At 39.9% G+C, this 55,182-nt stretch overlaps 4 protein-coding genes across 8 annotated transcripts; 2 read left to right on the top strand and 2 right to left on the bottom strand.

Moving 5' to 3' along the window:
* Positions 1-324: 324 nt before the first annotated feature.
* On the bottom strand, positions 325-1,557 carry cdkn1ca (cyclin-dependent kinase inhibitor 1Ca). Its single transcript, XM_051378949.1, has 2 exons — positions 1,039-1,557; positions 325-921 (listed from the first exon to the last, which is right to left on the bottom strand). Exons 1-2 carry the CDS (start codon positions 1,460-1,462, stop codon positions 821-823), a joined length of 525 nt encoding a protein of 174 aa, XP_051234909.1. The 5' UTR covers positions 1,463-1,557; the 3' UTR covers positions 325-820.
* A 1,611-nt stretch (positions 1,558-3,168) lies between these two features.
* Positions 3,169-22,055, top strand: trpm5 (transient receptor potential cation channel, subfamily M, member 5). Its single transcript, XM_051378910.1, has 26 exons — positions 3,169-3,287; positions 5,104-5,171; positions 5,701-5,857; positions 5,959-6,139; positions 6,570-6,736; positions 6,866-7,043; positions 7,860-7,924; positions 8,320-8,505; positions 8,825-8,924; positions 9,150-9,268; positions 9,654-10,001; positions 12,385-12,528; positions 14,803-14,926; positions 15,129-15,274; positions 16,099-16,211; positions 16,299-16,400; positions 16,808-17,066; positions 19,159-19,277; positions 19,460-19,592; positions 19,720-19,894; positions 20,098-20,266; positions 20,383-20,561; positions 20,876-21,008; positions 21,207-21,279; positions 21,376-21,466; positions 21,619-22,055. Exons 1-26 carry the CDS (start codon positions 3,261-3,263, stop codon positions 21,792-21,794), a joined length of 3,732 nt encoding a protein of 1,243 aa, XP_051234870.1. The 5' UTR covers positions 3,169-3,260; the 3' UTR covers positions 21,795-22,055.
* A 614-nt stretch (positions 22,056-22,669) lies between these two features.
* traf6 (TNF receptor-associated factor 6) lies at positions 22,670-29,494 on the bottom strand. 5 transcript variants are annotated; one of them, XM_051378923.1, is made up of 8 exons: positions 29,417-29,494; positions 28,037-28,362; positions 27,592-27,742; positions 26,719-26,877; positions 26,516-26,587; positions 26,140-26,217; positions 25,673-25,993; positions 22,670-25,037 (listed from the first exon to the last, which is right to left on the bottom strand). In XM_051378923.1, exons 2-8 carry the CDS (start codon positions 28,357-28,359, stop codon positions 24,432-24,434), a joined length of 1,710 nt encoding a protein of 569 aa, XP_051234883.1. In that variant the 5' UTR covers positions 28,360-28,362; positions 29,417-29,494; the 3' UTR covers positions 22,670-24,431. The 5 variants fall into 5 exon arrangements, with proteins under 5 accessions (XP_051234883.1, XP_051234887.1, XP_051234885.1 ...); XM_051378927.1 differs by having other exon boundaries at positions 29,359-29,479; XM_051378925.1 differs by having other exon boundaries at positions 29,406-29,474.
* A 1,811-nt stretch (positions 29,495-31,305) lies between these two features.
* ttc17 (tetratricopeptide repeat domain 17) lies at positions 31,306-49,383 on the top strand. The gene is made up of 25 exons (XM_051378911.1): positions 31,306-31,496; positions 32,072-32,161; positions 32,331-32,500; positions 32,685-32,796; positions 34,567-34,698; positions 34,989-35,098; positions 35,205-35,352; positions 36,117-36,256; positions 37,022-37,182; positions 37,659-37,771; positions 38,020-38,172; positions 38,620-38,735; positions 38,976-39,132; positions 39,395-39,466; positions 40,418-40,642; positions 42,178-42,397; positions 44,959-45,078; positions 45,575-45,879; positions 46,005-46,158; positions 46,259-46,379; positions 46,569-46,728; positions 47,235-47,318; positions 47,852-47,971; positions 48,087-48,230; positions 48,354-49,383. The coding sequence occupies exons 1-25, from the start codon at positions 31,326-31,328 to the stop codon at positions 48,483-48,485; spliced, it is 3,630 nt and encodes a 1,209-aa protein (XP_051234871.1). The 5' UTR covers positions 31,306-31,325; the 3' UTR covers positions 48,486-49,383.
* The last annotated feature ends 5,799 nt before the right edge of the window (positions 49,384-55,182 follow it).

Here is a 55,182-nt window from a genome sequence, read left to right as displayed (position 1 = left end):
TTCAGCATATACAAGCAAGGATGGAAGCTTAGATTCTGAGCAGTGCAAAGATATCTTCCAAAGATTTTAGACAAGTAAGAAATTAGATTTGTGAGGCACTGGTTGGAGAACTGATGTGCTTCTGAGCTATTTTGTCCCATTTTACTCAAGATAGGGAACAATATTAAGATGCTGTGGATGTTCTACATGACTAAATACACCAGTTTGAAGCAGTGAATGCAAAATGATTTAATTAGCATCTATCAATAAATTAATTTGGACGATGGAGTGTTGTGTTTTTGTCAGTGTTCCTCAAGCAGGCAGCAGAAATCACTCAATCAGAAGTACAATGGATAAAACAGTTTATTGAAATTACAATAATCGTAGGCTTTACAATCTTTTTGATCTGCATCTCAGTTGATTTAGGCAAACAGGACAAGGACAAAATAGTGCTTTTCTATATAGTTAACAGAAACAGCTCATACAGAAATTCACCAAGACTGACAAAGAGATGAAACATATGGAAACAAAAATTGATTCAGTCTTCGAATGATCAAATGATCTCACATAAAAATAATACTGATAAAAATTAAATAAAAAACACATCCAAACAAACATATTTGTGACATTATCAATGACACAATGCAACGAAATTAAATAAAAGTCCATAAATAAGATAAATAACACAGGGTGGTATAATTTCACCCAAATTAATAAAGAATAAAATATATAATAAAATAAAATAAAATAATAAGATAAAATGAAATCCTTTGGTACACTGAGTAGGCCTTGGTTCAATCCATCCAATCCATGTGGAAATAGTCCATTTTTAGTAGCATGTTCATCTTATTGTTTTGCACAGAGGTGCTTCACTGGAACTTGTGTGAAAGGGATTCAGGATACTCTTTGTTTCTGTCGTCCTTCTTCTCTTCGCGAAAAAATCTGCCAAAAAAAAAAAAAAAAAGCAATAAGAAAGAATAATGTTAATACTCTGTTGCTATAATTGAATAACCATGGGTCACAGGATCAAACACGTTGCGGATCTGCAAGACTTCTCACCTGTAATTTGTGCGTTGTTTCTGGGCTTGGCTGCCGGTTTAGAGAGCGTCCTCTTCCTCCGGACTGGCGTCACTTCAGCGGGACACTTGTGTGTGTTGAAGATGCTGGAGCAGTTCTCCTGGTCGGTCCCTGCGCTCTCCTCACGGTCGCTCAGCCGGTCATCATCCTCGGTGTTTGAAGAGCAGACACCCTCCTTGGGCTGTGCGCACTCCTGATAAAGTGCAGCAGCGCAGTCTGCGGGTAGTTCCTCCCACTGAAACCTGCCAGGCAGCGGCGTTTCAGTCTGGAAGTTAAAGTTCCAGCGGCGGCTGTCCTGCTCACTTATCTCCTTCAGCTTCTGCTTCAAGTCCCGGCGCAGCTGGTCGTGGTCCACCGGGCCAAAGAGACTCCTGCAAACCGACTCTCTGCGTCTGATGGGATCCATCCTTCAGTTGGTTCTGGTGGAGTTTTGTTGGGAAAAGTCTTGGTGTAATTTTAGAGGAAGCTTGTTGTTGCTATGTCCCTCTGGTCTTCTCTGGTCAGCACACAGCTGCAGGGCGATTTAAAGGCTCCAGGGCGCACGATGCTCTGTTTGTACACAATGAGAAGAGGCTGCTGATTGGCTGCAGCTCTCTGAATTGGCGGATAAAGGGAGGGGGAGGAATTCATTCATTGTGTGATGCAAACAGCTGAGACCATCAATAAAACTCTCCTGTTCCATTTGGGATACTCTGTGTAATATTCCTCTGTAAGCATTCCTGGTGCACATGTCTTAAACAGTCCATCCTACTTTTCATTTGCATGATTGTAAACTGTCAGCAAGAGCAAAACATTCCTAAAAGCCTCAGGGTTGCAGTTCTGTATATGTACTCTATTTTTTCCTAATGAAAGAGCACCAACATGCAGCAGTGCACTTCAGCCTCCAGGGAACAGTGATTAGTGGCCACTACAGGCATTTCTTCCTGTAGGCCATAGAGGCCAAAGTCTTCTTGCCAAGATGAGATTGAAAGTAAGTTTATGGTCCAAAACAAAAAGTAGTTTGAATCAGGAGATTTAGTTTTACACAAGAGCAAGACTTCTGCGATTAAAAAGTTATTGCTATGATTAATTCATTTTTATCCGTTTTAAGATGATTTTCCCCCACAGGTTAGAGCTGTAGAAAGGTTCTAAGTTTTGCCCTTGCTTTCGACACCCAAGATTTTCTCTCTGAGACTTAAGGAAGGTCCTGTACTCACTCACACAGTTAAACACATTTATAGCTGCCAGTGAACCCACAGTCTGATTTGCTGGCCACTAAGCAGCTCCACTGGAGAAGCTGGGGGTTATGGGCCTTGCAGAAGGATACTTAAGTGGAGGTAATGAGGAAGAGGGCATTCACTTTCCCCAACTAGATTTTGCTGATCAGTCTGGTATGCTAGAAATGCTGATAGTGTGAATACAAGGTTTTCACATTGAGCCAAAACTCTGAGAAGCTACCGCCTCTCTGTGTATTCTCTTTGCTGTATGTAAAGAACGTAGTAAAACACTAGAGACTAATCTGAATGCTGATCTGAAATTCATCTGACATTCACTTAGATACATATTAAAGGTCCAGTGTGTAATATTTAGTATCTGTTGGCAGAATAGATTTTATTTTTAGATTTTATTAGAGCATAATCGCTTGAAAATGTGTCTTTTTGTTATCTTAGAATGAGTCGTTTTTAGAGGGAGTGGGTCCTCTTCTTGCGGAGGCCACCATGTTGAAATACCATGTTTCTAGAACGGATAAACCAAACACTGGCTATAGATACGACCTTTTAACGTTTTTTTTGCAAGCTTCCTGGTCACTAGAAGGCTGAACTGTATTCAAATAGTTGCTATCTGCAACTTTACCACTACATGCCACTGAATCCTACACACTGGTCCTTTAAGTACTTCTCTCCATTCAACTTATTGAATAGCTGTCACATTGACAGAGATCAATGTTCAAGCTAATCTTTAGCTGTCCACAAACATGCCTAAAAAATATGTAGAAAATTAAACACAAAGCTGGAGTATTTGGTCCTGATGAGAGCGATGTGCGGCAGTTGAACAAACATGCAAAGTAATGGTGCACAGAGGTGTCTGGGATTGGCCGGAGGGAGAGCCCTTCCTTTGTACTACTTCCTGATGGCACAGGTGGTTGGTGAGCACTGTGAAGGACAACTCCTCAGCCCTAACAGGTGTGGTTCAGCAGGAGGAGGAGAGGAGCAGTCATTTCAGCCATGCAGGAGAGACAAGGCACACCTCTGGTGAGTGTATAATGTGCCGTGTAGCAGTTGTCTTTTTTCTGTTTATCACTGGAGGGACATTTAATTTTGGCCAAGTCAAAAGATGCTCTCTGTTAAGTAAAAATATGTACTGTAGATGAAGACCAGTGTTTTCACGTAAAGCAGTGTGTCTATTAATAATACACCGGTTCCCATCTACAGTGGATGTCAAGGGTGATAAAGCAATATGGGCAATCATCCTATGATTTATGTGTTGTGTAAGGGAATGTTTTATATGATTTAATATCTGGAGGATCTAATTACACAGCTGAAGAGTTTGACTTGAAGATGAAACAGAATTTGTTGGTCTGGTCTTTTTCTCTTTTATTCTCTAAACAGATATATGTACCTACAGTGTTTCTTTACAAGTATTACAAATGTTGACACATATACATTTCTCCGCTAGCCCAATTAAGTGATCCTTATATTACCCTCTTGCAAACTTACAATAGTAATTTTTATGTACAATAGCTTACCTCTCTTGGGTTACGATTATGAATGATGGATTTTTTTCCATGATAAAAACGGACATGGTGATTTTGCTGAAATGTTAAACCCCAGTTACTACAATATTGGTTTTACTTTAATGGAAGGCTTTAGGTATCATCACTTCATCACTACATTTGTGATTTGCTTTTAAACTAAGTTTATTGGTTTTTCAAGTGTTATAAAATGTTCAGAACAAATATTGATTTTAAAACCCTATATTGACTTTTTTCCTCAAGATTACTTTTTTAAATTTAAAGGAGATTTAAGTATGTGTCTAAAGGGGGGTGCTGGGCTCTTCACTTGTACGTGCTGAATCTGGTGTTTGCTGTCAGCTAATATACACAAATAGATCAAGACATCTCAGATCATCATCTCCTCTGCTTGAGAGAAGAGAAGTTCATTATACCAGACTTCAAACGAGATGTAGAGCATTTGTGCATGTTAGGGTATCTGTGCTCATGAAACACACATCCACCCACACACACACAAACATAGCAGGGTGTCCTCTCCTCTACCTTTGCATGCAAATTGGCGTGTTTGCATGCCCAATAGTCTTTTCCCTCCCAGACCCAGACATATAGTCAAATAAAAGCTTCTGCAGCAAGCTGCTCACTTACATTAAAACAGATGGTTTAAATTGACTCTCACTCTGTGTGTTAACCATTGCACCATAATTATATTAAAGCACCCAGCACCCAGGGAAGCTGCTGCTTTTTGTCAAAGAAATATGTACTTGTGCTGCATTTTTGTTTTAATCGTCTTTCACAAGCAGCTCAAGTGCCCACGCAAATTAGGCTGGATGATAAAAGTCTGTGTTTACTCAGGCAAATGGATAATCTTATCAATAATGAATGAGTTTCCTTTCTGAACTCAGTGTCATTTATTTCTATGAAAAGAATCACTCAGAGATAAACAGACTGAGGATGTTTTCATTGTAAAACAATAATCATGCACAAACCAAATCGTTGTGTCAGAAGCACATTCCAGACTGCATACAATACAATACAACCTGTATTGACATTTGACATAATATAAAAGGGGTTTTATGTTCAGAGGTTCTGGTGGGAGCCCAAAGTATTATGGCCCACTTTTCTTGGTTTTATGTTTATGAGTGAGAGTGTTTTGTGTAGTTCTAGTTCAAACATCATCCAGGAATCACTTTGCATACGAAGCGAGGATGAAAATTCTGCCAACTTTGCATTGACCACAAGTACTCCTAAGAACCTCCCCCTCTGTGAAGAGTGGTGAGTGAGTCATAATGGATTAAGAGGAAAATGGGCTTAATATCTGTGTATCAATTTGTTTACAGGGGACACTGCAACCACAGACACGATGTCTGCGATGCGGGGAAGTGCTGGTGTGGTCAGAGGAGCACAGGTGTGTGTGTGTAGAAATGAAACACAATATGAACACATAGGCCTATTCCATCCATATGAAATGATATATAAAGTACATTCATGACAATTTTCAGAATTTCTTTATCAAATTACAGTGCAGTTCAGTATTCACACCAGCAGATCAATTGAAAATAGACATTTGTAAGCAATCAAATCAACCCAGTGATTAACAAGCCATAAGTGGAAGAGGTGCTCTAGGAAGCAAACATTTGTACTGGACTAACAAGCCTTAACTAATTCCAAGTATAGTTTCCTATTTGAATTATTCATGAGACTGGTCATAATTTCCTAGCTGTTAAATAGAATGGTTTCAGCGATGTTAAATACTAAGAGCAAAAGCAAAGGGCTATATTCTTGATACAGCAGATTATGGACAAAGCTACCAAATCATAAAGCAGGCATGATGCCTCCAGCAAGGCAAAATCATCTAAATTAGTTATTTTTAATGATATGTAGATTTTTAATCCCCCTCTACATCTGGATTGGCTTTAACATAATATATATCTCAGTGTCCTGCTAGGCTGTTCCTGCTGCTCTACAGTGGATGAGACACTGGAGAATGTAGCCAGAGGTCTGGCCAGCAGAATGAAGAAGGAGAAGAGTCACTGGGCGGCCGGAAGAGTGGGCGACATTGACTTCATTGGTTCCACTAAGACAAGAGGAAAGGTGAAACTAGATAAGGAAGACTACAGTTTGTATAACAGCAGAGAGTTTGTACAAAGTGTTTAAAGCAGAGTACTGACATCAACTCATCTCTTTATATCCAGTTTGTGAGGGTGCGCAGCAACACAGACCCAGTGCTGATTTACCAGATGCTGACAGAAGAGTGGGGTCTTGCTCCTCCTCACCTGGTGGTGGCTCTGGTGGGAGGAGACGAGCTGGCACAGATGAAGCCCTGGCTCAGGGACACTCTAAGAAAAGGGCTTGTTAAGGCTGCACAGAGCACAGGTTATAATCAAAGGGCCAAAACTGGCCTTGCTTTTAGAAATCAACAGTTAATGATAGAGAATGGGTTTATTGTTGCCCTCTATTGGCTGGTAGCGGAATTAAAGGAAACACATCATCAAGATCAAAGCCTGGCTCTTATTTAGATGTATGAAGTCCAAAATAAAATCATAAATTATTTATCATTTTTTCATGTGTTTTTAATTGCATGATTAGTCAAATATTTTCATGAATTTTAATGTATGTAAAGAGGATTGACACAGAATTCTTTATGACCATATATGCCAATACACTAATTAACATAATCAATAGGCCAGCTGTTTATATGGAATCCAGGACACAGCTTTCTGGTTTGATACATACACATAGTAAGTGCATAAAAACTGTCTATACCGAATACACACACATATGTAACTGCTTCTCGGTTCTCTAGGGGCATGGATTTTGACTAATGGCTTTCGCTTTGGCATCACTAAGCACTTGGGCCAGGCAGTAAGAGATCACTCCTTGGCCAGCACCTCCTCTAAAGTTCGTGTAGTGGCCATTGGCATCGCACCCTGGAACATGATCCACAACCGAGAAGCACTTCTCTCTGCCAAGGTTTCTGTACATCCACAGACATTATAGAGGCAACAAAAGCAGCAGCAACCTCTATCAGCAAATATTTACATCTTTCACATTAGTGTGTTTATGCTGTCCGCTGTCTTTCTGCATATTCATCTTCTCAAGGTGGATGAGCCTGCAGCATACAAGCCACAGGACTTGCCTCATGGGTCGGTGTATTCCCTGGATAGCCACCACTCTCACTTTGTGCTGGTGGAGGAGGATCCCAATAGACCAGGAGCCACCAGTGAAATGAGGGTGAAGCTGCTCAAACACATCTCTCTCCAGCGCACTGGTTATGGAGGTAAAGCCCTTTGGGTTAATGGAATAAGGATCCTTTACTTAAGTTGTAATAACAATACAAGAATTACTTAATTAAATGTTAGTCCTGCATTTACTTTACCTATGTAGAATTTACATAAATAGAAATAGTTCAATGTACTTAAATATTAAAAGTTGGAGTACTTATTCAAACAAATGGTCTCTTTCGTGGTGTTGAATTATGCATTGAGATGCATTAAGCATTATTTCGCAGTTGTGCTGTTCATAGTACAGGTGGCTGCTTCATATTTAATGACCTTTTATATATGGCTTGCTGTAAAATCATATGGTCTAAAATTGAACATAGGTGCAGTAGTCAAATCAATGCACTTCAGCTCTTTTTAAAAAAAATGTCTGGAATTCTGTGTGTTGGGACTCTTCACTGCCCATGGGAAGTAAAACATATATATATGTTAAAGATTGAAATACAACATTATGTGTTTTCTCACTCTCATCCCTTTAGTAGTCTTTGGTTTTAAACCACAAACAAGCTAAGATAAATAGCGGGTGCTACCTTGCAGCACTTCCCTGTGGAGTTTTCTTGTAAACAAACAAAAGTTGTGTTTACAGTGTTTTCAGGGTTTCTCACCAAAATGAACTGTGTTAATCCATGAGGTGTAACAAATGTGTTTAGCGCATATTCTTCCCCATGAAACATTTGTTCATTTCAATTTGCTTAATAATTTAAATCATAAATATAATATAAATTGTGCCTTGTTCACATCCATGTCTGCTAGCCTGCCAGAGACAACCTAAGATTCAAAGATATTATTATGAATGACCTTTCTGGTGCTTGCAGGCACAGGCAGTTTTGAGATCCCTGTTCTGTGTCTCTTGGTCCATGGAGAACCCAGGATTCTAAAGGTAAGTTTATGCTCTGTTAGTCACTCAGCAACTTTAAAGAAGTGACCGTGAAGAGACCTTTTGAAAGCTGGATATCTGTTTTGTCATATGAATGTGCACAATCTGACTGAACAGTAGCTTAGAAAATTTTAGACTTAGGCTCTCAATCAAATTTTGTTTGTGCCATCTCCTGAAGTAGTGGGCCAAAGACAGACTGAGAAATGAGTTCTTTCTGTTTTCAGAAAACTAATCTCTTTGGCGAGAAAGCCTGGCAAAGCCACCAAATAATTTGCATAAATAGAACCATAACCAAGAGTATGGAATATAGCTACCACTGATCAATGTAAGTCTCTGTTATTTAGTGAAAATGTTTGTGAGTTTGCCTGCAAGTCTGAACACTGTGTCCCTCTCTGCAGAGGATGTACAAAGGCATTGGCAATTCGACACCATGGCTGATCCTGGCAGGCTCAGGAGGCGTGGCTGACATCCTCGTCACGCTGATGAATAGGGGCTGCTGGGATACGGACAGTGTTCATGAGCTGCTGCTGGACACCTTTCCAAATGCCCACCACAGCACAGACATCAGTAACTGGGTCAAGCTGGTGAGAGCGCTGTGCACAGCATGGAGGCAGGCACATACACAGATATGCTGATCACAAGACTTGAACGTTGCCAGAAAAATGGGGCACACTGGGAAAGATTGTGAGGGAAGCTAATGTGGGATTTTCATCCTTAGCTTCAAAATTTGTATATGATGACCTAATTAACGATATGAAAAAGGAGGGAAAGATACCAATACTGTTCTTTTTTCAAGCTGACATACACAGTGAAAGGGTTGTAAGTTTAGAAAACAATGCATAAGTGATAAAACAAAATGCAAATGAGGTATTAGTCATAACTCACTGTTAACTTGTCAATCAGATCCAGAAGATACTTGATCATGGGCATCTCCTTACTGTCCACGACCCTGAACAGGAGAGTTCTGAGCTGGATACAGTCATTCTCAAAGCCCTAGTCAAGGGTAAGTACCTTGTGAGAGATATGTTATCAAGAAACTTGCAATTTTCTAAGGCTGTACAATTACAGGTGTTGAGACTTGACAGCTGCATGGAGAGAGAGAGAGAGAGCCTGGACATTTTGCACACTTCATAGGTTGTGAACCTGTTGACATTGTGGATGTTCTGTGTGTGTTTGCGTGTGTGTGTGTGTGTGTGTGTGTGTGTGTGTGTGTGTGTGTGTGTATCAGCTTGTAAGAGCCAAAGTCAGGAAGCTCAAGACTTCCTGGATGAACTGAAGCTGGCTGTGGCCTGGAACAGGGTGGACATTGCCAAAAGTGACATCTTTAATGGAGATGTGGAATGGAAGGTAAGACAAATACATAGTAATTTGATGACGTCCAGTGTGTGGTTAAAAAAAAATTTAACCTACAATCAATTCAAAGTCTAGCAAATTAAATGAAAACAAGACTTAAGAATCTACCACCATACTAGCAGTTCTGTGAAGCTATACTTAGGCACAGCGGTGCTTTAAGATAAACATCCGTGTGCTAATATGCTGTCAGTCAATATCAATATCAGTCAATCAATATGAAAGGGGCTTACTGACTATTAGATAGCACAGAAATAGAGTGGCAAGCCAGTGTACATTGTAGTACAGGAGAAAAGAAGCTGACAATTACCAATCCTTTTCACAAGAAGAAGGGAAGACAGATGCCTAATGAGCAATTGTAATGAAGACACTTTTTTTTCAGGCATGCGACCTTGAAGAGGTGATGATGGATGCACTGATCAATGACAAACCTGACTTTGTGCGCCTCTTTGTGGACAACGGTGTCAACCTGGGTGAGTTCCTTACCTACGGTCGTCTACAGGAGCTTTACTGGTCTGTGTCGGAGAAGAGCCTCCTTCACAACCTGCTCCTCAAAAAGTACGAGGAGAAGCAGCTGCTGCTTGGAGCTGCTAGGACACCTGGTCCTCCTGGACACCATCCGCCTGAGCAAGGGGACCGGAAACCCCGCTTCACCCTCTACGAGGTCGCCAAAGTGCTGAAAGACTTTCTCCATGACTCCTGCAAAGGCTTTTACCAAAAGATTCCCACAGTGAGTGATATACTCTGTCTCAAAAGTTCTACTAAATCATATATTCTGCCCTCAGTACGAAATCCTTTCAACTGATGAATTGAATTCCACCTTGTATTGCTTCCTGCAGAGGTTCTCATTCTTTTCGGTCTGTGACACTTTAAAATGAAGCGTTGTCTATTTGTGCCCCCTTGTCACAGTTTGCATTTGTATATGAGTTGTAAGCGGAGAGTGATTTTCCACTCTAGACCTCTCAGACTATTTCATTTGAAACTGTTGAAGGCCTGAAAGATGCAATGAAATAGACAATATACAGAGTTCATGGTAAGCTCACTTCCTGGAAATCAGTTAATCTTCAATGGCGACCTCATCCACTAGCAGAAAATCTAACCAATGAAGCCGTTAAAACTAGGGATGTCCGATAATATCGGCCCTCCGATCTTCAGCATTTCCGATCCTGCATGAACGCAGCATGGGACATTTACCGGCGCGCGCTAGATGACGTATAACAACAACAACTACACGCTAGACTAGTTGGTTACTATCCGTGGCTAACAGGCAAACAATGTGTCAGCTGAAGTTGATCCGATAAATTTCCTTGGACGAGTTTGTTCAAATACAACGCAAAAAAAATGCCAAAAATGACCACGAAATTCAAAATGGCCGACTTTCTGTTGGGTTTGGGTTATGGGTCCAAGAGGCTTTTTTGCTTGTCCCATCATGATACACATGCCTACCAATTGTCATACATGTCGGTCTTACGTGTCTTGGGGGCTGATTCTGGAACGCTGAGGTATTGTCTTGGTCCCGCGGATGGGCGTGGCATTATGGATTAGCCACGCCAACCAAGACAATACCTTAGCGTGTGCCACGACAAAATTTTGTGCAAAATTTCATGACTGTTTGGCCATGTTTAGCCCCCCAAAAGGTGTTCAAATGTTAACAGAAAAGATGATTTTCGCCATATCACCATGGCAAGGTTCAACCAAAATTCTTAAGACTCAGGACATGTCTTTGTCATCGTCCTAAGGGACTGCTGACAGAATTTCAGCTGGATCTGGGCAATCTGCTGGGAGATATATATAAAATAAAAAATATATATTTCCTTTCACCACTAGGTGGCGCTCTCACTATTAGTGATTATTATCACATAGGCATGTTCAGGGCGGGACTCTTATCAGACAAGTGTAGTTTGGAGCCGAATGGACAATGTACACTCAAGTTAAAGCGAACTCGTGTGTTCTGGCGGTACATTAAAATTTCCCACCACCCACAGACACGCCCACTCACCACAGTCATCACATATCTTCAACAATCTGTTTTACATTTACATTTACATTCAGGTGGCGGGACTCTTATCAAACATGTGAAGTTTCGTTGCAGTTGGATCATTTATGCAGAAGTTATGACAAATCCCTCTTTTTATGACAAAGGATCGAAATTGCACGCCACGGGACGCCACGCCACATCCACGCCGTTCGATGGAATAACGTAAATAGCACAACTTTTAATGGTGAATGTGTTTAGATGGCTGTGTCCACGTGTGGAGTCGATCCGATAAATTTCCTAGGAGGAGTTCGTTCAAATACAAAGTGTGCAAATCGCCCGGAAATGACCGCTAAATCCAAAATGGCCAACTTCCTGTTTAGTTTGAGGTATGGGTCCAAGAGGCTTTTCTGCTTCTTTTATTACGATATTTTGTGCAAATTTCCCTGACTTTTCGAGCATGTTGCGGCCGCCAAATATGTGGTCGAAGGCGGCAAAAATAATAAGAATTCCTTCAATTACAATAGGGCCTTGCACTGGTCAGTGCTCGGTCCCTAATTAGAGTAAAGTCAGGATTTTTTTTTTTTTTGGATTAGCACAATATAGTTTTCATGTTCTATCCTGTTAGTTAAAACTCCACCCCCCAGATCTTCATTGTGACTGGAAATGTTGGGAACCATTGGGCATTTGTCATTGTCTTCAGTTTCACCATAATTGCGTAAAGAGATGGAAAACCAAACTAAACCTGCTGTTACACACTAAGGAATCTTGTCTCATTATACCCTCAGGATTTGCAGTGGATTTACCTCTCTGTGGTGTATAATGTATGTCGTTTGCATCCTGCTTTACAGTAAAACGAGGTCATAACGTCAAGGAACAAATTATAGCTCAGATAATGACCAAAATCTAATTGTTTCCTAGCTGAAGGTCTGTCTGTTCAGCATGTTAAATCAATTCATACATTTTTAAAATGCACACCTGTTGACAGACAGACTACCCCCTTGGCAAGGGAAGTAATTGGTTCTCAATCTATATATCATATGAATCATGTAATAGTTGCATGTTCTGTAAACTGTGTGCAGCAAGCCTGTTCACGATACATTTTTAACACATGTGGTGTACTGCCTGTGTGCTCCAGGAGAAGCCAGCGAAGGGTCGTCTGTTCCACAGCCAGAAGAACCTGGCCGAGTTAGAGGAGCGCTGCGAACATCCTTGGAGGGATCTCTTCCTCTGGGCTGTCCTTCAGAACCGACAGCAGATGGCTAACTTCTTTTGGGCCATGGTCAGTCTTGTCAGCTTCTTTAGTCAGTTAAGCTCCCACTCGTACTATCTCAGTGCTGTGTGGTTCAATCAATAAATGTCTAAATGTGCCTGGCATTGGTAAAAAGGACTCAAACCAAACGGAAGTGAGCTGAATTATACTGTGATAGTTTGTATTCTGGCTTCAGAGAGAACAAGAGTGATGTGGGCCAGCATAGTGCAGGTGCAGGTCAGTCCCGCCATATGAAAATGTCACTCTAGATAAAAGAGCCCAGCAAATGGCATATTTATTAAGAACTGAGGTGAACTAAAAAGCCATCTTATCTCCAAGAACATTATTCAAATGAAGGTCATGCTGCTTCATGGGGCGGTACATTCAACGAGCAGTGAGGTAGTGCAGGGATCTAAAGTCCTGATGAACTTAATGAGAAATATATCCTGACATGGGATTGATGCCCTATGAATAGTTTAAATGACACCAATCAATGATAACTGCTCTTTGTTTTCAACATCCTTTCAAGGTACCTTTCAATTCTTTATTGCCCTTCCCTGAACTAAGGGAAGCAATTATTGTAATCTCATAAGCACTCACCCGGATGTGCTCCTTTCTTGCGTCTTATTTCAAACATTATCTGAAGTTATGGTAATTGCATTCAGTGTGTGTACATCCCCCACTGCAAATCGTTTTACCACTCCGACTCTGGCTGGGATATCTGAATTCATAATTTGATTGTTTGAAGTATCTCTCACGTCGAAGGCCTCATTACAATTATGCTCGCAGGCTGGCTAATGCTAGCAAAAATATGTACATATATATGAACTTAGGAGTAATATTATACTGCATGATGTATAAAAATCATTGATCCTTTCAATAATGAGGTATTAGGTTCAGTACGTTCACCCTCTGTGAGCCCCCTGCTTTAGTATGTTGCTCTTCTTTTAAACATTTGTCATGCTAGTCCTATAAATGTTTCTTCTACAAAGTACAGGGCCATTAAAGGTTGCTATTATTGTTGATTATAGAAAATGACAATATAATACAATAAACATAATGCACTATAACGCCACAATAGAAAATGTCAATCTCTTAATGCAAATTGGTACATTGGTTATCTTTTTGCTTCTGTGTTCCTATAAACACCCTCTTCCTTCTATCCTCACATGTACTGTATGTCTGACTAACAAGAAATGGTTCAAAGAAATAGATCAGCACTGTCTGAAGTATGCCGTTTCGCCATCATTCAATATGAAGCTGGACCTATGAGACAATTAGTTTAGCTTAGCATAAATACTGGAAACAGCTAGCCTGCCTCCATCCAAAAATAACAAAATCCACCTACCAGCACCTCTAAAGCTTACTAATTAACATGTTAAAAAAACAAGTTGTGGTTTTATCAGGGGATTTTGTGTTGACCCATTTCTTGGTTGTGAGCCTGCAGAGCCTTTGGACAGAGCCATGCGAGCGGTTTTGCAATTTCCAGTCACTATGCAAAACTAAACTAACCATGTCCTGGGTCCAGCATTATATTGCATGCACAGATATGAGAGTGTCATCTATCTATATATGGACCAAGGACCATATCAAAAAGGCCATATCAAAAGTATTGCATATCTTTTATTGAGTATACTTTGCAAAACTACCAATCATCACTACCAATCATTTTTAAAAAGGACAGGTAAAAGCAAGCAGAGCAAAGACTAATGTTAATGAATTTTTGATGAAACATTATTTCATTAATTAGATTGATGGTCAGAGCTCACTGAAATGAACTGAAATTTAAGGAAGGAAGGAAAGATGTATCTGGATCCACAGGTCCACAATTGTAAGAAAAACTACAGCACCAAAATTCAAAATATCTGGTTGTAACCTGCTATCCAGACTGATTGACAGACATTTCAGTAGACAGACTATAACAGCAACTACGTCTAAGATGTGAACGTTTTCTGATCCTGTTGCAGGTTTGTTCTCATCAGTTAAATTGGTAAACAAAAGGTAAAGAGGTCACAGCTTTAAATAAGACCAGTTGAGCAACACAAGAGTGCTTACATTTCATAAAAGTCATGTATGCGACTATAACTGTACTTTACATGGTCAATCATACAGGTAAATCATACAGGGGGCCTTTAGAAGCAGTAGGTGGACTTGCAGGTACAAATTGTACCTATTGCAGCCTGATGCACCCAGTACAACCCATTTAAATGCAAAAAGATGGAGCTCTCTAAAATTCAAAACTAGATTTCTCAGATCCTTCTTTCAGAGCCATTTCTTGGATCCATCTTTCTTTTAATCCTTCAGGGCCCCGAGGCAGTTGCGGCAGCGCTGGCGGGTTGTAAGATTCTGAAAGAGATGGCTCGACTGGAATCTGAAGCTGAGTCTGCCCGTAGTATGAAGGAGGCCAAGTATGAGCAGTTTGCCCTTGGTGAGTACATAAACCGCTCAATGACGACAGCTCACTGTGATCAGAAAAAGCAAAGGTCAAACATTGCAAGAGGTACGTTCACCGACCTCAACAACAAAACAAACACACAGATCCCACCGGAAGGGAATAAAATGTGAATCTGAATGTTTACAAATGTAGCTGAGTTGCTGACACTGTGTACCTACTGTTCTCCTTGTGACAGATGTCTTTGGAGAGTGTTACTCCAACAGTGAAGACAGGGCTTATGCTTTGTTAGTGAGAAGAACACACTGCTGGAGCAAATCTACAGTCCTTAACTTGGCAACTGAGGCAGATGCCAAATCCTTCTTTGCCCACGATGGAGTTCAGGTAACAGGAGACACATCCATATGCTCATTTGGCTGCAATTTAACTTCTTTCTTTCAGCTATGTGAAAACTTAAATCATTAATCTTTCAACTGTTTCAAAGTCTTGTGAATTTGGTTAGGAGATAGATATTTTGCTGCCTTCTGCCTTGCCCTGCAGGTATTAAAAACTTTTCTAGGGCATTACGTGTCATTAAATACTTATTGCAAAGTAATATAAAATCTTTTGCTGCTCACTGGACTCCATTCAGTGCACAATTTTGCCTAAATACCTCTCCAACAGACGTCCTTGTCATTACAAAGTCATCACTGAGAGTTAATTGGTATTCAATGTCAGCAGGGAAAGTTAGTATGCAGAAAACTCTCAGAGAAGTAATATTTTATTTAAAGCACACAGTTTGAGTAATATACCTTTTTTGAATGGGAAACTATTAATTATAATTCAGTACATGTGTAGTGTTTCAAGACAAAGTACTGCACTGTTACAAAAGCCCATGACTTAGGATCAGGTTTCCTTTCACTTGAGTGACTCGTATCCCAATCTGCAGCTAGACAACTCAGAAGAAGGAAATTATCCATATGTCGTATGAAATGGTTTAAAAAGGGAAAATGTGCTTTTTTTTTTTTTTTTTTTAAAAAAATGTGTTTTTGTTAACCTACTAGCTACAGTAACTGCCTGTATGATGCTTCCCTGGATATTGTCATAAGACTATAAGACAGAAACATTCTAAGGCCTATGGTGCCCTCTTGTGGTGAACTTGATTCATATGTAAAGTTTTTTTTGTCCCTGATTTTAACATACATGATGAAACTAAACTTTTACTGCAGGCTCTCCTCACAAAGATTTGGTGGGGGGCGATGACGACCGACACAGCCATCTCCAAACTTGTGGTGTCTTTCTTCTGTCCAGCACTCATCTGGACCAACCTCATAAAGTTCAGGTGATCCATATACCGCCCTACCATTCACGCAGATGCTCTGTATGGCTTTCTGTTGGGTGCACTGACACTCTCATGTGTGTTTCTCAGTGACGAGGAACTTGACAATCGTAATGGCAGCGAGCAGTTTGTGGAGCTGGACAGTCTGGATACAGAAAAGGCTTTACTGTTAACTGACGACGATGACCCTATGTGAGTTTGCAAACAAATAATACTCAAAGTGCTGTTAAATAATCTGAATATTATCTTTGTTAAATAATAGTTCAGTAAATGTATCATTCTTATTCTAAAATGTGTAGCATTTCATTAACCTGCATTGTATATCGACAATAAAGCTGAACTTGTGAAATATATACAAAATACATCAAAAACTAAAGGCTAAAACCCACCACACAAGCTCATATAAAACAATGTACATCAGTGACAGTGTGACATACAATCTGGACTACATCCAGCTTGCATCAACAAATTCAGTCATCAGTGATTAAAACAATGACCTTCCTATGTTCCAATTTAATGATATAAACTATATTTAGATCATTATCTTCTCAAGAAGCTCAAGAAGCCTTAAAAGTATTCTCCGCTCTTTGATTTTCCAGGGATTCTTCACCTGGAGGTCCAGCAGCTCAGAGCTGTGCCTCCGTCTGGTGGCGTTTCTTACTCCGCCGCTGGCGTCGCTTCTGGAGCGCTCCTGTCACTGTGTTCCTCGGTAATGTCATCATGTACTTCGCCTTCCTCTGCCTCTTCACCTACGTGCTCCTGCTAGATTTCCGCCGACCACCCCCCTTTGGCCCTGGAGCTGCAGAGATAATGCTCTACTTCTGGGTGTTCACTTTGGTGCTGGAGGAACTACGACAGGTGACCTTTATAATCAACCATTTCATGTTTTCAAACACATTAAAGGTTCTCTGACCATTATGTTTTATTGAAGATCCACATCCATCTACAGTGCCTACAGTATGCTGTATTGCACATATTTTGAAGCACTTGTTAGATGTGTTTGCATTACTGCAGCGTTCAGGCCTGACAAGTCAGACATATCTGAGTAGGAGGTGATGTGAATCACTACAATGACCTCCATCTCTCTGGGGTTTTAAGGATTCATGAGCCTTTCACCTCTCTGCTTGACTACCTCCCAGTGAACCAGGTCAGACAAGCATGATCCCCTTTTGCAATGATCCCGTTGAGCCTTCTTCCCTTGGGCACAAAAGCCCCAGATGAGCCAAGCCTTCCCTGCTGTTCCCTCTGCACTCTTTTTCAACGTGCATCTCAGAAAGTCCCTGTGCTGAACAGAACTATGGCACAGGATTACAAAAAAAGAACCACTCTGCTAGAGGCGGCCCTGACTTGCTACCAAGCCCAGGGGTGCATGCCTCTCTCTAAGGGAAGACAGTGCCACAGGGAGCCCCTGTTTTTTACCACACTTGTCATAGAACAAGGTTAAAGTCTGTAGGTCTACCAGCTTTTTAAATCTGATAGATGAGCTGGTGTAAGGCTGCTCAGTCTCACAAAGTTGTGACAATCAATATGTTGTATGTATTACATATATTATATAGGCCTATAAACATATATTTCAACCTTTACACTGTAGTGCTAAAAGCCTAGTCTATGACAGATTTAAGATTACCAGGATTGTTTTACATACATAATTTATTTTATATTAATCCAACACCAATTCATCTGTGGTAGATCTGAGGTATTTGATCAGTTTACTCTTAGTCTCTACACACTATATGGTTAGTTTACAGAAACTTCCAGCTCAATTTACAAATCATTTATATTCTGAAGCGTTCAGACACCTTCAGCAGTGCTGCTAATAAATGGCAAAGGAAGAACATTTGTTGGGGAATTTTGTCTCTTAAACACGATTAAACTGAAAAGATCTGAGGTCCTCTGGTAGAAGTAGATTCAGGCGGCGGATTTGATATTGATGATTAAGACAACTGTATCTCGCAGAGTACATTGAGAGGGCAATGTGATCCCAAATGGCAGCTGTATGTGTGGACATGCATTTTATGTGATTTTGATTTCCTATCAGTCCACCATCCTGGCCATTTGTTTGATGTTGTCTGCATTAGTTAGTTATAATTCAAAGTATTTCACAGTCGGGTCTTACACTCCAGTCTGTCACTTTATGAAAGCAGCACGTTGCCCTCAGCCTGTTCTCAAACCAGTTGTGCCATCGAGAGACCAAGCACTGGTTCTTGATGCACTTACAGGTGTCCTGTTCAAACCACAGGTGACAACTCAACCTTACACTCTAAGTGTCAGTGAGATTTTACAGAATAGAGAATCTAGGACACTGCAGGTGCTTCTAAAGCATCAGAGCTGTGTAGCCGCTAACTCCCTTTTGGCCCTGCAGGTGTGTCTGAATAGGGATTCAATGTATGACCTGGCAGAGGGCATAATAACATGACAAAACTATTATTCATTATGGCAGAGGGAAAAAAATAAAACTCAGTTCAGACATAACAGATGGTTTAAAAAGAGTTTAAAAAGAGGCTGTGAATACATTTACATTTAAAGAGGCAACTTTACAGTAGCACACAACCTCAATTTGAAAACTAATTTTATATGTTCATAACAATTAATATTTCAGTCCCATTACATGAGCTAATAGCACAAAAGAATCCAAATATTAAAAAAAATAAACATATTAAAACTATACATTCTATATAGTATATTTTAATTTCTGTCATAACACTATTACACATACTTTCTATCAAATTACTAATGCTATAAAGAATATGCAAAAAACAATGTTGGAATCAGAAATGTAAGCAAGGCTCATTCTTGTAACAAAAATAATTATTTTCATACTTTTCATCCCAAGGATAAGGTCGCTGGAAAATGATAACATTTTCTAACAAACTATCTTAATTAGATTTGCTCAAAAATTTACAAATAATTGTGTCTTGTAATAATACATAAACTATTTTCTATGACACAGAGCTTCTTCACGGATGAAGAGATGAGCATCTTGAAGAAGTTCAAACTCTATGTAGAGGACAACTGGAACAAATGCGACATGGTTGCCATCTCACTTTTTGTTGTTGGGGTTTCATGCAGGTAATTCACATAAAATTACATTTATGACAAAATATACACCCAACAGCGTGGAGGCTCTTGATTTGATGGCCGAGGCTAGAGCGTTAAAATAAAGGAGTGAGCGAATGAATGAAATAAAGAAGGGGTAGAATTGAATCAACTGCACAGTAAGTAATGTTGATTATTTGTTGTTTATTTTGCAGAATGGCGGATAACACCTATGAGGCAGGAAGAACAGTTCTGGCGATAGACTTCATGGTATTCACTCTACGTCTGATCCACATCTTTGCCATTCATAAGCAGCTGGGACCCAAAATCATCATTGTGGAAAGAATGGTGACCAAATGAAACACTACTATCTAAACATTTGAAATATGAAAATCTTAAGCGATGTACTTGGTCATAGACCATAGATCATAACTTGGCCTGTTAAGAAGACATAAAGACGAGTTTTCCTTTACAGATGAAGGATGTTTTCTTCTTCCTCTTCTTCCTGAGTGTGTGGCTCATTGCGTACGGTGTTGCCACCCAGGCTCTTCTCCACCCCAATGACCCAAGGATTGACTGGGTGTTTCGCAGAGCCTTGTACCGCCCCTACCTGCACATTTTTGGTCAGATCCCCTTAGAGGAAATTGATGGTAAATTACAGTAGATGCATATAAGTGTAAAGAAAGTGTGACCTTTAAATGTGTGTTTATCCATGAAAAAAATTTCAGTTTATTGTCATGTTTAATGTTTTATTTTGATCATTCATGCATATCCATCAGAGATGGCTTTCTGTTGGCCTGAATGTGATGTTTCATAATCGAATTTTCTTGTTCTTTCATTAAACGGAGCACAGCTGCTCGCATGCCTGAAATTAACTGCACCAACGACTCAAATGAGATTAGCCTGGGCCTACGGCCGCCATGTCCTAACATCTATGCCAACTGGCTGGTCATCCTGCTGCTGGTTATCTTCCTTCTTGTCACCAATGTCCTGCTGCTAAACCTGCTCATTGCCATGTTCAGGTCAGGGGCTGGAAATTATAGCAACCATGTCTATCTGACAAGATGAGTTGAACTACTGTAGTGGTTTTCTTTGTACTTTATCTTTTTTTTTTCTTTCTTTTTTCCCCCATTTGCAGCTACACCTTCCAGGTAGTGCAGGGTAACACGGATATCTTCTGGAAGTTCCAGAGATACAACCTGATTGTGGAATACCACAGCCGTCCAGCACTGGCCCCACCCTTCATCATCATCAGCCATCTCTCTCAGCTCCTCCTCAGCCTGGTCAAACAGCCTGAGTCAAAGCAGGAACATCTTGGTATGAAGGTTTTATGTGCATATTTCAGCCCATTTACATTAGGAGCTATTAAGCTTCTGCTTTATTTCAGATATTAAAATAGTTCCTTGTGGATTATCAGGCTAAATTAAAATTAAATGCAATACTGAATAACACACTGTGTGCTTATCTCTGTCCTTCACCTGCTCTATCCATGGAAATTGCCTCCTAGTTAATTGGTTTTTGGACTACCTCCTTGTGTGTGTGTGTGTGTGTGTGTGTGTGTGTGTGTGTGTGTGTGTGTGTGTGTGTGTGTGTGTGTGTGTGTGTGTGTGTGTGTGTGTGTGTTTTGCCAGAGAGAGAGCTGCCGGCAGGGTTGGACCAGAGGCTGATAACATGGGAGACGGTGCAGAAAGAGAACTACCTGGCCAAACTGGAACGCCAGCATTGGGAGAGCAGTGAAGAGAGACTCAAGAGTACCTCCTCCAAGTAATTGTTATTTTGCAATTTTGAAGAAATGTGCATATTATGAGAAGATATAATCTGCAAACAAGCTCTGATAACCTCACTGGACACTGAGCAGCACCAATGTGCAGCTTGTATTAAAGCTCTACAGCCCCCCTAGTAGTACAAAAATGATTAATGTAGCATTGTATCTGGTTTTAACACATTTTTGTTGTGACCAAGGGTTCAGAGCTTGCTGAGGATTGTCGGTGGGTTCAAGGACCAAGAGAAGCGACTGGTGTCCACGGAGGCTCAGGTAAACCTAGAAAAGTGACCTCAACACCTCCATCTGACACATAATCAGTTTGTATTTTTCGCAGCCAATTTCACATAAAACTCATCTCGTCTCTAGGTCAGGTATTGTGGAGAGGTGTTGTCCTGGATGGCAGAGTGCTTCGCTCAAAGCACACTCAAGTGTGGGAAAGAAGCTCCAAGAGCTCCAAGTGAGACAAAAATCAGAAACAGGAAAGACTCCTAATTGAGTCACAATAGACAGAAAATACTGTTCTATTCTAACACAGTAGCATACTGTGAATATACTCTCACACAACTCTGTGTATTTTGAATTTAATATTAATCAGGCATGAAATTTCAGTGTCTCTAACAGGCAGCCAGCCAACCAGCACCAATGACGGGACTCAAAGTCAACCAGAGAAAGAAGTCAAACAAGAAGGGGGGGCAGCCAAACCAGGATCAGGATCAGGATCAGGATCAGGTCACCCAGGATATGGAGCTAACAAAAAATTCCTTACATTGATGAATGAAAGCTAACTAGTAGCACCCAGACAGCTAATGATACTTTATTCAAGATATTTAGAATATTATATAATATTAATATAAGTACGATGATGGTGTAATTGGGGGGAAGGGGACATTGATTTGGTTTGGACTTTAATTTAATAAAATGATGTTGGTGTATTTCATTCTTTCTGCAAATTAAGCTTTCACATTTTAAAAGAGTTACTAAACCATAATGATCTAAAAGAATTATTGCTCAGCATTCAGGACACATTATTAAAACTTATAAAGCTACCTGTTGTTTCAAGCATGTTTTCAAGAGTGTTCTAACTGTTCCTTTCTTATTGGAAATATATGTTCCTTCAGTGCCGCAAAAGGTACATATTGTCAAACGAGTCACAAATGGATGGTGTAACAGTTTGGTTCCTTAGTTTAAATGAAAATGAATACAGAAATAAAACTACATATTGTTTTAATGTATGGTCAAAGTCAGTATAAGACATGAAATGTCAGACATTACAGTGGCTCTGACCTTAGCTTTAACTTACGGCTATTTTCATCAGTATCATATAATTAACTGAATGGGGGTATTCAAAAAATACCCCCATTCAGTTAATAACATTAAGAGTGATCATTGTTTACACCAGGGATCTCAGACCGCCGGTTCAGGGGCAATTTCTGGCCCTACACCCCCCTCCCTCCAGCCCAGAAATATATTTTTTGGTTATTTCACATGAATTTAATCTATATTTTCTTATACCATTAAAAATAAAAACACTATTCTATTTTTAAGGTCAAAGGAGCCCACCAATGGACACAAACAGTTGATAAAAAGAAAGCAGGTTTCAGGTATTCATTTGGCTGTGAACAACAAAGATGATTTAAAATGAGAACAAGTGTATACAAACTGTTGTTTGTATGTTTTATTTTTTATATGATGTTAGTAAAGTCAATATTTTCAGAATATTACTACCAGCTACCACTACAGTTTGAGTTTGAGACCCCTGGTTTACAGTCAAATTACTTTGAAAGGCATCACAATGTTACAAATGTAGGAACAAGACTAAAACTAAAAATGCAATATATTCATTACATCAAGTAAAGGCTTAACAGGCAGCATGTGGTTTTAAAGTAAAGACACTGATCCATGATTTTGGATTTACGTCTACTCATTTGATATATTTTTCTATTTTTCTCACATTAGGTAGGAACTTGTGTGAACGACATCGGAAATTCAATCAAAAGCAAAATGACCAACTTACTGACAAATCTGTACATCTGTACAGTATTATGCTGTTGTGCGGTTCTATTCTGCTGCTTATATCACAGTGATGCCCTAAGAACAGTAGTCAAAAGTAGTGAAGCATGAAATGCTGAATTTGGAAAGCACATGAATGTGAGTTTTGCTGTTCCTATTCCTCACAATGAGATTACTTTAAAAGTACCCTCTGGGGTTCTGGTATAAACCAAATGTTATGTTTACAGTTTCGGTTCTGTTTCTCATCAGAATTCACTGTATGTACGTTTAAATACAGTATCTGCCTCAAGGCAGACTCTTGAAACTTGCATTGTTTCCAAATATCCATAGGCTACCAACATCAGCTAGTAGTTTTCTTCTCCACTTTTTTGCTGTAAGTTGCTAAGTAGCTTACTGCCATGTCTTAATACCATGGAACCAAGTGGCATCATGTGCTGTAGCTCTCCTTTTGTGTGGACATGGCCAGACTTGTTTCTTCGCTGCTGCTTCCTCTTCTCCAGCTTACATGATACCTTTTCTGTCTCTTGTTTCACCTATAGATATATAAAGAGAGATACTTTGTTCCAAGAGATTGCACCCCTTTCATTCCAATGAAAGTTGTTCAGTTCAGTTCACTTGCACATCCTTGTGTGGCTTCCTGAAGTTTTATTTTTGTTGGACAAAGATCAAATTGTGATCATAAGGAGTCATTTCAGTGCCTGTAGCATGTGTGTTTTACAGCCATTTCCTTTATATGATTTGGTATCGGAAAATGTCTTTTTGGACCCAATTTGACAATTCAAACTGCGGCCACTACAAGAAAATTGCCACACAGCCCGGTGCTGTTCCTTTGGGCTTAATTTCTGTTCTGATCTCCTCTAATCTAATCTTTTGCAGATGTTGAGAATGTTTATCACGTTACCCACATGTCCCTATGCACACATGTGGATTCTTGTGCATGTGCTAATAGAGGATAAGGTAAAAACTACAATAATCTGCTCATTAAAAACATTGTCCCATAGTGCCACACATTTTTAACATTCGGTGCTGTCTCCAACAAATCATATTAATATATAGTAATATTCAGTCGGAAGACAGCAAGTGCATAACTTAAAGTGGTGATGTTGAGCTGATTAAATATTACTGACCATTGAACTGAAGAGGCTTGCTGAATGTTGGTACCATGTGGGTGACTACATACATTTTAAAATGAATCAAAAATTGTACTGTATATATTTATGTAAAACAAAAATCACATTGACAATTAAAAGTTAGCAAACAAATAAATACTAACATACTTGCAGCATCCGAATTTTAAATGGTTTTGAACCTCCTCCTGTCCATCAATCGAAATGAACTCGTATTTAAACACTGAGAGATGTACTGTACTGACATCTCGGCATGGTGATGATCGCGCAGATATGAGTCTGACTTTAGTCCCTCGACACTGAGGCCTCGGGTCCTCTAGGCTGCACTGTCGGCCCCTCACGGTGATGCATATTGTCAAAACGTGGTGTCACCTCACAGCGGATAAGTAGAGTATCATCTTTAACAAAGGCTCTCTGACTCAGCTGATGCAGGTGCATAAAGGTGACGTAGCCGAATCCTTTGGGGTTGCGCTGGATGATGGGCTTCTGGAAGGCTTGCAGGTCTGGTTTAGTCTCCATCACCTCTGTGTGGTGCTGACCCTCGGGGCCTTGGTCTAGGATGGCAAGGCGAATAGTGCCCTGGAACGGCCAAGTCAGCTGCCCATCAAAAGCTCCTTGCATGGTGTGGACAAAGAGGGAGATATAGTTGGAGCAGCGCGGCGCGTTGGGGGTCTGCAGGTGTAAGCGCAGGCACAGCCTGTAGCCTGGACGGCCTGTGTAGAAGCCGGGGCTGTGCTCAACCACTGGCAGGCCTGCTTCTTGGCTCCGCAGGTGGCCAGAGAAACCTTTGAGGCGCCAGACAAAGATACCGTGACACTGCTGACACTCCAGCTCCTTCACTGTCTCCTCCAGAATGGACACTCTACCCCTGAGCTCTGCAAGCTGGCCAGCCTGTGGATGAGACGGGACAGTAGTTTCAAATGACAAAGGCTTACACTGTGTCTACACAGGAGGTGCAGCGTGAGCAGCAAGTTAGCAAAGCAACCACAGCTTCAGCCCAATACACAACCACTGTAGTAACATGTTTAAAATGGAGGAAAAGGCCTGACAGACTGAGAGACGAGTTACTGAAAAATGCAACTGAAACGCTTGCTGTGTCGACTGTAATGAAAAAATCTAAAATGTCTGTGCTCACACAAAGGACAAGAACTTGAACCATCAGAAAAGAAAATATTTTTTACTGAAGCTATATTTTTCTACAAGTATTACATATCCTTTTCTTATCACTGTTCACCCCCAGTTTCCCTTTCTATATTTTAAAATGGACCAGCTAGCTCTGCATTAAATCATAACGTGTCCGACATATTACAATCTAATAATAATAATCAAAGTTTAAGACATTGATCTGCTTACACATAACACATAAACATCACATGAAATGTCTGTACTGTGATACATAAGAAAGAGATGAAATGCAGCCAGGCAAGATACATTACAAAGACAATAACTGTGATCGTAGATTCTAGGACCACATAGACAAACCATATACAAATATTAGTACAGCAAAGCTCAAGGACATCCTTTACCTGTGTTTCTTTTAAGATGATGAGCTCACGCAGCTGGTGATCCTGCTTTACCAATCGTCTATCCATGTCCCTGAGCACTAGCATCTCCTCTTTAGGTTGACATGAAGCATTGCTGCTGCAGCTCGCAGCTCCTCTGGGTCCACTGCAGGCTGACACTGATGCTGCCGCTCCTTGATCCTCAGAGGAAACCGACGGTCCTAGGGCCCACAGGGATTTGGGTGTGGTGCCGTTAAGGCTAAGGCTACGCAGGAAGTCAGCCATGTAGCGCATATGCATCTGTGTGAACTCCTGCATGTGCTGAGCCAGGTTGTGGCGTTGCATCTGCAGAGGCAAACAATTCATCTCTGTGACATCGAGTCTGCAGCGCTGATGGGACTAATGGTTAACAAACCAAGTTCTCACTCATTGCTCTTTCGACAACGTGTAGGAGATTTGTAACACAACAAAATTTGCATTTGATCACCTACCCTTTCCTTGCATCCAAAGGCACTAAAGTTACACGCGATGGGTGCTTTTGGGCAATCTGTGTCACAATGAGAATCCATCTGAAACAAAAACATCATCAGCTTAGCTTCATTCAAATTAATATTTCAACAATAAATATGGACAAACATAACAGGGGAAATAACTCACTTCCTTTCTCATACATTAAAAAAAGACTTTTAAACATCATTTTCGACTGCAGTCCACATCAACTGTGACATGTATTGTGACTGGGTGGAATGGTTCTCCATTGTTTAAATAAAAGAGAAGTTCTTGTTGACAGAAGTTAACAATTCACAACTATAAAAACATTTTGATTTACTCGAGGCCTTTCGTCATGGCAGACATTGTATTACTCACCTGGTCTCTGATGAGATCCAAGTCACAGTACTGGCATTTCACACTGGCAAAAGGGCACTGCTGTTCGTGGAGCTGAATGAGTAACCGAAACCAGATTGTAAGGAGACTAATCCTCACTGATACACAATGCAGCTGTGAGATTTTCCTATGACAACTATTCTGGAAGAAGCAAGTGGAGCAATTACATAAGTGAGTCAACATACCGCTCTCTCCTCATAAACAAAGCTTGCCACACAATCTGGACACGACACAGGTCTCCTTTGGCACTCAACAGTTGTGTGCTCCTCTAGGTGGCTCGTTCTCACGGACTGTTGGCATTGTGGGCAAGGCTCAGTGGCAAACTGACAGTGTGCCAAATGGTTCTGGAAGGAAAACAATACATTGAAACAATACAGTTCATTTTATTCTGTAGCAGCACAGCTGTGGTTCACATATATAACAATTCCATCGTCCACACCGGAGGAAGATGCCAGTCTTTACTTGACACCCAGCACATTTTTTATATGCCAAAAACAAGGATGCACAGTGTGATAGCCCTCATTATCCCTCAGTGACTTCTGGAGATGTGTTGCATCTACAGGGATCCTTGACAAACAATCTCTTCAGGTCTATTGGAGTTATCAGCATTTCGCATGTGCATGTCTGTCCCTCATTACTGGCTGTTGATTAGGTGCTAACAGTGTGAGAATATGCTGGAACATTCAGAAGGAAGAGTCTGTGCTGAATATGATGGTGTCGACAGGAGAAGTGGTGAGCTGAGCTGCCGGTATCTTGCTTGTTGCCAGTTTTCTTTCCAAGTCATTTCATTGCGCCAGTTCTTTTTTTTTTTGTTGCTAAATTACAATCATATAACTATACTGAACGCTGAAATTAAAATATAATCCAAACATGAACAAGGACACTCTTTGGTTGATGGTCAATGGATCAACCACAAATGATCACAACATGTTACATAATCAATGATGGTCTTATCATGTAACCAAAGGTCATTTTACATTTTGGATCTTTAACTTTCCTCATTCTGTGTTCTCAGTTGAGGTGCATTCAGTGTCAGAGATTGAAGTCACTCTTCTTACCTCTAAATGTCGGAGCTCCATTTTCTCAGCACAGCCGGAGTTTGGACAGCGAACAGTTAGTGATAGAATCTCGCGTTTGGCAAAGTTATCAGGAAACAGCTGGTCTTCTGACAGCATTTCATTGTCCACAGGGCACCTCTGTCCTGTATCACTGTTTTGCAAGAGGAAACACAGCAGTCATTTGAGCTTAGTATTAAGATTATCAGGTTATGCATGGTGCTTTATATTTGAGCCGGAAAGCTAGTGTCAGTGAAAATATTGCATCAATTAGACACATACTGTACCTCGGCTACATTTATTTTTTATTACTACTTGGTAATTTGACAGATTGCTGTGTTACCAATAAAGAATTAACAGCTCTTCAAGAATGTGCCATGAAGATGGTGTTAACAAATGCATTTTAGACCTGGGTTAGTGTTATCTAGAGAGCTTCAAAATAGCCTACCGAATGGACTTCTCAATGCAGTTCTTGCAGAAACGGTGGCCGCAGGGTGTTTGAATGGCATTCCTCAACGCCATGAGGCAGATAGGGCACTCATATTTACTCTCTAAGGGTGGGTCAAACTCCACGTCATAGCCCTGGACGGGGGCAGCAGCTTGAAAACTAGTGTTGCTGCTGATGAAGGTGCCAGGGCTCTCTGAAGGGCTGAGAAGGGATTCCCGCTCCTTCTCCAGCATTGCCAACGCACAGCTGGACAGCCCTCCCCCAACAGCTCCTTCACCGCTGTCATCCTCCAAACTGCTCTTATTGCTGTCAAAGCAAGCCATCTGCTGTGGAGAAAAAAAAAAGAAGAAAATATTAATTATTTTATTTTTTATTTCCACTCAATACTTCAACAGTGCTGAAGAAAGCTCAGCAACGTCTACTCTGTTTAGGACAGCTGAGAACCTTTTCCATATCACGGCATGTTCTGATGTGACCTTATCGTGCTGGTATCGAGAGCACCCACATTCCTCAATGACTGTGTGGTATGGCCACACCTAAGCTCAAGGAAACAGCTAGACAAAGTGGTGCAAACTGCATCAAATCACAGGCAAGGAACAACCATCTCCTACTGACATACATAACATACCATGAATCTACAGAAAAAGGAACACACATAGAGAGGGAGAAAAATAATAACTATAAAGACAAATATTTGACCTAGGTTTGACAGCCAGGTTCCGTACCAGCACATATTCGGACACACCTTAACTCCTAAAACACCAGAGGTGTTACTATTCCCTACTGTAAGACACTGTAATGGTATATACACAGGAGGACATACTGTATGGAGCACATGGTGCTAAAAGCATCCCTATGGGGATTTAGGATGATTTAAATAGCTAGACAGATACTTATTGTCATTATTGAATAATCAGTCAATTAGTTTTTAAATGATGAAGTCAGTGATTTCTGACAATCGACTACTCAGTTTAGGTATCTAGAAGGATTTTTTGTTTGTTTCCGTTCTGATTTTTTTGTACATCAGCTTCACCTCGCGTTACATGGGAACTTCCATTTAAGTCACCGGTTGTGCTTCGTAATTGGCACAAGTAACTAAAGTGGTACCTTAGCTAACATTAAAACGCCGCCGTCGTCGTCGTCAACTTATTTAACAGCCGATAAGTTAGAGGCAACACAAGAAATAAAGTGGACAATGCTGTCACTTGATGCACTAGTCATGCCCCTGGATGCGGAACTGACACTTTACAACCTGACTGTGCTAAACAGCGATTCAAATAAAGATAGTGACCACAACAGCAGGCGGCAAACACACTCCTCACCAGCACAGTACTGACGACGTTTGAGAAAGAAGGTTTTCTATCCTTACAGTGTCCCCACCTGTGCCTTAAAAACGTCTCGAACTTTTCGTTTCTGCAGAATTTCCTGTTTTTTTTTTTTTTATTTTTTTGTCTCTTCTTCCCCTTTTTTGTTTCATGGCGGATTCATTCATTGACTTTGAACGTGCATACCGCCACCTACTGTATGGAAGTGTGTACACATGGAGTTTTACATTGCTAATAAATATGTAAATGTAAGATAGAAATTTGATTTAAAATAAATAAATAAAATAAAAAAACCCTCAGCCTGCTAAGCTGTGCTGACTTTACTATATGCTGTGATATAACTGTATGTAACAGTATTCCCTCCATGTTCATCTGCCTTCCTTTGTATAAGCCGTTCCCCTCTCTTCCCTATGTTTTACAATTCATTCAAGTATGTGCTCTACATTTTCAATTGTTTTGCAAAGTGAGCATTCTTCTGACCTATTTTTACCAATTAGAAAAAGACCTGTGTGATCAAACCTTAATCTAGTTAGAACTACTCTCCCTATTCTTTCTCCTAATACCCTGTGCATTTATTGATTTCTGTTATTTGTAATCATCCCCTTTCCATCTTTTTTGCCATTTTCTCATTATTCCCTTTTCAATTATTGTTTTTCCTTCCCCTTAACAGAAAGGGACATCTACAATATTTTCCTCAATTGTTGCATTTTTGGCTACTTTATCTGCTCCTTTTTTCCTTTTAATGCCAACATGTGGGCCCTAACATATTCTTATATCTTTACCTACTCTATGTAGTCTTAACAGGCTCTGATACATTTCTAATACTAAGTCTTCTCTTATTGAGTTTATGGATTTTATATGGAATAGCACCGCAGCAGAAGCCCTATAATTACTGCCAACGTTTCAGCATCATGTCAAACGGATAAATTGTTTGGTACTCTTTCTCCTATGTTAGTTTCCATTTTTGGTATGTGAATCCCTATGCCTACTTTGCCATGCTCTACAACCATTTGTGTAAATGTCCAGGAAACTACAGTATACTATATAAACTATACTTATATGTTGTTTTCTCCCATTCCTTTCTAAATTGCATTATTTTGAGCCACAGGGGAATAGCACCTTCAGGGGTTGTGGAGATACAAATGAATGTCTCTCAGTCCATATTCTTCTGCTTTGATTTTAGCTCTCCATCCCAAACCATCATCCTTAAATGTATACACCCAACATTTCTAAATGGTTTTAGATTAACTAAAACATAAATAAATGTAATTGTATGATATTTTGGAACAGAAATAAAAAAACATACAAAAGAACACTGACACTGACAACACTGAATTAATTCAGGTTCCTTACACTGAATCAAGTCGAGTCATAGTAGACGAAAAATTAACATGGAAATACCATATTCCGACAGTCTAAAGACTTCTATCTTCCATATTGTCGGTATGCCCTTATTCAATATTCACTGAAATACAGATCTCTTTGGAACAATCTATGTCCATCACTACAGTCAATATCTACCTTATATTTATTTAAGAAAACATCTCAACAGGTCTTTAGTTCGCAAAGATTCATAACACTTCTTGGATGTCACCTGGTAAAATAAAAATAACAATTTTTGCTTTTTGTTTTTATCTGTTATTCTCTTTTTAACGTATGATTATATTTACTAAGGGGAGGTATCTTTATAAGCCATTTAATTGGCTTCAAATCCCCCCTGCACATTGTTCTATTTCCTTTAAATTATATTGTTATATATACATTTATTATGTAGGTAAAAGAAACAAATAAAAGCATTGTTGTAGCATCAGTTTTGGCTCCCTGTGAACGGATCCAATATGCATATTGATTGTATCCTTTTCTCAGCTCTAAGTGCAGTCTCTCCTGACTGCCTGCACTGCGAGAGCGCCACCGTGTGGCCGGAGGCTCGTAACTGCTGCCACAGAGCAAATTGAGACAGAAAAATGGCGGACCTCAGGAAAATCTGTCCTGAGTCTTTGCCCTGTCGTGTCAACTATTCACGAAAACCGTCATTTCAGGGGAAGCTTTTCATCCTCCTGTGCATACTGATAGTGGACTCCGGAGGAGCTACGACCCACTGGGTTGTCACAGAGGATGGAAAAATCCAACAACAAGTATGACAGTGAACGTTACAGATCACTGACCCGCTAACGCTTACGTTAGGTGGCTAGCTTGTAACGCTATTTTTGTTAGCATTAACGCTAACGTATTTTTGGTATTGTGGTTTGTTCCCGTGAGTTTTCTGAGTTTATTTGAACACACCGAGACTCGTTTGGCAGCGTCGGTAACGTTGCATAGCACAGAGGAAGTAACGTTAACATTCGTTTTGTTTTGACTAAATCGGTTAGCTTTCACTAAGCTGCCTTAAAACTGACGTTATCGGTGACTAGGTGTCTGAGGTCAAGATGACCAAAGTATCTCAGGCCCATGTGAACGTCCGCGTTTGAAACCCTTTTGTGAACACGCCAGAGATAACGTTAATGTTGTTGGTGCCGACCGCCAGAAAACTGCCTCCTTCATTTAAAGAGAAAGACAGTGTTTATGTTGATGTGACAGGCTTTGGGGCTCTGGAAAGCTGAGTTTGCACAACTGAGATTACAGCCGGATGGACAGTTTCTAGCCTGAGTCAATAAACTTGAATATGCTGTTCACTGGCATTTCGCACTCACTGGGTATGTTTCTGTTTCAGGTTGACTCACCTTTGAATCTGAAGCATCCACATGACGTTGTGATCTTCATGAGGCAAGAGACTCGTGTTAACTACCTCAAGAAACTGGAGGTGTGTTTCTCTTTCTCATTCTGGTTAATCTCTCAACATACATTTTAATGTGTGCAGAAAAGAGGTACCTGCATCTCCATACATACTGTTGATACTTATTGTGACAACTGGCCATTTCTTGTGCTTACTAGTCTTCACTGATTGGTTGTCTTTGGTTATTGTTGAGCAGAAGCAGCTAGTGGCACAGAAGATTCACATTGAGGAGAATGAGGACAGAGATACAGGGCTGGAGCAGAGACACTACAAAGAGGATGCAGACTGTGTCATGGCTAAAGTACCCCTGGGAGACCTGGACCTGTATGACGGCACTTATATCTCCCTGGAAAGCAAAGACATCAGGTACGCTCTCCTCAATAAGACATGCCGTTGCTAGAAAAAGTGGTTAGGGCACCATTTAAATCTTGCGTAGAAAAATCATGGAGCTATGCTTTGTCAGAATTTATCATCCTTGAATGAGTGTGTCTTTTTTATGATTATGATGAAATGGTCATCTTAAAGTGATTTTCTTCTCTCCTCCCTGTAGCCCTGAAGACTATGTGGATTCCCGGTCAGCTATGCCCCCAGATCTAGAAAAGCCTGACTGTGCGAAAGTGTTTGAACTGCCTTATAGTGTCCATGCTTTCCAGCATCTCAGGGTGAGTAGAGGCCAAACTTGTCAATAGTTTGTTAAGAATAGAACAAGATCAGAATCAGAATCCGGTTTATTGCCAAGTAAGTTTTTATACGTAAAAGGAATTTGCTTTGGTGCATAAAAATCCCACAAAAATAAAGTACTGTTTGAAATATAAATAAATAAAGATGAAGATAGAAAGATCTAAAACTGTACAGGAAAGATATTTACAATGTGCAGGATAGAAAAACCAATGAGAGTAGTGCATTAATGTAATGCATATAATACAGAGTGGGTATAAGAGTCAGTGTCAGTGGGGGTTCTGGGCCTTGTTAATGAGGCCAGCTGCAGACGGAAAGAAACAGTTCTTGTGGCGTGAGGTTTTGGTCCTGATAGACCGCAGCCTCCTACCAGAGGGAAGTGTTTTAAAGATGGCGATGACTCGTGATAATGAGTATTATCACGTTCAGGTTGCTTTGCCCAATGAATCTGTTGTTAGAATCTGAATATACATAAACCTCTGATTGAGCGCGGGATACAGTCAAGGTATGATGTAACTATTATGGCTAGTAAGTACTTCCAACTCTCAAATGTATGTTAATTTGAAGCTTAACAGAGTAGTTATGGTTATTTCAACAATTTGTATTCATCAAATGCAACTATCCTGTTTGGAATGTATTTAATCTTTAGTTTGGTTGAGCTGACATACCTTTTTACAGAAGCAATTGTTCACAGTTTCACTGGAAAATGATTTAAATAATGTAAGAACATACACATACAGAAGAGCACGTTGTATAACCACAATATGGGCTCACAGGTAAAACAAGTCATAGGCAGATATGGGATCATTATCAAAATGGTTTTGAAGTGTGGAGAGTGTTTTGATTTGTTGGTGATTTTGCAGATTTCCTCATTAATCAGTGCACTAACAGCAAAAGCAGTCTTATCAAGATCAGTGTGGTACAGCTAGTCACTACAGCATCGACCAGAGTTCAAAAGCACCAAAGATGAGATATAAGCTGGCCATTTTCCAGAAAGACTTTGCAGATATATGAATACAGACAGGGAAACCTAGCCAATCTTAATGAATACAATGCAGTGGTGAGTATTGTAATTATCTCAGTAATGACCCTAAGAGCTTAATGGGAAATGCAATCTGAATGCCTTAGTGTGGAGGCAGCTGCATGTCGATAAATCACATCCCAATAATCCAGAACAAATAAGAACACTGCTCCAGCAATCCTACTCTTACAACTCTGAGGGAAGCTGGTTTTATTTCTGTAGCAAAAAGCTTTTTACAGTATCCAGATGGTGGATGTGTGATAATTAAACTTTGTTTTCTCAGGTCAGTTATCAAGATAATTTTATCAATACAAATTGTCCCTGTGGAGTAATGCAAATCACTGTAATCTGTGTCTCTGGATCTCAAGAACAACTATATGATTTTATCTTAAGGTTGCATTCAAGTCCAACAACAGTTTTATTGTGGAGGCCCTTGGATAAGGATTAAGGGGTAGTGGTGTGTTTTGTGGGCAAGTAACAATAAATAAACTTAATATTTTTTGACAGTCAAGAGTAGAATCCCAGATCACTTTGCCACATTTCATTCAGTCGTCCATTTATTGTCTTTAATTGGTTAACCAAGTTAAGAGTACAATAGGGGTTCACCAGCACATCATATTTATTTCTATATAGCTTTATATTTCTATATTGCAGAGCCTTGTGTGTGTGCTTTGGAAGTTTGCATGCTATATACCTAGTTGATTTATTGACCTGTCCCTTCTGTCTGTTCCAGGGTGTGCAGGAGAGGGCAAACTTGACCTCCCCACTGCTTTCTAAGGAGGATCCAATTTTTAGTTCATTATCTCATAAGCTGGGCCGCAGTGTTGACGAGGTGGGCCATCGCATCCATCAAGGCTTACTGAGGGTAAGTTCTGCATGTGCAACATGGCATTCAAGACCATTGTTTTCTTCTGTGCAGATATTGGACAAAAGTGTGGACTGGAATAAAACATTTATTTTTCTAAAAATAAAGTAAAGCATGGAAAATACATAATATCTGCTAATGGTGATGCCAAGGTTTTAAGGCAGTAATAACTGTCTGTACAAGCCCAGACATATTAGAGACCTAAATTATAACAGTTGGCAGTTAGTCCTTTGTACAAAGTTTTAAAAAAACAGAGTGCGTGTGCATGTGTTTATGATTGTGTGTTCCAGAACTCATCGTCCTGGGTGCTGTACAACATGGCGTCATTTTATTGGCGTATGAAGAACGAGCCTCAGAAGGCAGTGGACTGTGTGGTGCGGGCTCTGCATTTCTCCCCAAGGTACTGTCAGGCTGGTCAGAAGGCCATTGCGATAGTATACTGTTTATTGTGCAAGACTGCTCACAGGTGTTGGCATTCTCACTCTGTGTGTGTGTTGTTCTTGTAGGCAGCAGAAGGATGTAGCCTTGGTCAACATGGCCAACATCCTGCACCGCGCCCATTTCTCAGCAGATGCTGCTATTCTTGCCCACGCTGCCCTGGACCTTACCTCGGATCTGTTCACCAGCCACTACACCTTAGGCAACATTTACGCTGTAAGTGAAAGAGGAACCGTTCCTCTGCAGTAGAGCCTTGTGTGTTTAAACCACAGATTTACCGTCTGGTTAACCATTTACTATGGTATTAACAGTTTAACAGCATCACAGCCTCAGTTTGTCAGTACACTCTCTTCCGTAAGCTCAATACCTTTTATTAATAAGGTGTGTTATTATATGTTTCCAGTGAATTCTTGCGTTGATCACGTATATTGGTAGAGTAGTTCATGTTGGACAAATAGAGAAATGTTTTCAGTTTCCCTGTTTTTGCTTCCCCCCTGTCCTTACGTACCAGTGCTAATTTTAGGTGTTTGTAAGAAATGAATAACTAACTGAGACTTTGCAAACTAAATTCCAGTAAGCTTAGTTTTCATTCTTGTTCTTTATTTACTACTGTTGCTACAGTAACCCACAGGAGAGTGATGTGTACTTAAAGTCGTGGCAAACTTGTTGATTTTTGCTATCTCACCATCTGTACTTGAGTTTCAAGGTTCCCATAATAACTTTCTGGTCAGTATATATTGAAGATATATTAGATACTAGTTTTCTGAATGTAAAGGTACTAACTCTAAACAACAACTCATATTTATGTAATTCTTCTGTTAGAGTGCCCAAAGCGTTATACCTGTGTGTGGTACTATTTAGTCTGCTTAGTTCCTTTATTTTTCTTACAGTGTGATTTTTTTTACATACAACAAATCAGGGTTTGACCCCTGCTATATCCATGGTCTTGATTGTGTCCTCTGTTATCGCTGTCTGGCCAGATGCTTGGGGAATACAACCACTCAGTCCTGTGTTACGAGCAGGCACTGCAGGCCCAGCCAGGCTTCGAGCAGGCCCTGAGGAGGAAACATGCTGTGCTCTGTCAGCAAAAGCTGGAGCAGCGCCTGGAAGCCCAGCACAGGTAGGCAAGCACTCATACATACATACATACATACGTACACACCCTAAGGACTTTGGTTGTTTCCACTGAATTAATACATGCTGTGAACAAAAGCAAAACAACACAGAGAGGAAAGATATTCTGTAATATCCAGACATTTCCAAACCCGTCCTATTGCGTGCAACTGTGTGACACCAACAGTGACAAATCAGCCCACCAATATACCACACGTTTGGTCTGGGTTAGGTTGTCTGATAAGGCATTCTAATATTTATTTTTTCCTCTTCATCCTTTTCATAGTTTAGTTTAACAATGGAAATTAATTACATGAATGGGGATGAATTCCAAATGGACTTTTAAGCTGTTATACAGTTAAGAGTACCTAAGACCGTTCACCAAATTTCTGTTTGGTTGGTCTAGGATTTTATAAAAACCCACAGTGGATCGCAAGGAAAATGTGAGAGTATCATTCAGTATATTTGGGGGATTTTTAAGGATTACAATTAAACCAAAATACTTTTCCCTGTAAGGAAAATATCCTGGCACTTACACCCCTCCATGGGAAGGTCAGAGTATGTAAGTAAAAGAAAAGTGCCCAGAGCTGGCAAAGAGTGACTCAGTGTTTTTCTCATGAATGCAGAGTGGAATTTTTCTTTTTGCAGATACCAAGCCTTTAACATCGGTCTTGTGGTTGTAGGATGATCATGTGATATGTTGTGTTTCCCTACTATGCATTACCATGCCAACTGTCCTGTTTTTCCCTTCCTCATTTTACTATATTCATAGATCCCTGCAGCGGACACTGAATGAGCTGAAGGAGTACCAGAAGCAGCATGACCACTACCTTCGCCAACAGGAGGCACTGGACAAACACAAGCTGCTGCAAGAAGAGCAAATCCTCCGCAACATTATCCATGAGACCCAGATGGCCAAGGAGGCCCAGCTTGGTAAGATGCCATGCAAATAGAACTGAGAACACGTATAACCGTCATGAGGTGTGCAGTGTGTATATTCCTTATTGTATTCTTAAATTGGGAAAAGATAATTGCTTTAGCTGGTCAAGAAAGAATATGTTGATTTGTGCTGGCTGTGAATATAGCGTGTTCCATGCTAAATAGATGCAGACATAGATGATCAGGCAGGTGTTCTGCAGTTAAGTGTGTATATAGCAATTTTGTGAAGGGTAAAGCTTTACTGTTAGCTTCATAGAAAAGAAGTAGCAATGCTGTGGAGTCGAGATAAATTGAATTCTATGAAACTCATGAGACATGAGTAAGCAAGCTGACCAATGTGAGTAGTTTGAAATGATGTGTCGTCACATTGATCTAGCTTTGATCTTCATGCACATTGCTACATACACATCCTTAGATTTGGCAGAAAATGTAGAGCAGCACCTGAGTACTGTGTGTCATATCTTCTCCAGGGAACCATCAGATGTGTCGGCTGGGTCAGCAGCAGCGCAGCCTCTACTGCCCCTTTGACTTGCCTGTGCGCTATCACCGTGGCGATCTGTTTGAACATGTCCACTATGTCCAAGTGAGTCTTTTTAGATCTACCATGCACTTAAGGGATACGGAGGGGGTGATTATTAGCCCATGTTTTTTTCCTGCCTAAAGAATTTAAGCACAAATTCCATTTTGTTGTGAAAAGTTGCTTTCTTTTATTGTGCAGGTTTCAGTGAATATTTATCAGCAAAAGCAAACAAACAGCGGGGACATTACCAGAGAAAAAAAATCCTTCACTTTCTTTTTCTCAAGTCCCTCTGTTTCTTTCTTTGTTCATAGTTTGGGGAGGAGGTGTCAGTGGCATCCAGTGTGGCACTTGTGTCAGAGCGTAACTCAAACCAGACTGCAGCAAGCCCCCAGCTCCACCCCTCTGTTTCTGGAGACCAGGACCCTGCTGCTGCCCTCTGGGGCAGCCATCAGGATTACACACAGGTAAGGCAGAGAACTAAGTCTGATTGTCTTAGTTTATGTTTGAATTCCTTTTTCTGCAGGTCAGCTCTCTGACTGGAGTATAATGAAAACCAAAAGGACAAATGATACCTCTGCAATGCTAATGAACACTCAGCAAAAATCAGAGACCACGCCAGACCTGCCAAACAAAGTTATACTACTGTAGAAAAACTGCTGGCTCACATTTTGTCTTGCATATGCATGTGAGGACAGTCAAAAAAAAGTCTGCATTATTCATTTTGCTTACCTGTATACTCTACATACTTGATAATTGAATGGACAAATATAAACATGTCTGATAAGAATGGCATTCTGGCATTGATATAGTAGGGATAATGTAAAATTTGACATCAAAGGGGTCATGTTTTGGTAAAAGGATAGGAACACCAAGCTTTGGTCTGTAGAAATAAAAGTGACATTTTGCTTTAGGACATACAGAGGATGTTGTGGCCTCAGAGGAGTGACTGTGCCAATGAGTACCCAAGTGTTCCCCCTGCTCACCTGCTGCCAACCTACTACCTTCCACCTGAAACACAGGGCCTCAGGTCAGTACACATTCCTGGATGGGGGTATTTTGTGGGTACATAGTAGCAGTATAGCTACGTTCTACATGAGTTTGAAGTTCCTCAGAATGATCTTCAAAACTGCAGCACACATCAAAGCAAAGAATACTGATCTGAGGCTAAGTGAGAAAGAGTGAGCTTGTGCCTTTCAGAGTTGCACATCAAACCTTAACCTCATACAAATGACTTGTGAGTGAAACATCTCTAATTATGTCCATGCAGCCCAGTAGCAACTCTCCTTTATGGGAGCAACAGTTCTCCTCAGGCGGTAGCTCTGCCAAACTGTGGTCCCGTCCCCCAACCATATCCTGCCCTCCTGCCTGCCTCACTAGACTGGCCTCTGGAAGAAAAGGAGCTGCCAGATCCCTCTGCCTCCCAGGTATCTGTCTGTCTGTCTGTCTGTCTGTCTGTCTGTCTGTCTGTCTGTCTGTCTGTCTGTCTGTCTGTCTGTCTGTCTGTGTGTGTGTCATGTGTGTGTGTGTGTGTGTGTTTGATTGAAAATAATAGAGATAGATAGTTCCCATGCGCAGTAAGTTTACAGAATTACTATGCCCTTACTCTGTATATTTATGTTTGCATATAAGTGTGGAACTGTGCAGAAGAGTTTCCAGTCATTAATATTACTGTGTGTGTGATTACAGATACTGCAGTCACGCAGTGGAGGTTGGACACTGGAGCAAATTGGCTCCAGAATAGCTGAAGCTATGAAACAAGTAAGAGTGCTCCTCACTCTGTTCTGCATAATAATGTATCTCACTACCTAGTGTAAAATGCTTGAAAAACATGTTTTCTGCCTTGATGTTTGCATGCAAATTCACCTTTTAGTAGTACGTTTTTTTTGGCCCACGTCCTGATACGAGTCCTTTAATATCCGATTCCGAGTCCGATCCAATACTAACATTCATCTAAAGGTTGATTTAAATATGTATCTCACACATTAAAATCAGCTTAATCTGACACACTGTATTTTTAGCAAGCTGCTTGATCCAAGTACTGAAGGCCAGGGTTCAAAACTATTAAGTTGATATGCTTCAAAATAAATAAAATAATAAGGAAAATGTAACTGATAGATTGTGACTATTTACATTGGCGTGACATGATCAGCTAGAGAGATGATGTATCACACTGCTAGAGTTGTTAGGACTACAAAAACACATTTGTAGTTGTACAGTGGTGTTATAGAGTAATACTTAATTTAATGTTACCTCATAAACAATCTTTGTCAAAGTACACGCACCAGCTTGCAGAGAGCACACAAACCTGAAGCTGCTATCTGAATGTTCAGTACTCAGCTCTTTCTTAAAGGGAGAAAGAAGAGATTTATTACCATCAGAGCTTATCGAATTTTTCAAACCGAGATGTTAGAACAGAATTAGTCACCATTGCAATCAAATAATTCCATTAAAACATGCCACGATAGTCCCGATACCGATACTTGACTAGATCAACTAGGGACATCTCTACTCTTAGTAAGGGCAAAGCTCACACACTCAAACTATAGTTTTCATGTTGATAAAAAGTCTGAATTACATCTCAGATTTGAGAATTTGATCATCATTGAATCACTGTGACCACTCTAAATTGCTCCCAACTGCAGTAGTCTGAACCCATCTTAAGTCATTCGTTTTCAAAGCTAACAGAAGTTTGTTTGTACATATATGTAGGCCATTGTACCCCGCTGGCAGATCCACAATGAGGCAGCTCTATTCTGGCGGGCCAAAGGCAATGGCAGCCGTGCCCTGCAGTGCCTGCGCCAAGTGTTGAGCTCAGCCCCACCATCCCACCGCCAATTGTCTCTCACCAACGCCGCTAACCTGCTGCTGCATCACGGCTTGACCACCCATGCACAAACACTGCTGGAGCAAGCATTGGCTCTCAATGAATCAGAGGTAAAGACATAACCTGCTGGGTTCTCCCATATACACACTGTATTACCCTTACATTACAGTTTTGGCCACTATATTAGGTACATGTTTGTTGTGTAAGAAAATAACCAAAAATATCATATCACAATATTTTATTTTGTGATATATTCTATCGTTTCTCATAATATCGATTTTTGTATTGTTGTCAGTGTTAACTGAGAGCTATGATGTTGGATGCTAAATATGATAAATACAAATGCAGATCCCACTGTTTTGGTTGCATTGAAAAAAAAGATACACAGATTGTATGCATATGGTGGTGTGTTCTTTATGGTATTTCCTCAAATCTATCAGGTTAGCCAAAAAAAACCTTTCCAATTCCTTTATCACACCACACACAGTATGGATGCAGAGCAAATTGAATTCAATAACAGCAATTCATGAATAGAGAGCCACATTAAAGTTAGATCTCTGAATATCTCAAACAGTAGTGGTAGGACAAATAAAAAAGGAATTAAATACTGCGGTAAGGAGGGCATCATTGGCTTGCATGTTAATAAAACCAAATTGCTGGATAATTAAATTTGTTTTTCACAGTACAAGATTATGTAAGTTTATTTTAGTCTTTACATGACGTGTCTGGAACAAAGTGTACTTTGTCCTACCTATCATTACCAGCTGTACGGTTTGGCACGAAATATACCCTGCCCTTAATACCAGTTGAGTAACATTTGAAAGCCACGTCATGCCCAAATGTTTCTGACTAAGTGCGTCTTTTAATGACCACTAACTGTACCCTTTGTCAATTGGAGGCGTCCATGTCACAATGCACTTATCATCTCAAGTTCAGTGGCTTGCAGATTCTCCACATTTCAACCTGTGGGTACCATGGTAAAGATTTAAAGCATGAATGTGTGGCCGAAAAATGTGCAGGATCTGCAAGATGCTGTTGAGTCAGCATGGACTGAAATCATTAAAGAGTATTTCCAACATCTTGTGAAAAAAGGGGACGTGTAGAGGTGAAATTGGGTGTATCCAATAAAATGACCTTGAGTGTTGTACAATGCATGTAGATGATACACCAATCCAGAAACCACAGGTAAAAAAATGTAAGAACTGGAGCTGGTAGAGTGCAGTAGGGAATAGCGGTGTATTAATATATGACCTAATATATCACCTCACTCAATTGCTACAAACTGCGAAAGGGTTGTTGTACATGCAGTTTTAGAGAACATGTATGTGCCTTGTCCTTATGTATATGTAGGATGTACACGTATCAAGTCAATTCTATTTGTATAGCCTTATTTCACAAATCATAAATTTGCCTCAAGGGTCTTCACAATCTGCAGAGCATATAACACGCTCTGTCCTTATGTAATAGATGATGTGTGTACAGAATAGACCAACCTAGTAAAATCACTACATGGAAAATCAGAATGAAAGAAATATAGATAGATCGAAAACATATACAAAACGTGCCTGCTAAAGCTGAAGTCAGTTTTTACATATGTTACCCATCAGCTCATGTTCCCCTGTTTTGTTGTGCTTTGCTCCCTCAGCCCCACACCCTGCTCAGCCTGGTGAGCGTGCAGTTGGCCCAGGGCAATGTGACAGGTGCTCTGGCCTTGTTCCGCCACATCCTGGTGACAGCCCTTTCCTCCTCCTCGTCCTTCTCATCCCTTGCTGGCTGTGAACAGTGTCGCACCAGCCTACCTCTGCTGCGTTGTCTGCAATTCTACCCCTTCCTTTACAATCTTTCACACCGACAGCCCTGCTCACGTAAGTGCATCAAACACAAAGAGACTTATTTGTCTCTTTTTAGTATCATTTTTATTTTACGACTTATGCACCACATGCATTTGACATGTAGGATACATGAGCTACAGACTAGTTGCTGAACTAACGGATTTGCTTCATGCCATCTGAGAAAACAGCAATTCTCAATCAATGTACACAATGAACAGTATTTATGTTCCTCAATCACAACATATGAATAAAGACTTATGAGATAGCAGAAAAACTTAAGAATATGGCCTTCGATAGCTTCAGTGTACAACATTTCATGAGCACAGAATTGTGAGTAACCTGCAGCACTGGTGTGTGATGTGCTGAGTGAAACGCTACACTAAAACTTTATTTTCACTCTCTGTCACTAGGTGGCGGTATTATACTGAAGAACAGATTAGGTTAGATTAATTTATTTGGAACTACCATACAGAGGCCATGACACCACTTATAATGGCACACCCCCTGATTTAGTTATAACAGGCAACTAAACTGTGAACTGCGGGAAAGTCTCAGGACATCAGCCTGAATTTTGGAATAAGGTTTATTTTTGCATCATTGTTTGTGTTTAAGCCAAGCAAGAAGCCTAGCGATTTGTACGTTTCACAACACAATTGTCTTTGTTGTTTTTTTTCTAAATTTGAGTGGCATAAAGATAGCTGTGTAATAGACAGAAGGACCAACCAGGGATATCAAACCTTGCCTTAATTTCATGATGGAGAGCAACAAATGAATATGTTGTTTAAATGTAATGTACCAGACTTTCTGATTGATATGACAACTTGTTTTCATGATTAGGGGTTATAGTCACTTAGGTTCTGCTTAACCAATTATTTCATCATCAAATTAGTATTTTCATCTCATTTTCAATTTGTCTAAAACATAATAAAAAAAATGTTAGTACTGTTTAATGACACTATTGTTGTTACTACTTTGATGGCATTTATTACAAACTGATAGTCTAAATTACTGTTATGATTACAAACAATCTTTAAAAAACTAAACTAAAAACAGTTTCATTAAGGGTCACAAAATAACCAAATATGATATTGCTATAGTGTCCAGTTGAGACTGAAAATGGCCATGGGCTTAAAATGTACTCATGCGCTGTGGGCCCAGGCAGGTTTTGAACTTGCTTTATAATCTTAAACTGAGAATCTCTCCATGTTGTCCCTTGAAGTTGCATGAGTAGCTGTGAGAAACAAGTAGTATGTTGTGCTTCTGATGTGAATAGAGACTGCACCTTCTTCATATTCATATCAGTGGGAGTGAAGAGAAAAGTGCTTTGAAGTGGAGAAATTTTGCCACTCAATAATTTAGGCTGCAGAAAATAGCTGATACCAAATTTAGAAGGCTCTATATTTTACTCTCTAAGCTAAATATTGCTCCCATAAAGCACGCTGAGTACATAAGGCCACAGAAGCACTTCTAAAACACACCCACCTTGAGTTCGGTCGAAAAGGTTGAAATATATAGATAAAAATGCACAAACCTTTCTCATGTTAAATTCTAGACTGGCTGCAGTCTTATCCCGTGTTTTATTTTGGGTGTTGCTACAGACAAAGACAAACAAATGGTAATAATTTGAGCCCTCATTCTTTTTAATGGTTGTGAAAAAACAACCACAGTTCCACTGCCCAACATTATGATAATGGCGATCGCTGTAGACTAGCAGAAACAGAAAAACATACCAGTGCAACAAAGAGAGCCACACAAGGCTGCAACAATATCGGCATTCTTGCAATACTGCTGTGTTGGGAAGTATAATCCATGGCAGAGCATGTCATCATTACCAACCTAACAGTGTCATCCTCTTCTTATCTTGGCATGTCAACATTAAAAATTATGTCCAGCCTGAAACAAAGTCCTAAAGGCTTAAATGTCTGCCCATGGTGTCCTTTGTATCTATACAGCTGTTGTTATGGGTCTCCCATGACTCCCACAAGATTGTGACACCCAGTAATGTAGTGGACATATCTGATGTCTTCCCAGCAATAGCCAGAGTCTCCAAGTTGAAAACTCAGAGCTTTGGCAACGTAAACTGAGATCGTAAATGGAGTCAGCAGAGTGGAGAGAGAGATAGAGAGAGAGAGGCTTAAAGACTTATTTGCTTGTTCCAAAAAAAACAAACACAGTTGCTGTGCCTCGAAAAATAAAATGCATCACTTTCTGTCCAGGAGAGAATTGTTCCCAGGGAACAGCTAGTGCAAACGCTTTCGTGATGTGGCTTTGGTTTGAACCACTATATCGGTCAGTGACAGTGTACAGTGCCTTAGTAACTTGTCTGTACTAACATTAGGATTACATTCCCCACATAAGAGTGGGATAATTGTTCTCTCAGAACATTAATTTTATTCCAAAGTTACTGATTCACAAAATATATATTTTACTAAAATATCTACAAATATACAGAAACAGTGTTTGAGAATACATTTAACAATATGATTATATAACATTTGTGCCAGTGCCAGTTGTATTATAATACTTTTCTGCTCCAACTATCATGGTAAGGTTTGTATAATAGGTGTACCTAAACGTCACTTGTGTTAATCCAGAGGGTGTTGCCTGCATGGCTGAGGAGGACCTCGGGATACAGCTGGAGGAATGGGAGGGCAGCGAAGAGAAGCAGGATGCGCCAGCCATTTCTGCCATGGAGGACTCCTTGCTCTTTGAGAGTAAGAATGATTGTCACACCTTCAGTGGCAATATCAAACTGTGAAAATATTTCACTAAATCTTTTCAGTATACAGTAGCAAAGAGTGTTTGGTCCAAAGAAATCTCATTTCAGTGCAGTTCCATTTATAGCACACATTTATACTGCATGACAAGAGAAACAAAAGATTGTTTTATATATATATATTAATTATTTTATACTTTATACAATTTGACATATTTTAATGATTGCAAGCATGAGGGTCCTAGAGTTGAATGTACTTTATTCACTCATGATGTCCTCTAATGGTATAATAGCATTTTCTTGAGTTGACTGACAAAATACCATTGGGAATTAGACCAAATCAGTCTCACATGTCAGTTGACTCAATCTGCTGCCCTGAAAAAATATTTCAGACTGTAAATAGTGTTTCTAACTTTACCAGTCTGCTCCGTGCTCCTGTAGCTCAGCCTCACTCTAATTTACTGTGTCCATACCTGTTACCCACCGCTCTTCAGAGGTTATCTTGGACAGTAATGGATCAGGTGAGGCAGCTGGACAGCAGCAGGCTTCTCCCTCTGCCTCAGGAACAGCTAAAATGGCCACCCCATTTGGAGGTGGAGGTGGAGGTGGAGTGGAAGGTGAAGAGGAGTGGCAGCTGAAGGAGGACATCATGGGAGCTTTTGAGGGAGCACTGGATGTTGGAGGCAAACGAGGGGACCTGCGAGGTATCCGGGTGCTGAAGAATGACCGTGTCATGGGCGCCCGTGCCGGTGGTGGGCCCTGCTTCGGAAACTGTGAAGACGACGAGGGAGCTGAGTGGGTAAGTGCACCTGTCTGTTTTTTTCACAACATAGAATTATGTTATGAACTCTGTGAGATGCTGGTGGGGCTGAAGTGTGTATAGCCAAACTGAATGTGTGAGTGCCTTTTGTTGTTGTTCATCAGATCACCTTCCAGGTAAAGCGGGTCAGGAAGGCTAAGGTGGATGGGACAGACAGTGTTGCCAGCTCTGATGACAGCCAGATTGGGGAGTCACTGCCTGGAGGACATTCTGTCTTGGAGATAAGCGGACCAACTATCCCATCGCCTGGCCCTTCAGGTACAACATATACCTACATTTTATTTACTTACACTAGCATGAACCAACAAGGACTTCACCCAGCTGAGAGCGACTTTGTGTTTTCTGTGTTTTTGGGAAGGTCGCTGGAAGGACTACACAAGTCTTGGTTGGCCAGGGCCTGAGGAGTGCCAGCGGACACGAAGGGTTGACCTCACCACTGTAGCTAGCACCTGGTTGGCTGTATCTGCCAAGAACATTGAGTAAGACTCTCATCACTCACTCCTGATCATGGACACATTTTCTTTTTATGTTGTATTACAAGATATCAGTTCAAAAGAGTTTTAACAAGCATCTTATTACTGTTATCACTGTGAATTTAGTTGGCACTGAAAGATTTAAATTTGATATACACACAGTTTTAAGTTTAATTTTATATTCTCTGTTTTCAGCATCACAGAGCACATAGACTTTGCCACTCCACTCCAGGAGCCAGCTGCTGAACCTTTATGCAACGCCAACCTAGCTGCCAGTATGCACACCCTCGACCACCTGGCAGGGGTGGCCAATCGTGCCGCGATCCACTACACTGGAGAGAGTCAACTCCGTGAGGTAGGCTGAGGCAGAAGCCATACATTACAAGATTTAACATGCATACTCTCTCCTTTCTATACCTACACATTAGGAGCCTAAATATCAACAGAGGGACAGACAAGTTAATTATCGATCAAAACTAATGTGAATATATTGAACATTCTTACATTTTCATCCAAATGAGTTAAATTTTCTCACAGATGTACTTCCATAAAGCTTGTATTAGATCAAGCTTTATGCAAGCTCATGTGAAGAATTCAGATTTCAGGGGGGCAAGAACTTGGGCTTGGTACCACGAAAAAAGACTGAACAGCCAAGACAATCATAGTTTGATTTAACGAACATGGAACAGGTGTAGATAATACATGCTCAAGATCAGTCCTAATGCATTGAAACTCTCAAATGGAAAATTATTATTCTATAGAAAAAGTGACATAATTGACAGTTAGAGTATTAAATAATCAGCACAGTCCCACTTCTTAGTTAATAGTCTCAGGTGTGTCTCTGCTTGTCCTAATCCCCAGGTCCTGCAGAACCTCGGCAAAGATAAGTTCTCCCCTCAATCCTTTGAGCAGGTGGGCACACGCATCGCTAAAGTACTGGAGAAGGTAAGAGCTCTCACACCCTCCTAGTTAAAGAGAAACTTTTGTATTGAAAAATTGGATTGGCTGAATTTACTACTAATAAAATACCAATGTTTACATGAGTTGGAAAGGATCACTTTACATTGTATTGTCTAAAGCTGTTGCGGCTATTCTGAATATCACTCCATTGTGAAACTTGTACTGAACTCTTTGACCCATATGGTTCTGTTTGTCAATTTGTCTAATGCCTCAGATTTCCTAAATATAGGTATTTCAGAAAATCTAATAATCACAGCCATTAAAGACAAGGTTTTCCCCACTGAGGAAACCGGCAAAATGCCAAGAAGGAAAGGCTTGAGTCAAACACTCAAATTACTGTTCAGTTTCATGGCCGCGTATGTAGCATTACCTGGTCCAAATTGCAGATCAGCAGGCAACAAATTTATTTGAAGAAAGTGCCAACATATTACCAGTAACACCCGGTTATTGTAACACCCATCCATAACACTAGATTTTAATTGTACACTTATTCCCTTTCCTAATCCCTGAAACTACAGAATCAGACATCATGGGTATTATCCAGCATGGCTGCACTGTACTGGAGGGTGAAAGGTCAAGGCAAGAGAGCCATTGACTGCCTGCGACAGGCCCTTAACTACGCCCCCCATCACATGAAGGCAAGTTAAACAAACTGTTCCCAGCAGCTAACCCACCTGGTACTTTTATTGAATAAAGGATTGTTTTAAACAAAAAAAAAATGTTTTTTTTTCTCCCTCCTGAATTGTGTTCCAGGATGTGCCCCTGATCAGCCTGGCCAACATCTTCCAGAACGCTCGACTGTGGGAGGATGCTCTTACCGTCGCCCGCATGGCAGTAGAAATTGCCCCACACTTTGTCGTGAACCACTTTACCCTCGCTAATGTCTATATAGCAATGGTAATGGCTATGATCAAATGTTCTGTTAGTGTTTGATCATTATTTGTTTCTGTGTAGTGACCTGACCTAGTGCTCAGCCTAAGTTTAATCAGTGCTGCTGTTTGTTGTGTTCCCTGACTGCAGGAGGAGTTTGAGAAAGCCATGCGCTGGTACGAGTCTACTTTGAAGCTGCAGCCAGAGTTCGCCCCTGCCAAAGATCGACTAAGAACCATTCAGTGTTACCTGCTCACCAAGAGGGAACGCCGTCAGCCCTAAACCACTGAGCCAGTTGGATCCCAGGAGTACCCTGCAATCATGCACACACCTGATAAAGAACACTCAGACAGACACACACACACACACTCACACAGACACACACTCATCTGAAGACCACAGAGACCTTGCATAAAATAAGTGCAAGAAATCTGAATGTGGTTCAAGATGAGGTATCAAAAATTGAAACGTCACAGAGTTCAACTGTAGATAATTTCCCCCTACAACTTATCTTTCAAATGCAGGACCTCTTATCTAACATTCAAGAAGTTATGACTGTCAAAGTCCGTTTTTTTTTTTTTAGGCTAACTTTAATTGCAAAAATGGACGGGGGATAAAATAGAATAAGGCTCTCAAGTTCCAGGTAATTCTTCTGCAATATTTTGATTGCTAATTGGAAGAACATTGTCTTTTTAGCATTTTGGTATGAAGAGGTGGCATCAAGGAGTTTCTCAAGGATAAGAACGTATTACTGCCTGAAGATGGTGCCATGTTTTAATGTAACTTAATTGGAAATTTCAAGTGAAAAGGATGTTATCTTTTGTTGTCTTTTGCTCAGATGGTAAGGAATATGCCTCTCAACCGAGAGGTTAAAGGAGTTCGAATTGAACACTATATACCCTCATTATTTCTGCTTCATAAAATGGATGGGAAGTTTTTGCACTTTTTTCTACATCATTCCTATTTATATGGGACCTACAAACTGTTTGATTTTGCTCCAAGGTAATTTAAATACAAAAGAAAGAAACTGAAATATGCTATTACATTTGCTTCTTAACTTATGGAAATCATAGGCAGAAAAAGGATTTGCCATTGACCATCTATAAAAAAAAAAAAAAACCTCTTAAGGTGGAATCTGTATTAAATGTACAGTATTAAAGGCAGTGTGTGGATTTCATCAGTTCTTTTCTCTGCGTCAGTTCTTTGTCTCTTTGGCAAATAAAAACCAAGTGTTTGGACTCCTTGAAGCTAAAATTAAACTTGAAGTTGTAGCATTTCACCATTAACACTTTACTGCCACACTTTATGAATCCTTAATTGGGAACTGGTGCCAGAAACATGACTGCAGCCTTTTTCTAGTAAACATTTGAAACCCGGCCTCGTGGTGGCACTGTCCAACCTTTTTAGGCACCCTCCTTTCATCAACTCCTACAATCATTAGTATAATGGTGTATTATAATTTTTACATCTAGAAATTAGATCATTTTAAAGACTGAATATACCCTTAGCGTATGCATATTTGACGTGGAAACTTAATTTCAATGCCCTTTAATCACAGCTTCTTTCAACTGGAGAATGAAATGACACTCTTACGACTTACCATCATGAAAGCTCCACAGTTTTCCAATGTAATATTTATGTTCTTTATTAAATGGTATCAGAATATACTGAACAGTTAATTTATTTTACCACCTAAAGCAATGGTTTAATAGCATAGCTGTTCTTATATCACATTACTATAACTTAATGTGTAGCATACAGTACTATTAGGTCATATTCTGGGTTGTGAATTGTAGTTCAGTCCATGTTGAGTTTAATTGATCGGATTAATGTGTTGAAATCTCCAGAGTTCCTTATCTGTCATATTACATTTCTGCTTTTCAGGGATTGATGTTCATCTTCTGTCCAACAATGTAATTAAGTACATTTACTCAAGTACTGTACTTGCATACAAATTAGAGGTACTTTTACTCCACTACATCTCAGTAGCAAACATACTTTGTACTCCACTACATTTGCATGACAGCTTTAGTTAGTAGTTACTCTTCAGATCCTTTCCAGTGAAAATCACCTTATCTCAAAATGTGGTGCTTTTGAATTAGAATTTTTCTGATAAACTGAAGGATTAAATGTTCCTTTATGGGCTGAGATTGTTTTTCCTTATTCTTAAGCTAAGTAAACTATTTAAAACCCTCCTTGGATTAGCTTGAAAATACATTGTCACAAAGCTGAAAACGGCAGTTTTTCTGAGCTCATGAAAAGTTGACTTTTCAGAGATAAGTGGTTCTCACAGGACAGTGACGCTGCAAACATATGATGATCTTATGTAATATCATGCACGGCTGTAGAATTAACTACCCAACTGTATAAAGTAGTTCAAATGAGCTCAACTTTAAGTATCTACAGCAGTAAATGCAACATCCACATTAATGCAGCACTAATATTAATCCAAACACATCAACTGACACTGATACTACTACATACTCAAATTATGATGATGATACATACTTTTACATTAGTAGGGTTTTAAATAAGGTTTTCATATACTTTTACTATATAGCACTTTTCACAGTGTGGCACTGATACTTTTACCTAAGTAAAGAATCTGAATAATGGCACTCAGCCTTACTAATATTATTTATAAAGATAGATGAAGTTGTTTGAGTGAATACATTTCACCAGCTACTATATAGTAATGAATCAACCTTGAGCCTGTTTATTAAAGCTTTGGGTCCTACACTGCACAGGAAGTGATGCATGTCGTACTGATACACACAACAACAATTTGTTACAATAAATATAGTAGTAGATGTGATTTTAAAAAGGTTGCACTGGTTAGTAGGAGGTGGATTTTACAATGAGTGCACATTATTAAAGCAATCCAGTAAGTGGGATGCCAGGTTCTTAAAAAAATAAGATTATGGATTATTACCATAATGCAGAAAGAAAAATGTAAAACAATGATTAGAACTCTTAAATACTGATCTTCTCCCTAGCCTAATGTATTGACTGAAAGGTGTGAAGTACCCTTCTGGAACAATTTGCAACAACAGATGTGCACATGTACTTTTTTGTAGTTGTGATAAGTGTAGATGTGAGTGAACCATTTACAATCTCAAAAATATATTTATATTGTCAAATGAATTATTGTTCAATAAAGGCCAGATAGTTTTGGGGGTAAAAAACATGTCAGTACAGTACAGTGACAAGATTTTAAAATGACAGAAATATCATCATTTCTGTCCTTTTATTTTCTGATCTTAAGAACATAAAACACATAACACTTCATTACACCTAACAATTATCAATGTGAATATAATGTAAAATAAACTATATTGCTTTGCATTCTGTATGGTAATTGCATAACATTTATGGCTCCAGCTGTTTATGTGTAGTTGCAGTCAGAAGCTTACCTTAATCCTGCAAAGTGATAATAAATTATTTTGTTTATAGCACTTCACAAAATAAAATGTGTTACCACCAGACAAAGTGTAAATAAATACTGGAGACATAAATTAAAACCTGACAGTTCAGAGCAGTTTATTTGAATATGATTTTGCAGATGCAGCGTGGAGCATCTTAGAACAAAGACGAAACAGCATGTCCATTCACACACAAAGAAAGATGCATCCACATAGTGTCCTTATGAAGCAGCACTTTTTTTTTTCCTGCTGCCTTTTTTTCCCTTTAAATTGCAAGAACTAAAAATGGCACAAGCACAGAGCAGCCTGCTATTTATAGAATCCTGTAAAGGAACAAGATGGTTGCAGAGGAGCTGAAGTGTATGCACAGACTCTATAAATACAAGCACATCACATGAGAGGGGCAAATTTGCAGCTACACGTTTCCCGCCTTTCTCCTTCAGATTCAGTACCACTGAGGACAAACAGGCTGCTGCATCGTTAATGGATATTATTTATTGTTATCCCCCTGGTCTATTCCTGTGCAGCCGAACCCACTCCCCTCTCTGTTTTGGAATGTTTCTCAATGAATAATTGACTGGAGAGATATTTTTGACCAGCCCTGTCTTGGGTGCAGTATATAAATAGCTCATGTGCAGCAAAGCGTGCATGGATTTGTCAGGGGCGTTAGGCCTGGGAGTAGGAGCCTTGTTATGTAATAGGCATGTGAGTTGGCACACCACAGAGACACTGCATTGAATGGGTGTGTGTGCGTGTGTGTGATGCTCTGTACCCATTGAGTGTTTTCAGAGTGATAGTATACTCACTGGGAGCCCTTTGTTAAGTCTGCTGCAGCTGAGGCAGCTAATTTTATTATTGCATTAGCTAAACATGCACTTACGCCTTTATACATTTAAATAATGCACTTTATGTAATGCATTTGTTTATACACGTTAGCAGAGTGTGCTCATGTTGAGTATTGATTAAATTACCATTTTCATCTTGACAAACTAGCCGTATCCACATTCCTTTGAACTTGCAGTATCCGTATTTCACTGTTGTAGTTGATTATATTGGTACAGAAAATATTGATATTAATGTAGAGCTTTTATGTATTGTTTATACATTATAATAGTGGTGCACTCATTTGGAAATCTTATCTTTCTTAGTTGCATGCTCATTTTTTTAATAGTTCAATCTATTTTTGTGCACAACCCTGAGTCGATAAGATCAATGGCATCGTTGTGGTTTTTCGCAGCTCTGTATTTATGTGCCATATTTTATTTATGTGTCAATCTGCAAAAGTCATTCTGGGTTAAGGAACATGTGTGCAAAATGTTTTGAGGTTCTCATCTGTTCTGATGCAAAACTTTTGATGCCCATTTCCATGTTGGAATTTGTTATTGCAGCTCACAGTGTGTAGATATATTTGGCTCACCGCGGCTGAATATAGTAACACTGAATGGATGTTGCTGCAAGATATTACATAATAATAGTGAATTTCCTACATGAACATGAAAGGAGATGACTCCTTTAAAGACACAGAAACAGTGGATCGAGATTTCAACACGCAAGGAAGGAATGTCAGTTGATTTGAATGATGATATATATTGTTTTTCATTCATTTACATTTACATGTATGGTTGTATTTTCATCTGATGTTAGACAGTGACTGCTCACTTGCTGCAGGAGAATAATACTGGACTTGATTTGTAAAATATGATACATTTTTTGATATCCGAAGGGAATTACAGTTTATTCCATCAACAAATAAAAATAGAATACATCCAGAAAGAGAAAAACGTCGATTGGACATATGTATTACCTAAACTTAGAGCTAGCATTAGCATAATGTTAAGTAGGCAATAGTATTTTGGTATGTGTAAGTTCTTATACACTACATCTACACACCGGTAAAAGTTGTAAAAGTTTTCATGTACAGAATAAATTAACTTATTCAGTTCTGATCTGGGTCTTTGTGTTGGAGGTTAAGGATCTCAGAGTCCAAACCATGTAAATAGAATGGCAGCAAAAATCTATTTTCTCCACCATTTGCCCTTTATGTTTTGGCTTGAATTCATCTAAATACCGCACTAGTCCGCTAGACATCCGTGCATTATGTTTTGCTGGGCTGTACCCACAAGGGATTTTCTGGCCATTTCTTTCTAGTTCAGCGTAATAAAAATGCATTGGCCCTGTGGGGGCAATAGTTTTTGCTGCCATTAACACCAAAGTCTCTTCTTCTTGTGTCCCAGTCCACTTTTCCTGCAGTCTGACTCAGTTTTTTTCTCTAGCTAATGACTGTATGTTACTCTGTGTTTTACTCTGGTTAGCTGATGCATCACAGACATTCTCAGCCTAACGGTTGTCTCCATCTTAATCATAATCTGCACTCACTACTGCCTCGCTGACACTTTGGTACCATGGACAGCTCCACAGTAATGCCATCACTCTGTGTCCTCAACATACTGCTGTACCTCTGAAGTTACAGACTGAAGTTACAAAACCAACATAAAATGTCACATAAAAGACCACAAGCTTCCAGAACAGCTTCAGTGCATCTTGACTCTGAACTCTGGAGTTCATGAACACCAAAAACTTCCAAATGATTTCCTCTCATTTAGTGTTTTTTAATGCTGGTGGAGAGCACTGTCTATAAATCTCCCATAGGTGTCCATTTGAGTTGAGATCTGGTGACAGAGAAGTTGAGCTGTACCATATGGTTCACCATATTTCCATACTCATCAAAAACATACAGTTTCCTGCATTGTTATCCTGGAATAAACCAATCTTATATCTGTTAGCCCAGAAACTGTACTGTGCACCTGCTAATTGTGGATATTTTGATATTTTGCTTCTCTGTCTCTTCTCCCTTGTCTCAGAGAAGATTTCTGAGACTACACCTCTGGTTTTCCAATCAAAATCTTTGACTTCTTTTGTGTGCACTAATACTGAATTACCTTTGGACACTCACACACGGCATTAAACTTGTCTGTAAACCCTCCATAATCAATCGTGTGCAAGAGCTGCAAGGTAACCTACATCAGTAACTTTAGGTATTCATATGGAAGGCGTGGTATCATCTCTCTACGGCCTTCTCTTCATTGTGTCGTAGTGTGTCTCTCAGAGCACATCTTTCTGTCAGTCCTGTTTGTTGGTCTTAGCTCCTCATTCAGTGCCATAATCCTGGAGCTCTGAACAGCTGTGGGCGGATATCGTTCTTATAAACAGAAGACAGTAAGTGAATCTTGGACATAACTTATCTGCACTGTGAGCCACATCACCAAAAAATGGGCCTTACAGCAAAAGTTGGTTAAAGTCAGTATCTTTAATCACAGCCTTCCATGAATGACTTGTCACTTGCCTGACCCCAGAAAGGACAAACAGGAGAGGATGACTTGCTATTAAATAAGCAACCTGAAATTTTCTGAGTCTGTCCAGTGTGATTTTATTCCCCCAGGAAACATCCCTCAGCTTACATTGTATGTGTGTATTACACACCAGGATCACACTGGTGGGCATGATGTGTGTGATGTAGCCTTTTCTTTTGTGTTTTATTTTATGATTATTTTCAAAAA

Source organism: Dicentrarchus labrax, unplaced genomic scaffold, assembly GCF_905237075.1.
Source record: "Dicentrarchus labrax unplaced genomic scaffold, dlabrax2021, whole genome shotgun sequence".
Classification (NCBI taxonomy): domain Eukaryota; kingdom Metazoa; phylum Chordata; class Actinopteri; family Moronidae; genus Dicentrarchus; species Dicentrarchus labrax.
This window is presented reverse-complemented; position numbering and strand designations above follow the sequence as displayed.

Excerpts from the sequence above, each read along its gene's own strand:
- cdkn1ca (XM_051378949.1), bottom strand. The coding sequence starts at position 1,462 with ATGGATCCCATCAGACGCAGAGAGTCGGTTTGCAGGAGTCTCTTTGGC. Across the intron at positions 922-1,038 it reads AAACAACGCACAAATTACAG|ATTTTTTCGCGAAGAGAAGA; the intron begins GTGAGAAGTCTT and ends TTTTTTTGGCAG.
- trpm5 (XM_051378910.1), top strand. The coding sequence starts at position 3,261 with ATGCAGGAGAGACAAGGCACACCTCTG. Across the intron at positions 10,002-12,384 it reads TTTACCAAAAGATTCCCACA|GAGAAGCCAGCGAAGGGTCG; the intron begins GTGAGTGATATA and ends TGTGTGCTCCAG. Across the intron at positions 20,267-20,382 it reads CTGCTCATTGCCATGTTCAG|CTACACCTTCCAGGTAGTGC; the intron begins GTCAGGGGCTGG and ends CCCCATTTGCAG.
- traf6 (XM_051378923.1), bottom strand. The coding sequence starts at position 28,359 with ATGGCTTGCTTTGACAGCAATAAGAGCAGTTTGGAGGATGACAGCGGT. Across the intron at positions 25,994-26,139 it reads CCTTTGGATGCAAGGAAAGG|ATGCAACGCCACAACCTGGC; the intron begins GTAGGTGATCAA and ends TTGCCTCTGCAG. Across the intron at positions 25,038-25,672 it reads TCATCTTAAAAGAAACACAG|GCTGGCCAGCTTGCAGAGCT; the intron begins GTAAAGGATGTC and ends TCTCATCCACAG.
- ttc17 (XM_051378911.1), top strand. The coding sequence starts at position 31,326 with ATGGCGGACCTCAGGAAAATCTGTCCTGAGTCTTTGCCCTGTCGTGTC. Across the intron at positions 39,133-39,394 it reads CAGATCCCTCTGCCTCCCAG|ATACTGCAGTCACGCAGTGG; the intron begins GTATCTGTCTGT and ends GTGTGATTACAG. Across the intron at positions 47,972-48,086 it reads ACGCCCCCCATCACATGAAG|GATGTGCCCCTGATCAGCCT; the intron begins GCAAGTTAAACA and ends ATTGTGTTCCAG.